At 38.2% G+C, this 72,089-nt stretch overlaps 1 long non-coding RNA gene across 1 annotated transcript; it reads right to left on the bottom strand.

The window, feature by feature from the left end:
- Nucleotides 1–29,127: 29,127 nt before the first annotated feature.
- On the bottom strand, nucleotides 29,128–40,609 carry LOC121415960. Its single transcript, XR_005970077.1, has 2 exons — nucleotides 36,462–40,609; nucleotides 29,128–29,455 (listed from the first exon to the last, which is right to left on the bottom strand). It is a non-coding gene; the product is annotated as an uncharacterized LOC121415960 (long non-coding RNA).
- Between the last annotated feature and the right edge of the window lie 31,480 nt (nucleotides 40,610–72,089).

The following is a 72,089-nucleotide window of genomic DNA, read 5'->3' as shown; positions in this document are numbered from 1 at the left end:
CGCTCAATAAATATGTCTTCTCATTTTTATTACGTGGGGACAAAATTATAAAGCTTGGAACTTATCATATACATGTATATTTAGAATGTGATGAGTAAATACTTGGGCTTTCAAAGACAAGGAGATGGTGACAATTTTACGCCTTTCCCTGATCCTTGCTTCATGTCATATAGTGCTATTGATTAAAATATTATTTATGCCAAATGAGTCGAGTGACTGATATATGACGTACTCAAGGTACTTTTTTTTCTGACGCTGATGATGGTCACTATAAGTTAGAGAGGAAACATGAACTTCATGAAGGGCTACAAAAGGATAAGACCTATACCATGTATACTGTCGGGACCAGATTACCAGGTCCAACATATTATTTGACATATTAAGTCAAACCTAGCGTTTATCCCTAAATATTGCTTATGTAAAAAAAAATCATCAGAATGCACCCTCCAAAAAAAAAAATGGAGGAGGGGGGGGGGGACTTATTCGGAACAAGGATAGCACATATTCTTTGATAAAGCTGATCACAAAATATTTTTGTAAGGGTCTGCATACACGAAATAAATTTTCGATAGATCAATGAGCGGAGAAGGGGTAGTAAAAAGTGGCCCCTTTTTAATCTGTTACAGGTTTTGACACTCCAGATGTCATTTTACTCAAACCGAGCTTAAACTTTCATATACAAACTAAATCTTAAAATCACTCAAGAGAGAGAGAGAGAGAGCGGGGGGGGGGGCTCAAAAGCTTTTGATATTGCAGACTATAATTATTATCATACAAAAAGTGCTAATAAAAATATTAGTAATGATAAAATGGATCATCAAATTCACTCATGATAGATTTCCAAGACCATGCCAGTTAACCCCCCCCCCCGGGGGGGGGGGAGTCAAATATATTGCTGCACACATGCGTGACCCCCCCCCCAAAAAAAACGCGTTTAAAGAGGTGTTTTCCAGTTTTGGGCGCGGGCCCGCGCGTGCACTCGTTAAGGGTATAAAAAACATCGATTTTTCAAAAAAGGTGGTTTTGAAAGACTGGTCCATAGTCAATCGCGGGGTCAAACGTATTTAGGGTATGTTTTTTCCTGGTCCCAAGCATCCCCCCCCCCCCCGCTTTACCCCGGGGCTTTTTCCTCATCGTTTCTGAAAAGTGATCGGGTTCTTCCCGATTGTAAGCAACGACCCTGGGAACGGGCCTGGGAAACGGGAAAACGGTCATGAAATTAGACGCCTCTCTGTCCACGCGACAACTTGTTTAGGGGCCAAAATGTGTAAATGAAGCCCACGAAAAACTTCTTCAGGGGGCTATTTTGCAAACAGAGAAAAACTTGTTTAGGGGGTGTTTCATTAGCGTACCTAAGGGGGGGGGGGCAGGCCCCCCTGACGAGTCACAACCCATGCAAGGGACGTATCCCTGCCCCCCCCCCCTCCCTGACGAGTCACAACTGATCTCTGACGAGCCACAGTGCCCCCTCCTTTCGAACTTGAAGACTTTTTTTTTATGCTCTTCCATTATTTTTCCGGTGCGAAAAGTCATTTACTTCCGGTTGAAGACCTTTTTTTCGTGTGAATTTTTTTCGCGGACGAATTTGCCCCCCCTGTTGGAAAATCCTAGGTTCGCCACTGGAGTGTTTAGAAATAATTTGGTCACGCATGTGTACAGCAATATACAGGTATTTGACTTGACCCCCCCCCCCCCCCCTCCGGGTCAAACCCCAATCCTGCACCAGCATGAAAGAATAATAGGACATTTCGTGAAAGGCAAGCGTAGTCAGTTTATTTTATCTACGTTACGATTCGATGAGGAATGGAAATAGGAAGTAAGTTGTTGCTTGAAGTGTGTCGGTGGAAAGTATATACATTCCATAAATAAATATATACTTGGACATGGACAGTGCAAGACGACCGGTGGCAGTCGTATTTTAGACTTGACATTTGATTCCACGAGATCTATTAAAAACCTCTCGACTCAAGTAACTTACTTCAGAGTCATGACCATCTCCAAGGCGAGGACTTATTATTTTTGAAGGAGTGAAGTATAAACAGGTTAATTTGATAAAAGCATAAGCTGAAAATGGGAAAGCGATAAATTTTGAGCGAAGTGGATTTTTTTAAGGATTCGCCTTTACAATCTTCGATTGGAACATCACATTCTCAAGGGTAAAGTCGTTTGGTGGATGTACATAATTATGATTTATATAGTTTTAAAACAAAACGTCGAGAACGGTTGACATAGTCAAATGTTTGGACAAAACAATATTATGACTATTAGAAATCGTCTTCCAATAAAAAAAATAATGAATCAACATTTGTATTCCAGGCTTAATGCGTTGACTGCTGTTTTGTTTGTTTATTTTATTTCTGTATCGGGTATGCTGCGTCAATATTGGGCATTCGGTGACGCAACCTTCGAAAACTTCTGCTAACTTCGGTATTAGGCAAAAAATGATTCCCATATTGCGATGTTCAAAGATCAACTTTCAAGAGCAAAATGGTGGTGATGATCTTTTGGCCCGATTACTTAGAAAACGTGTTTGTTTTTAGCTAGCGACATGTCAACTGAAGGCTTAAAGTTCTCTCCGAAGGACATGGTGATGAGGGTGAATGTCTTAACAAAGGGCGCGGTCGTACGAGGTGAGAATCGAACTCGGATTTCGCAATCTGTCCACCGCTTTACCGATAACAAAAACATAATTGATCCGTCGTGTCTGTTGATTGGGTTGGTGCATTGACTTGCAGAGTAGTTAGTGATAAATTCCAGTGGTGAACTAAACGTAACCAAATAGCGCGAGAATTACTACTCTGTAGCGACTGAGGAGTGAAATGAAAAGTGGGTGCAGGAACCAGGTTCAGTTGATATACCCTCGTCTTATTAAAGAGTGACGCTGTTTTCTCTCATCACTGTCGAAATTAGCTGAGATTGAACTTCACTAACAGGGCTGGGATGGCGTATGAATAAATGAATTTATGATTAATGGGCAGTCGTTCTTGATTATATTTTTGTTTTACAAATAGTACATGCTTCAAACAGGGAGGTGCCACACAGGGGGAGGGGGGGGGGGTGGGGTGGGCGACCACCCATATGAGTTTTCAATCAGTGCGGAGGGGGGGGGGCTGAAAACAAAAGAGTAGAAAAGACCTGAAGATAACGATACTTGTTAAACTTAAGTTACGGGCCCAATAATCGATTTTCATCAATGTGTTAGGATGTCATGAAAAAAACCTGGTGATACTGTGCGTTTATTTTCCCACACATGCGCAAGGGGTTTCCTCAGCTTGGTACAAGATCTACATCGAAATCCACCGTAGACCGGAAATGGCATCCTCACCGGCTTGACTCGAACAAATCTGACTGCAGAACGGTGTGAATATTATTGCCTTGGAACCTTCATAAATCTTTTTGGCCTTTCGATCAACCTTGGCGATGGCAATAAACTTGATAAAACTATGTAAAGCTTTTTATAGAGGGAGGGTAGAGGGAGAAGGGAGGCCTGGGTATAGTCCGGGAAGTGGCAGGATCAGATCCATTATGGTAAGAAAAAAAGGATGGAAGGTCTGCTCCTTACAACAAAAATAAAAAAATAATTTTGCCAATATAGACAATTTGTATTAGACATGTTATTCCTGTTAAGAAGGGGGAAAGGTCAAGGACACATTTTAAAGCAAAAACATTTCAATCGTGCCTAATGAATGAATTGAAAGCTTCACAAAACAATTCTTATTGGCATCTATCGCGTCCTCCGCATTTCCCCCATAAAATATTTATTATGTTTCATGCAAGCAAATAAAGACGTGATCCGGGCTTGATGAAAGACTATGTGACCTATCAAGCTTTTGATGTGATGGGAAACACGTGAAATAATTTCAATTTCTCCCAAAATAAAATCCACAGGACGTTTTCCATTAAGAAATGATAAAGCTAAAGGGGTGCTGGCCTTGACGGAGAAAGCCATTCCATATCCATTACAATGCTGGAACAGATGACTTTGATTTTGATTTGGAGCCTTCCTGCTATGCTAGCTAGCAGGGGAGATGGTTGAACTTGAACTTTGGATGCGTGTAAAGAATACGCGCCGCATCAACAGGAAGGGGGGGGGGCGTGATGGAAGAGGGGTGGGGAAGGGCGCTTGGGTTAAGCCGGCATGTATATAGCAAAAGATTTATAACAATTACCACGATTCATTTTTTTGCGAAAATGACAATGGACAGTCCAGGAATAATCAGTTAAAGATTAAACATGTTAAAGATCTTGTTGTTCCACGTTCAGAAGCGTGTCATTTTCACGATGTGAATAGAACATGAAATAACATACCATCCATGCGCGTATTTAGAGGCAAAGTTTACTCCAACATCTGGCAGATTTTGAAAACAATATAAAACAAGCATAATACTAAAAGCTTAATCAATTTCCATAATAATTACAAATCTTTATTAATGAATAAATAAATAAATCTTTATTAATGATTTACTTTAACGGAAAGGTCATGATGAAGAATGCGACTGACACTCCAAGGAAGGATTAATTGGAGCCCCACGCTATATCTCAAAATAAGAAATTTTGAATGCATGTATCTTTTTTTTCCGATTAAATGATTGAAGAAGTTCTCCGTAAACGTACATTCAATTTCAATAATGATGACCTGCATTCACATTCTTTTAAATTAAAAAAGAGATGTTTTACTTGCAAAATGTCACCAGGCCTATATGTATATGGAATTTTACGAAATGAATTTTTAAAAACACAACATAATCAATAGCGAATTATCATGGTGTTGTCTTCATTTTTGCTTATTATTAATCTGATTTTGATGCAGTTTCTAGCGCTGTGTTTGTTTCATTCGCAGTCTTTATTCATTGAAATCTAGATGTTTCGGCAAAACAGGGATGGGGGGGGGGGCTTTAATTGTCACTCCCCTGGCATCAACCAAGACCTTTACAACTCCTGCTGGAAGTGAAAGATTTTTGGTTCAGATTATAGGTCCCATTAGGCGGTTTCAAACCGCCTCGATCACAAGAATCCCCGTTAAATTACGAGAACTTTTTAAGGCTAAAAAATACCCGTTAATTATTCCTGCATTTCACACCGCCCCGAAACACATCCTTCGGGATAAGTTCCCGAAGTTACGAGCATGCGCAGTGTGGTCTGATAAGCAGGCAAGGCGGGAGATTCAAAATCTCTAGCCCAGCAGCCACCCACGCCGCCGCGCCCAACGACACGCTGGGATAAAAGTTCCCGTAATTTGCTTTCACATCGCCAAAATACCTGCGACCTTGGAAAAATCCCCACGAAAGTTCTCGTAATTTCGCCAAGTACCTACTATTTAGCGGGTATTTTCTTTCGGGGAGATTACGCGTAGTTTGCTTTCACATTACCAAAATACCTGGTATTTTCTGATCGGGGTAAATTTCCCGATCAGAGAATACCTGGAACTGGCGAACTTCGAGGCGGTCTGAAACCACCTACTGAGACTGATGAAAGGATTAGGGAGAAATGAAGAAAACATTTACTTGAAGAAAAAAAATAAAGTCGTCCATCACGGACGGCTTGGCGCGCTTTCGACGTGATGCTATTCGTGTTTTCTGAAGATGGAGAAAATTATTATTCCCCTCTAGAAGTGTGAGACTTCGTTCTCTTGTTTTCCTTATCATGCTAACCATCCTTCCTTAATTTCTTCAGAAATAACCGAACATGGTCTTTACTTTGATCTTTTTAAAGTAAAGTAATTAATACTTGTCCTTAATTTTATCATGTTTTTCATTTTAACCATTCTAATACCCCTCCCTCTAAAAATAACGTACGGTTAAAGGGGACTATAGCCAGTATAGCGACAGAACTGAAATAGGGGGAAGGAGTAAGACGGCGAAGAAGAAGAAGAGGATGATGAAGAAGAAGGAGGAGGAATAGGATAAGTAGAAGAAGAAGAAGAAGGAAAAAAGGGGGGAAAATGAAAAAGAAATCTTTCCATTTCTTCCCTCTTATCTTTTTTTTCTTGGCGGTGATTTTTTTTAGGGTGAGGTTCCCCCTAGATAAATAAATGAATAAATAAATAAATACATGAATAAATAAATGAATAAAATAAATCGACACACCATTGCGCACTACATATGCCTACGTGGGATGGAAACCAGAAACAATGTGTGCTTTGTCAGTATTTGAGGCCATATGGTTAGCAACCATGCAGGGCAAGGTTGCTTTGGTCCATACTTTACTTCTGATCGTTTGCTCTGCTCTTTTGTTAATTGAATAGAGAGAGGTGGATACTTATTATTAGCCTTCTCAAATTTTCAGATGAGGGCCCTTAAAAAGCTAATCGCATATACTCCGCGCAAGTATGTGATCATCGAGTGCGTTTCATACGAAGTTTTCAGTTTATGTTTAATCAGTGGTATTACATTCCTTTCTTTCATTTTCGTTTACGATGGTATAAAGTTCGGGGACAAGTTCACTGATCTATTGTTTATGAATGAGTACAAGATGGATGAATTCTCAATATTGATAGTTTCCGAGCTCTGCCTCACAGGGCCATATACTAATGATACATGGAAATGGCCCTATTCACACCAACGAAACCGACTCCAAACCGATCGATGATATGTAATTGGTCATAACGTAATAGCTTTGATCGGTCTGAATGGGTTTCGCCGGTGTGAATGGGTCATAATAGACGATCTGGCAATATTTCTTTTTGGTACACACACGATAAATCAATGTCACAAAATGGGAAGCAATCATAATGTGTATCATGACATTGCGGAGCCAGGACCATGGGACACAACTATTGACGCTCAATTGCTAATTTCAAACAGCAAGTCTGGTTGGCTGATGGTCAGCAATGAACAAACGGCACATGGAACAATGATAGTGATTGGCCACTTCAGGTTTACTATTGATCGAAACATTCATGCAACTGTGCCTGATGGGTCACTGCTCAGGCAGTGAAATCCTTGCTCAAGCAACTTGATGGATGATTATTATTGGACATTGTATAGAAGGAAAGGCAGAGCGAGGATGGGAGTGGGGGTAAAGAAACAATAAGATTCAATAAAGGGTATCAGAGGCCGGAGTAATTCCTCGTAGCAATAGAAGCTGTTCCGTCTTGCGCATGGTAAGGGTAAGGGTATCAATTGATAACTTCGATTTTCTTCCAGATCACGGGGCAGAGGAAGGAAATGGACACCTAGGTGAACGGAACGAAAGATGCCTCTGCATCCGATTTGATGAACCCCCACCTGCTCTTGAAAACGTGCTAGTCTTTCTCACAAAGAGGTATAGCATGACCTTATATTACGAGGAAAGGGAATTCATGGGGTAAATGTGAATATAAATCAATTGTTACCAAGTCCAGATATTTCTTTTCTTCCTCTTTGTTCTACATAGGGAGCAAAATACGTAAAATATACCAGCGAGTGCGCGAATCTACCGAGCTAATTGCAAAGTTGCTTTTTTAATGTTTCCTTTATTAATATTTGTTTTAAAATGTTTGTATTGTTTTTTTTATTTTTTGGCCATTTAAGGTTAAAAAATCAATATGTCTGGTAAAGAAATATTTTACCCCTAAAGGCATCGTCTCTATCGAATCACTATATTTTTGAGGAGCGCACTTTCCCCCATATTTTTGATGACTATACACGATCTTACCCCTACCTAACTTAAAGCCCCACTTAAATCCCCCACATGCGTAGCACCTGCCGAGCCTTTAAACCATTGCACTTTCAGTAGACCCCACACGGTCTTCAACAAGTTAAGCAGAGACTTGACCGCTTTCTACCCGAGCGATCAGTGTCGAGAAAGGAGTCAGAGAAGCGTGAAAGAGATATCACGCCATACCAGTAGCAGATTGAAGGAAATGTGGGGCGGGAATGGGGGAGGGTCGCACCTCCCAATTTGGGCACAGATTTATAATGTTTGGAATAGAAAATGCAACAAGAATTTCCGTGAAACTGTCGAGGAACGAATTCTTATCTTGACCGACTCGAAAGTCGAAACGCAGGACGCGGGGTTCTGGTACAAAATGGATTTATTCTAACGGGATCAGACCCCCCCACACACACACACACCGGTAGGGTATGAATGCATCAGCAGGAGGGATTTCAGTTAGTATAACAGATGGAATGAACGTAAGTGAAAATAGAACGAGCCACGTAAGGGGGAAAAGCTTGATAGCTTGCACAAGTTCGCTTTCCATGGAATACAAATCTACCCAAGATATTAAGTAAGTGGCTTAATCAAAATTCATCCCTAATGCCTCAACAGCTTACTGATGATTCCGGGGAGGCCTACTTGATATTCGCATTCAATAAGATTCGTTTTACCTTTTCATTTACCGACAAAAGTTATTCAGTTATAAGATATCGCAAGAATCAGCTTTTACTGACCCAATTGTTGTCACTTAGAACACTCTCTACGAAAGCGCTTGAATGACCCGATGTTAGAGGCGTTCATTTGTCAGACAAGTTATCAGATCTGACAACTACCCGCGATTTGATCGGCCGAGAAGCACTCTTTCTATGGTAACTGTCGGATAAAACGTCCGAAAAGTCCTTTCATGAACTGCTCCCCCGATATCTCAAAAAAAATGTTCTCGTGCGACTTATTGCTATATCGCTCCACCCTTCTAGAAATAGCATAGGTGCAGAATGATTATTGCATTTTTTTTCCTGTACCAAATGAATAACGAAATCAAGATAGGTTTATTCCACACATAGGTCGGTTTGTCCACAAAGGAAAATGTTGATTGATTTTCATTTTCACATTTACCATTGAATAAAATTAAATCAATCAAGAAATCACAGGAATTAGCAATTAATTGTTGACCAATTTGGTATCGTGACAGATTAATGCGTTTGAAAGTATAAGGATAAATTTTAATCATGTTAGTTCGTACCAATTCACTTCGTTTTCACTTCTTCGTCAGAAAACAATTCAGTGGTTCAATGCACTTCTTCTGTACATATCAAATTGTACACCTGCTTTTCCCAATCTCCAAGATTAACAACTTTTACAGCCAAGTCATTACACGTTCCGACATTATTACAACTATTGCATTTCGAATGGCAGCCTTGCATTCAGTCGTGAATTTTTTGCCCGTGGTTCATCTCGAGATAGCTATAATAAAAATAAGATATCCTTAATAAAGACAAGGGAGGAGGAGGGGGGGGGGGGGGAGAGAGAGAGAGAGAGGGGGGGGGGAGGGGGGAGAGGGGTGGGGATAGAAATACATCAGTGGCGTATTGAGCCGAAAGTTTATCAGTTTATACAGAGTTGTGAGCGTGGAAGAGAGCGGCCAAAATTGTCGACATTTTTAATACAAAAATCCCATTTTGTGATGACTTCGACATAATATTCAGAAAAATAATATCGTATTTCACCCTTCTCTCTTTAGTTTTTTTGTTTGTTTTCTTTTTTGTTTTGTTCCTTGGTCGTGTTAAGTTTTGAGGCGAGCGCCCCAGGGGCCCCCACCCATCTGTACGCCACTGAAATAAAAGAAGAAAGAGGAGGGGGGGGGGATGAGGGGAGAGAAAGAGAGGGGAAGATTGGGAAGGCTTTCAGAAGGAGATGTCATCTAGTTTATGAATTAGTAATTAAGGGCGAGCTATGCGGGGTTTGACTTCGAACTCAACACGGAGATCTGAAGTATTCCACCACCTCGTTTCACCTGGAGAAATCATCAATATTCTTTTATTGTGCAAGAAATAAATGAAAATTCTGAAAACATCAGTATACCGAACTATGCCCGTTGTTTTTTTTTTTGGGGGGAGGGGTGGTTTTTGTTTAAAAGAAGTTGATCTTCTTCGTAGACTCAATCAGATATGAAGAGTAGAGGTATTATGGTAAATCTGATGTAAGAGTTTAAAGTGATAAAATATTACGTCAAAAGACTGGATATCAGACCACGCATACACGAAGTGCGCAGCTCTGTATAGGGGAGCCTCGAGTTGTAATAAGTATAACATTTGTCATAATCTGGAAATAATGTTGGCTGAAATAATATTGGCAAATGATTACCATGGTTTAGATTGTCAGCGATACAGACAGTCATGTCGGTTGGATTAAAAAAAAATTAAAACTAGGGTTTTGCAGCAGTTCTATTGGAAATGTATGTTTATTCATTGGGCCTATTAATTATCTCTTCAATCGACATTGGATGATAATAATTCCATGTTTTTGAATTGTAACATGAATCATTTGCATCATAATCATACGTCTTCTTTTTTCCTCACCTTTTATTCATCATGAATTAGTGCTTATTCCCCTTCCTTTCCATTCCACTGATGGCATTTTATCTTGAAATAAGTCTGTAATTCGTTTCCAATTAAAAACTCTAATTTCTAATATTTTTTCAACTTAATTTTACAATAATTGTAGAAGCTATAATAGGCACTTTCACATTTATTATTACATGCCCTTGTCTGTTTTCCTATAGGCCTATATAATTTGTATTTTGATGCAACAATGTTATTAGTTTGATAATGTCATCGCGTCTCTCCTAGCTTTCTCTCTCTCTCTCTACCTCTCTCGCTTTCTTCCTTCCTCTCTTTATATTCTAATTGTCCTAAAAATAAGAAACCCTTTCTTTGATACACCAATAATAACAATGTCAAATTGGACAAGTAATTAAGCTTTAATGAGTTTTCTTTCGTTGAATTTGATATATTGAACTTGACATGAAATGAAATGATTTACGATGCCTCGCAATCAGTGTCTAGAGACCTTGAAATACCTGCATCCACAGACCTGAGCTATGGTTTTAGTTTGTAAATACGCATTGATTGTATGAAAGGAGCTGCAATCTGAAGTAGATGCAACGAAAGGACACTAGCAGGCATATTCATTAAAAGAAGGGGGGGGGGGGCGATATTGTTTGATTCTCAGATCCAACGCGATTATCATATCCTCTCTTCATAAAGAAGTGGAAATAATTGTAATTTTGTGAGATACGCATACTTATTGAGATAATTGATCTTGTATTTTACCATTTATGGTTTGACTCTCCAGTAATGTCACTGGATAGAGCTTTCTGTGATCATGGGAATATATGCCAATACACGACATGACTGTGAACATGTTTCGAGGTATTTTATACCGCACCATAGTTTCACCTTTGTGCCCCCTTCATTAAGTTGCAATAATGTTCACATATTCATTGATCAGCAGTAGAAGGGCACTCCTAATTAATTTATTGCTTTTTTGCCTGTTGCCTTGAACAATGCCATGATCAGGGGATTAATCATTTCACAATCGTCGGATGTCATTCCCTCAATGAAATATCATGGTCAAATACCTATATAGAGATGCCATGGAAACTGACGGGGGGGGGGGGGGGGGAGGGAGGGGCTGGAAACTCATACCACCATGGTTAAAGGCATATTTTTAAGAGATGAATTAATGAGCATGTCGTGCATTGGGTATCCAAATTGTGGAGAGTAGCTGGGCGTACCTGGAAAATCTTATCAAAAGGGACAACATTTTTTTCAACAGCTTACAAAACAAATAAATAAACACCGGCTCACTTTTTTTTCTGACAACTAAAAAGTCAAGTAAAAATGTGGAAAACGGTCACCAACATTGGCGGGAACATTTTCCCCTCAAGAAATGTTCTTATATATATATATTAAAGAAAACTTCATCAAACTTCTGTCAGGGGCTGTCTCCCCGCCGCTCCCCCTTCTGTTCGCCTGCGGTTTATAGAGAACATGGACCTATTTCATATCAAAGACGATTCAAAGTTTCAAGTTTTACTTGACATCACAAATCAAGTCCTGTAAAAAAAGAAATCAGACAGCCATGCAGTCATCTGAAATCAGCAGCCAGCCATCTTTGGTCTGTATATCAAATCTATGAAGAACTGTCAAGCCTGATATCCATTCACAAAGCCTATGCCTTATCCCGGGCCTTATCGTAGAGACACGCCAGATTATCGTCCTGGTAGTCGTCCAACACTTCAAAACCTGGGAGACGTTACATAAAACTTGGCGATTGATTGTGAGAAAATTGTTGAAAGCTAGATCATACACATTAATCAATATGATCAATCGTATAGACGTCACTCAACAATCAATCCATAAGTTATATATGTTACAGGACTCTGAATGATCAAATTACAAAAATACACATGATACAAGGATCTGTGAAATTCTGTGAATAACAATGATACAAAAATTGTTCACAGAATTTCTTGCAAAGAGCGCATAGATCCTTCACATTATTTTGATTCAACAGAACAGAATTAGGCATCCTCTGGATGAATTCGGCGGCTTCGCTCCCTCGCTTTTACATCATCAATATTAAATATGTATTTTTGCCCCAAAATGGGGATAACAGGGCTATGGATATGAGCTTGATGTCCATGCGGATAACTATGACAGACCTATGGGATAGGGTTTCATCAGACGGACGAACTACTATATGAATTGCAAGAGAAAACATTCACGAGGACACACCAACACCATTACCAACATTCTACATCTTACATCCTTCGAATACCTGGAGAATAGATATTTCAAATAATATGAGCTCGATTTTCTTAGGTTTATCCCGGTGGCTCTGCCTTGGGATCAACTGTAAGTCCACTATTTAGCATTCTTGCACGTCTTTTGGCCAGCCATAGGACTCGCAGATTTTAGGGCATGGAAACTATCTCTATCGTCAAGATCTTCGAAATATTTCATCTATCTTCTCGATTACATCTGACAGTTACTTTTATCCATACTGTCAGTTGTCTTTGAAAGAAAATATGCTTAAAATGACAAGTTGGTAGCTCGTAGTGCTTTGCACAAAAGGGGAGCGTTTCATGAAAATTGTTCTTAGTGATTTTTCCCGGACTAATTTGCTCACAGTCAATCTTCTTCTTCTTCTTCACCTAATCATCATCATCATCATCCTCTTTTTCTTGTTACACACTTCCCCCTCCAACAGTGCCTTTGTTGCATTAAAGTTACTATCACGGTAACTACAATGGTAACGCTAATCACCAACCAATCAAAATTAAGGATTCAAGACAGGTTACCACTGGTTACTTTTATGTAACGGGGTTCTGGATCCTCTCTACTAATACACCTACTTCCCTAAGGGACGCACAACTAGATACCGGGGGGGGGGGGGCTACAAGGTTGGGTTAATTCAAATAATCCCCCTTTCTTCTTTGAGTATTTTTCCCCTTTATTCCATTGAGAAATGTTCCCTCTTCAATTTCAGATGATTTGTCAGTGGACCATTTTTTTCCCCCTTTGGTGCGGAGTCATTGTTTTTTTGTTTTTGCTCATATAACAAGTCAAGTTTTTGGGAAATAACTTCCACCCCTCTGGATATATCATGGTGCGTCCCTATCGTTTCTGCTTCTTGTTTATCCACGGATGGCAAAAAAAGATTATCGCACCCCCATTTTCATATCTCCCCGTGGCTAATGCATGAACCAAGGCGGGAGTCCCCGATCCCCAAACTATGCTAAAAACGCCCAACAAAGCAAGCATTGCAGAGCTGAGGTCAACTCCGAGATCTCGGAGTGTTGATACCATGCTTTCATCGGGTTCTTGAAGGCTTAGGCCGGTGTCTTGGCTTGGACTTGTTGGGGGGGGGAGGGCATTCTCAATAAAATGAAAAAAGCCCTTCCAATCTCGTCGAAACTCTCTCAAATATGACAGACTGACTGGATAATCAACGAAGGGGGGGGGGGGGGGGGATCGGGCGTGGGGCTCGACTGACTTGACATAACAGAGATCCGGTGAAGAGAGATCGAGATGCTCACAAAGTCATGGATACAATGAAACCCTTCGTGGTGTAGTATGGTTAACAAGGGTCATGAACACTTCAAAGATTAATTTATTTGGTCATAATGAGAGGGTTAGACATATTCGTTCATCGTAACGAAAATACTCAATAAAAAGCATAAATTAATTAAAGATGAATACGAACAGAATTGACTGAATTGAAAATAATCCCCGATTCAAACAAAACATAAAACTTCTTCTACCCACTCCCCTTTAATAATTTAATGGAAAAACCCTAACCCACTCACAAAAAATGACACGTTTAAATGCAGTTATTGCCTATCAGAAAAAAAATGGCAAAGTTCAGAACTCAAACACCAATTTTTACTTTTCAAGCATCATCCATAACTGCTCCATAAACACATCAATCAAAGATATTGTCTTGAATGTAATATCGTTTACTTCCTGCGGGCCAATTTGTGACCGTTCTTTTCTAAATTCTTTACAAAAATAAAGTGGCAATGTACTTTGTCGTTTGTTTTCATGACGGATGCATCTCTTGCGTTGGTATTTTTTTTTATGAATGGTTCGTATTCGCATCTGGGGGTATATTTCTGGCGGCGAAGTGTGGCGTGTGATTGATTCGTTCTAACTCAAATCATTCAAAGACGGATATTGTCGAAGAACAGTAAAGAGGGACTCGAGACTGACTACTTCTTGAACAAAACAGAAAATAAGAGGGTTTCAACAGTTGTCTAATGCCCGTGGGGGTATTCTCCCAAGTCAACAGAAGGATTTCGTCTATGGGGGAACAGCTAAATTGGAAAGATATCGGCAAGCGACCTTTTTTGGCAGAGTTCAAACGCAGTGTCATCTTTCCCTTCAGATTTCAACGATGCCAAGTATCGTTTTAAGGGGTTACATGCCTATTATTAATAATATCCAGATGTATATGGCTTGGGAGTATAACTACAACGCAGCTAGTGGCTGAAGAGCCCGACGAAGCTGCAGCAGACATTATATACATATACATACATAGGCATAAATTTGCAATCAATCTCCAATAATATTGGTATGGCCAATGACAAATGACCACTCATGTGAAGCATGGTCAAGGGAAATGTGAACAGATGTGTAACGACGGTCAAGCGCAAGTGACCGCTTGACCCCAACTTCAGTAAAGCCTGCCTTCTCGGACCTCGAGAACAGTGGGTCAAGATTGCGGACGGTCATTCCAAGAGTAAATATCGGGAAATTGTCGGAATTATTGAGTTTCCTGCCGGCTCGGGGGAATCGCCGAGAGTGAACAATCTTCATCATATTTCTTGACTCAGTAATTCAATAATTTTATTAATATCGCAAGGGATCCCTCTGAAGGCAAAATAGATCGAGCATGCACGAACTAAGTTCAAAAGTTCGAATATCATGACCAGGTCATACGACTTCACCCGTAATCATTTGCTCTTTGAACATGTTGAACCATATAAAGCCGGGATACATTTTTGGAAACATGGACATTAACATGCGTCTTAATTTCATTTCTATTTTTGAATAAAGGGAATCATGACTAGTTGTATATCAATTCGTACAATCCGAATTATTTACATAAACATACAATAGCTTGGAAAGTGAAATAACCATGGTGACAGGCGTGTTTGAGTAATACCAACCAAGACTTCATTTACAATTTATATGTTCTATGTATTTACATCTCCTCACCTTTTCGTCAGATAGGCGAGTATTCCTTCTTTCGGTTCGCCCAGAGGTCTTTCATTCTCCTCTTTCTCCTTTGGCTGGTATTTACACTTGCACCTGAAATCTGCTGGGTCGGTCAGACTGTCAGACAGTATGCCTTTTTGCGCTTTTCCAGTGATTAAAGGCGATGTTAAGCACCAATATGCCTTTTGCAAAGGTGTTTCGTCTTTTAAGGCTTGATTGAGTACACTCTTAAAATGTTGGGCAACATACTGTCCACACAACAATTGGTCATAAAATTATCAAACTTTGGGTAGTTTTCAACCAATACTGTACAGTTTTCACCCAAAGCACGCATTATTGGTTTAAAATTACCCAGAATTTGAACTTTTAACCAATTGTTGTGTGGACAGTATGTTGCCCAACATTTTTAAGAGCGTTGCTGGTATACATAATGTCAATATTCTGACCAAAACATATTAAGAACATGACGAATTAATGAATAGGATTTTTAATTCAACAATTCCTCGGTTTGCATGAAGAATCCATATCCTAATTATTCCAATTGTCATTAAAATGTACTCAATAGATTGACAAACAAGGATGTGAAGGGAATTTTGAATGATTATCCTGTTATGATTGTATTACTGAACGAAAAATCCCTCATGCGACGATGGGATGCACTAAATATGAAGATGGCAGTAACCTACATGTAGATGGAAAACAACCGCTAAGAAATGACATCAAACGGTAATGTGTTCCTCCATTTCATTATCTGTTTCTTCTTGTTGAATATTCATTGATTTCAATTACCAAGAATGTAATTGTATAACATCAAATGAAAAATCAGTAAGCTTCCACATGCAGGGTAACCCTAGCCATACATAGACAAAATTAATGAGCAAATGTCGCAGGAGCAAATTTCCTGTCACCTATTATACACAGGACGCTGAAGCTTGAATTCTTATTTTAAGCAGTTTAGTGGGGTCTTTGATAATGATGCTGTTGTCGGGGGGGGGGGGGGTATATACATATTTGTTTAGCTATATGACTAATAATACATTCGGTCTTGAATAACATGAAAAAATGAAGAATTTGAGATTTTTCACCCTTTGATTGGTTAATCGGTTTCATAATCAATAATGGAAGTTTGTAATCTTTGTCATCTGCACATGTACCATTGCACGTATCCTGTTAACTGTGTATAAGCATACCAATACTTGCCATCAAAGTGGTGTTAAATATCATGTCTGTGCCATTGCATAAAACTTTCCGCTTTTATTTTCGTTTTGTTATTATCATTTTTTTTCTTATCATTATTTGTAAATAGTTTAATTATTGGTCTGTGTTGACCCAATTAAACGTACAAAAATAATAATAATGATCAAATTTGTACCTATATATACATAAAACATGATAAAAAGCTTTATGTCTCGGGAAGCCATGCCAATGAATGAAATCATGAGAATAGTCAGAAAAAAATTGCTCTAAACTCTTGGAACCCTAACTAATTTGTTGGTTAAATGTTTAACATTTATCTAAAGTTATTGTAAAAGTACACTACAACAGGATAGGATGAACTAGGATATAGAGTACTTTGGAGGCAATTAATTTTGAATCTTTCGGACAAGTGCTTCATGGTAATGAATCCCTCTTTTGTACTTGTTATCATGTAACTATTCTTAAAAGCATATTCACGATATGATCAGAGCAAACTGAAACACATTAGCTGGGATGGGGCAAATCGAATTTGAATCGCAACCCGGTTATACGTGGAATATCACCACGTTTCTCAACATAAACAAATCGGCATGGATATAGTTTACACAGGAGAAAGGTGCTAAGCAGAAAGTGGCGCATGATCATTTTGAAGGGGGGGGGGGGAATACAATCTAACGATGACAAAGTTGTTTAATCAATTAAGCGGGGATAATGAATAATATTTGATTCTCATTATTCCTTCCCATTTCTTCACTCCTCCTCTTTGTACTACTTTGAAATCATGGGGGGGGGGGGGTTGGGCATTGTCACCCCTCTTATAGCGCCGCACACTGTTGCTAAGATTTGCATCTCTGATTGACACTATTACATCCATCTCAATCCAAGATGTGAAAACATTCTCCTTAGGTATGAATACATGAATGTGTTATCTTCTCCAAATTTCATCAGGGATGTACTATATACATGGTATACTAAATTTTTACATTGAAGTCTTTTCTGGCTAAGAATTATGTAAGCTTGGCTATCAATCTTAGACTATGCATGGGCATTTTGCGAAAAACTAAAACGTTATATATATTTCAAAATCCTCTTCCATTTTTTTTTATCATTCTGCGTCCCAAACTTCACGTCATTATGGTTGGCGGAGGCTGTTTCCAAGGGTGTCATATGACACGCTCCTTCCAGAGGTAGCAAACAATTGTTGAGAATTACCATGGGAACCAATGGCTTCAATAAAGTAAAGAAAGAGTTGATTCCAATTTCGAAAATTGAGTTTCCTTGTGCATAAAAGAGTGCAGAGTAGACGCAACCATCTTTAATGGAAGTTAGTAAGTATCAAGGCGACCTGCAGGCCTTCCGATCTTGAATGCTACACTTCTTTTCTTTCTATAAATTTATCCATCTTATACTACCGCCCCCCTCCTTTTTATAAAAAAGGTGGCTATTAAACAATCCTTTCAGATGTCGTCTTTGGAAACACAAGACAAGGCCACTGAAAATTGAAAGTTTGTATTTTAAGTATGTATGCATGAGTGTATGGTGGGCTGAACAGAGTTACAAGCAATCACAATTCGGAGCACCGCAGCCACCCCCCCCCCTCCTTCCTCCAGGTACAACAGTCTCTGCATTGCTTCTGAATGTAAGAATAACCATGTACATACAGTAACACGCAAAGGCAATTACATGTCATGTACGTAGGTGCATATTTATGGTGAAAAAATAATAACTTTTTTTTCATTTCCACCACATCAGACTTTTATCTATTGTTCTTCATATTCGCAAATAGTGTACCCCCCGTCCACATGCTGTGTCAAAGGGACGGAATAACAATTCACCTCTATTTTCGCAATATAGGTGTCCTTTTCATCTTTTCATGACCTATACTCGACTTGTTCAAAAGGAGAACGGAGGTTGTTTCATCTAGGGCAACGCCAGCACGAGATTGACGCAATACCAGTGGCCTACCACCAGCAAGCCATCTGGTGTCCAATTCTCCTCCAATTATCCAATATCAGGGCTCCGTATCACAAACTGATAACCATGGGTCGTAAGACTTTTTTACATGATTTATTGTATCAACCACAGCGCACAACCATTATTCCAAATCGATCGTATTCTCACTTGCTAAGTTTGTAACAAGTTTCCCTTTGTCTACGGTAGATGTTAAAATGTTGCAAAAGTTATCCAATGTGCGTATTTTTTGATTGTCCGGAAAAGTAAAAGTAAAGTACTACCGGAAGTATAAAATAAGTGTCTCTGTCTTGAGACAAGGGGAAGCCGGGGTGCCCAGTGAATTATAAGAAATGGAGAAAATTGAAAATAAAATGGGGGGAGTAAGATATAGGCCTATCATTAAAACAAAGAAATGCTTGTATGAAATCGATGCAAACTAGATGAAATATTATGTTGAATCAGCCACAGCGCAATCAGGAATATGGGACCAACTACGGTAAGATTTTGGTGTCCAACAGGTCGAAATGCACAATTGCTGTACACTTGAGAGTGTAGTCGACTTTCATACTTTAAAGGCGTTGACCGCATACCATCGCATTACGAAATAGACCCCATCACATCACACTACACCCACATATTCACATTCGTGTGAGTCACTAATTATGCTATGTAGTATGGATTGTGTTGAAAGAGAGCTAGCATCAAGCCCCTCTTGCATCACTCGACATCTTCAAATCAAACAGTACAGATGCGAAGTTTGGATCTTTATTATGGAGACACGAGGAGGTGTTCTGTGATCCTGAATTGAATGCCACAAGGAAGTTAACGATTTTTTGAATTAATATATATATATATATATAATGAGCTACGGTGTACATTACAGGGCCACATGGTGTTTCTAGATTCCCAAGGACCTTCAGGTGTTAGAAATACATCAGAGAAGAGATTGGATTGAACATACACTGAAGAACGTCCAAGTAACTACCAGATGTGTTCAATAGCTGGTAATATAACACCCAAAAATTAACAGTGGAGTAACACGGCTGCAGGTGTGATCATCTTCTTACACCAATGACCAGATTAACACCAAAGTTTTTGATGTGTAAGATCTTCGGTGTCAAGGATGATAAGTCTACCACTCGGTGTAAATTAGAGGACCCGCAAGCGAAAGACATTCACCAAATGATGTCAACACTACGAATAGATTGTGTAACAACTAACACAATAAATTCAACGCTTGTGTTCGAGTCTAGAAACACTTGTGCCATAGTTCAACAATACTGTGTTTGAAGTTTAGAGAGAATAGAGAAAACCACTACGCATTCTATGTCACTGGTGTACAGATGGGGGGGGGGGGTTGGAGGTCTTGGACCCCAAATATTTTCATGACCAAGAGAATGATATGTCAAAATATATCTCAAAAATAGAGTTTGTTATAAACAAAACGTTTTCGTTTTTGAAAAAAAATAATGTTTCCCCATACGTCATGTTTGCCCCCACCCCTCAAAATTGTTGGCTCATTAGTTTCTCGGTACTGCTTACCGACTAAAAACGATGACAGAAAACAGATACGAGAGACGGTCAAGACCCCTCAAATATTAAAATGAATTATAAAAAAATGTGATAAAAAAAGATCAGGGCCTACAAGAAAGGAACGAATCAAATACTGAAATAAAAAATAAAAAAGTCTCTGCGATCATAAATTACAATAACCAACTTTGGTTTGTACTTCAGTTTCATATTAAATTTTCAAAGACCTAGGTGAGCGCTGCAAGCTTTCATCTATTGACATTGTTTAATCATTGAAGTCAATCTGAGATATGCAAAATAATTAAAAACAGAACTTCAAAAGACCCACCGCATTAGTGACCTTACTGGACCTGACAAAGTAGACATCTATCCTATCTTTGACGCCACAATGTATGCGATTTATTGGGATAAAGCAACAATCCTTCGCAAAAGACGATATCAACGCCGTCGGGTCTCCGCATTTCAAGTTAAAAGTTTATTCTGGTATTGTACAAGATAAGAAGAAACAGATTAAATAAGTGCGGTTAGTGTGTATATATAAATTTTCCTGCCATTGCCGTGATTACTAATCACAAAAGGTTAGTTATTTTGCTTATACACCGATACAGGGCACGGTCATTGTGCTTGAATGCCATGTTTGCTGTTGTAATCTAAGGCAAGCGCCGGGTACATGTCATTTTCAATTGTTATGAATTAATCTGAGATAAGCATACGACTTCATAAAAGGTCGACCGAAACTTTGCGTCCTTTCTTGAATTTAAAGTAAAAGAACAGACCCCCCCACAAAAAAAGAGTATAAGCTGTGGTAAAATATGTTGAATATTTTTAGCGATAATCGCTGGCAAAAGCAAGATATACGTCTATACAGTTAAAAGTGTATTTCGGTTTTATAACTGATATCATAGTGAAAACACTTCAAAAAGTGTAAAAAGAGAAGGAGTTTCGCATTATAAAAATCAAGAAGCTGTTTATCATACCAAGACTTGTTTACTTCCCTGCAGACCACATACATAATAACACTGTCATTGTTTGAAAGAGAATGAAGAAGACATGATAACAACTTCTTGAGGAGGAATGGTAGATATTCCATTGGAATGTCTATACATTGTAATGTGAGTGACGTGTTTACCAACTGGCCCACGAGAGTGTCATTTTGGGCGACCTTTCAAAGGCGCCACCGGCAAGGTGCTTCTTATGAATTGATATACGGAGCATTTATAACAACTTTCTCCTATTTTCCTGACACCGATACCCTTAATCTAGTTTCATATAATTGAGAGATTTTAGTATTTTGAGACTATGTCAGACTGATTTATTTTTAATCCTGATTGACTTTTTTAAGAATGCGACACTGGGCTTATATGGTTCATTAGCCATTACACGCTGGACGATGCAATAAAAATATTTTGGATCCTCATTCTTGGCAATATTGTTTTCCTTATTAGTTCAATGATTTTATATCTATATGTTTTTGCATCAAAGATTTTGCCAAGAAAAAAAAAGAGAAATAAATAAACAATTTCCAGTACGTTTTTTTTTTTTTTTTACATTTTTGGCGTAGTGAGCCACATATTTTGAGGGGGCCAGATAATAGTGGAGGGGACAAAGATTCTAAAACGATGCGAGTGAGCAAAGATTTTGACATTTTTGACAATAAAATATAAATTTTGATTGATTTTTGAATAATATTAAGAAAATTCTTGAATATTTCCTTCTGTCCTTTTCCTTTACCTTTTTTGTGGGGGGGGGGGGGGGGCAGAAACCCCATCCCTTATCTATACCGCCCGTCTATGGCATTGTAAATAAATGGAGGGGAGGACCCTTAGCCGTATTTCTTATTATATTCACAGGTTAAAAACTCACTGATAGAGTCATATTGTTGTTTCCACTTTAAAATGCCCACTATCGAACAAGGTTTATCCTGTTTATTGAGAACGTTTGTAAGACTTTCAGTTGTGTAGTCTACGGTATGACGTCATACCCATGGCGCTAAAAATCCAAACACTGCCTCCTTTTTTCTATTGGAAGCTGTGTGCAATCTAAAACACGCATGAGGAAGGTAAAAACGGAAAGAAGTGGAATGGAAACATGATGATGATACCAAATATGATTACGTATTTAACATGACCAACAAGTATAACACCACATAATAGTGCTCAACGACAAACTGGTTCAGAAAGTTTATACTGAAGGGCGGCCTTCATTGCCTTTGACATTTTGAGTCAAAACGTGCCACGTCGACCTGAATAAATTGTTACTAGGGAATACTACATGCCAATTAAATGTTGCATTCCCATGACTCGTTTCAGTAACTGCATCAGAGGATCGGGTTGGCTCAAATAATGTATCACTTTGACTTGTAAATCACATCTCCCCTCTACTAAAAGTAAAAGATTCACCTCTCAATTTCGATCACACACAATTATCATTCGCATGGCAGGAGAAAAGACGTTTGTAAGCTGAACCTGATCTCTTAAACTGACAATTGACGTTGATCTTTTGATAATCAAGTGGATGCAGAATGCTTGTAAACAACGTCAAGATAGCGAAATGTCTGTATGAAAAGAATGATCGAGGCAGAGGAAGAAAATGGCTTTAACAAAGAATTTCAGGTAGTGTTCCCTCCTCTTAACTGAACCTGGTGAGATGGATGTAAGAATTATAAGGAAAGAGAGAAGGAGGACATAAGGAGGGGAAGGGGGAGAGTGACGAAGCAGAGGGACAAAAGGGGAGGGTAGGTAGAGGGTAGAAGTAGGAAAAGAGGAACAAACAGAGAGGGGGAGACAGTGAGAACTAAAAAAAAAGGTACAAGGGGGTTGGGGGGAGTGGCCTATATAGGATATTTTGATGGGGGTGGGGTGTTGTTTACCTCTTCCCGCCTTTTTCCGATGCCCCCATCTACATCAGAAACGCCCTTGGGAGGAGGGAGGGGGAATGGATGAGCAATCGATGATGATGGAACGAAATGGAGGGATCAATAGGCATATTAGTTAAAGACACGAACGAGACGAACAGAAAAGAGGTGGTGAGGTAACATATTCCAAATAGACTGAGAAGCCATAGATATAAACCGTTTATTTTACAAGATTATCTTCAAGTGGAAACGGATCACAAGCTTTCAATCTCAGGCATGCGAGGATAAGAACGGAATTTTCTGTTTATATTACCATAGATTATTAAGCACTTGTGGCAAGTCATCGAACGATTTTTAAATGTCATCTCATCTTTTTCCAGACGAGCTCTTCCGATTTAGAAATGCATTATGAGTTTTAAACATAGGATAGCAATCATTCGAGCTTTCTATTTCAATGGAAAAATAATATTGAAGATTTAATTGTCATTGATGCCTGTCAGTCAGAAACGGGATGTTAATTTTAAGGGATTAAACATGTCTCACTAGCTTTTCTACATGTAGTTTTGAGATTATTTTTTCTTCGAAGATGAAAGAATGTGATGCTTTCTTTATAATAACAATACGAAATTCAGACATTAAACCACAAAAGGGAAGTCTTTAGGAAGACATTTCAAAATATGTCCTCTAATAAGATATTAAGGATATTACTAATATTTATTTTTTACATTTTATCATGTTCAGGAAAATACATCATAAAAAATCACAATATTTACAAAGGATTTATAAATTAAAACAGTATCTTCCAGTCTGAATGCCCAACGATTATTATGAATTATTATCATCTTCAACTTTTATCTCCATGCGTGCTGTAGACAGTAGCATGTGTGGGTATAGCTGTCATAACACCAATCTGTCAAGTCCTTCAACATTCTACAGTAATAAATGGAGGAAATTGGAATGAACCCATACTTGTTGAGTAGTCTAATGGAGGGGTAGATTTCTTACCGCCCAGCTATCAAGAAAGTAGGACGGGGTTAGCCCTCATGATTATGGTGTCTCGGAGTGCTGGACAAGAAACTGAAAAAGAGTAAAGGGTACTAGTCAACCGGAGACCTGCACAGCTGCAATAGGTGATCTTTGCACAATATTCAAATCTATAAAACACTGCACTTTATTGTTCAGTGTACAATCCATTAAATAAATTTGATGCACTTATCATGTTTATGGTATCCCATAGCTTTCGTTGTCGTTTTCGCATAACGTGTGTCCGAAAGATCGTTAATTCCTGTAATATATATTGTACACTGCCCATCAAGACAAATTTACATTGTCATGATTATTAGAGATTCCTATTCCTATAGTTTGGCGAGTAAATTGATAATCATGTCTGTTTGATCGCCTCTGTATTTCGCTTTAACTTCCGGGGTTAAAGATTTTTGACATGATTATATAGGCAAAGCTGTAAATAACAATCAAATGAATTCACAAATGTGAAATGTCCGTGCTTTTTGTCATTTCGTTTTAAGGTTTTTAAAACATTATTTTCTACAAAACTATCACTAATGACTTGGGCATTATATTTCCGTCTTATCCAATTATCAAACTCATAACTATAAACTGAGCTTTTTATGCTCAAATTTAAGGGATTAAATGCCTCTGAGTTTTATTATTTTTGATATATATATATATATCTATATATATATGAAAAGACTATATTGGCCGTTCTCATCAAGCCAGCAATCAGGATGTTGAACTGCCTTGCGACGGTGCAACCAATAACAGATGTAAGAACAGAACATAATAATGCTGTTTACTCGAAATATAAATAGCTAGCGAATGCATTCCTTTCTTTTTCTACTTCTATTGATCTAATTGCAGAACTAGTTCATCAATACACAGAAAATTCTCCCTCCCTTTATATCTCTCCCTTTCTCACTCCTTCGTTTGAAACAATGAAACATTCGAAATTGACATTTTCACTCCCATGTCGCCTTGCTATAACTCGTGCTGTCGAAAGCAAACTGTTCGATGAAAATTAATTGTCAACGTGAATGGGGCGTATAGAATGGACTCAAAAGTCTGGAGGGACAAGGTCGCTGCTATATCTGTCGTATTTTCATCCAACGGTTTTTTATTATTATTATTATTTCCGAGCATGCAGGGATGCAACAATAGATTGAAAATGTCGGATAAATAATTGTCACGGCTTCCACTTTCTAAAAGTAGACCTTACTCTCTTATCATTATTATAAAACTACCATTGAAACTTCCCTGGATATCGTTGTTGAAAACGGCTTGAAAGGTCGTCATCATGTTTCCTCCCTTTTTGTTGTTGTTGTTGTTTGCTATCTTCAGAGATGGCGTATGGGGGCGTAGCGTCGGCCGCCCACATATTTTTAAAGTAGTAAAAATGAGGATATAAAGAGAGAATAGCGGGGAAAAAATAAGACGGAACCCTCCCCATAAAAATACCTTCGTGTCACCCCTGATTATATCCTTTTTAATTTCTTTCATTTATCGACCTGTGAATATAATAGAATATATATAAATAGTAAATACAGAGGGGGAATTTTTTTCATCTTTACTAGCAAATCTTCACATGGAATCGCTTGTTATGGGTTTGTAATAATGCCCGAGTTATCATTTATTTTCATAAAAAAATAATCATATGATTTTCGTTTCACATTCTGGTGGTATAAATATCACAAAGCGGCCACCTGTAATTCCTGACATGCCGTGATAAAGTACACGCGGGAGAAGAAAGTCTATACAATGACGTGTAATAGAAACGCTTGTTCCAGTTTTCTCCCACTAACTCACGCAATTTACTTTAGCCTTGTCCTTAATCTAAGGGGTCGTGCGCGGAATGGGGGCCACTCTCCCAAACCTTAAAACAAAATGAGATTTTGAGGCAAACAATTTCTCCCGTCTCTTTCTATTTCTCCAACCATTTACTGTCCGAGGATACATCAAAGAAAATGATTTTGTTGGTTGTCTGTGCGTAGCTTCTCGAAATAGGATCCCTTTATTACATTTTGAATCGCAGATGCACATTATTTTGTCTGCAAAATGTTAATCGGTTCCCTTTGGATTGAAAGCATTGAAATTAATACTTTGACACTTTGTGCTTTAAGATAAGTTGTAGGGCCATTTCTTCAACAATACTGACCCGGTTTATCACCGTAAAAAATTGCATGAGGAATATGCTGCAACTAAATGGAAGAGTTATGGCGTATACGACTTCTTGTTATACGGTTACATAATTATTAGGTTACATTCTGTTTCAGTATCTTCATTCCATCATAAATTTAGGCCTACATAGAGAAGTATTTTATTGATTTATACTCCACGACATAATGGGGAAGCTGCTCGCATATGACGTCACAAATAAAAAATGACATTCTAATAACTATTTTTTAATCGTTGATGGAATTTCCTCAAACCATCGACAATATTTGTCATTACTTGTTCTTTCTGTTAAGTGTACAGTAAAACCTTTTGTCAGGGTGAACTTTCCTTATAGGCCTTTAAGCAAAGTAAGAGTAATGCTCAATCACTTTATCACTCAATACCAGTGAAGAGCACAGATTCTATGAAAGATATCAAACTAGAGGCTTAAAAGCAAAACCCAGATGTTAAGATACAAATGACGATTTAACCTTATAAATGTCATATTTTGCATTTCACTAGGCTATATGCCATAAGTATTCAGTGGTGTAATGAGCCAAAAGTCCTAAGGGGTCAGGCGTATCGGACCAAATTATTATATTGAAACAATCGAGCGAGTGAAGTGAGCGAGCAAAAAATATCGACATTTTCACTGCAAAAGCCAATTTTGTGATAGATTTTTTTTGTTTACATAATTCAGAAAAGATATCATATTTCACCTTTCTATCTTTTCTTTCAGTTCCTTTCCTTGTTTTTTCTCGGTCAAGGGCACCCCAAGCCCCCCCCCCCCATCTGTACGCCACTGACAGTATTGGAGAGGTAGGATTGTGTAAAAGAAATAAAAAACGAAATGGGATGTACAGTCAATCCTTGCTTTCATCTCAACATCAATTACACGCCGACCGCTCTTAGTCTAGAAACTTAACGACCGTCATGACCATGGCTACTATTTGAAACACTCACAGATGTCGTTCATCAGAACCTTAAAATGTTTGGTAATCCCTGAGACGCTTTGACCAACTCTGCGACCAAGGATGATTTTTTTTCTTTCGCGAACTCAACATCTTCGGTAGACGAAGTGCCTTTGGACATTGACCGGCTTGTCAGCCTTTTGTGATTCATGCCTGCGAAGCGTGCACTAAGATAAACTGATAAAGCCTTAAACGGTCGATTTGAAAATGCTTTCTGGCGGCCATCAATACAATGGGCAGATGACAAAAATACTAGTGACATGAATCAAAGTTGGCATTCATTTCACTATTGACTGCTTCTATTTCCCCTCCTCTTCTTTCTTCTTCTTTTTCTTCTTCTTCTTCTTCTCGACTTCCTCCTCCTTCTTCCCTTTCTCTGTACTTTACTTCTTCTCCTTCTCTCGCCCCCTCTTCTTCCTTCTTCTTCTTTTCTCTTTTTCTTCTTTCTCATTTTCTTCCCTCTTTGCCTTCTTTTTCTTTTCCTCCTTCGTCTGGCTCCCTTTCTCCTGCTTATGTTTCTACTCCTTTGTCCCCTCCTCTTTCTCCTTTCCGTTTTCTTGCTCCTCATCTTTTTATTACCCCTTTCTTCTTTTACGTCCCTGTAACCAACCGATATTGGTTTTATGATTTTTATTCTTCGCTTCTACAGCCATGCAAGAAGAAGTGAATAGAGTGGCCAGGGGCTAAAAGCATTATTTAAGATATAATGTGAATACTTTTAAAGTAACTTTCTGTATTAGCATGATTAGTTTGGACATTGATAAATCCCTGCTATACTAGAGTATGATGAATGTGAACACTACAAGCTTATGTTCACGCGACACACACATTCACATTACTGAAATTCGTTACATTCCAGTGAGTGGATGGTATCCTTAAAACCATGAAACGGCTAAGTGAAGGGAACAGAACTTGAGACCATTCAGCCAAGCGGTGTCAACTCTCAAGAGAGAGAGAGAGAGAGAGGGGGGGGGTTGGAGGGGGAGCGGGTTGGTGGAGCGAAAAGAGTGAGGTATTCACTGTCGTGATTACAAAATCCCCACATATCGAGGAGCTTAGAATAGATAAGATGAACACGAAATCAAAGAGATATTTTCTTTAAATGTATCCCAGTATAACACGGGAATGAAAGGAATCATACAATACCACTGTTCCTGTATTCCGGCTTTTGTTTTCTTTTCCCAGACCTCATTTCGTCAGAAACAAAGTACGTCTCCCACATCGTACAGTTCTGCCTTGTTATTTTTTTACAGCCAGTGTATCCATTAAGTACCCGTGCACCGTTTTAATGTTATAAATAGATCAATGTAAAAGCAAATATTTGAAGAGAGCAAGCAGTCTTGCGTTTCTCTACATATTTTCATCGTTTCCATGGGGATCACTTTTCTTTCGACCGATTCATCCCTAGCATCCTCCCAAGAGAACACTACAGCTTATTAAGCGTTGGCACGAATGTGATATGTCACAATCACACTGGCGCAACCGAGTACAGACCGACGAGAGCTATTACGTTATGACCAAATGACATATCATCGGTCGGTTTGAAATCGGTTTCATTAGTGTGACTTTAACATACATTTTCAAGCTCTTGAAATATTCCAATAGGGAAGGGGGGGGGGGGCATATGGGGCAAGTTGAGCAATTTGACATCGTTTTTTTTTCAAAGGTCACAATGAATTTCAGTGTGGGGGTAGAAAGTTATATATAGGTGAAACTATTTCCCAAGAATCAAATTTGAAGGCAAGTTACTTATTTCTACAATATTATTATTAGTCATATCAATTCTAACATGCAAAATGCAAAAAGTGTCACAAATAACCCCGCCTTCCCCTATAGCAGAGGCAAAAACATTGTCCGGATTAAGGTAACACTTGTAAAGACGTCGAGCCTTACTTCCTCATGCACCAGTTTCACCAAGTATATCTTATTGCAGTCACATGGTGTATATGGCAAATCTTCTAAGAAATGATAACGAAAATTTGCATAAAAATGATTTGAATGGAAGGTGGTACACATATCACACCTATTCGTATTGTCTTAACAGCCCCCCCCCCCCTGCAAACACACACCCCATACACTATAGATCGTTGCACATCTAATATGAAGGGGCATGCTTTAATGAGCAGTCTTGATCATTCTGCTGGCATGGCTGGTGGATGGGTGGATTGACAGATGACTAGATGGATGTGCGCAAGGATTTACTTACATTACTTCAATAAAGAGATAAGATATTATATTGTTTGGAAAATTAGATCTTATAAGGGCTTCTGCCTGTTTATTAATGATTAAGAAACGTGACTTACCAAGAGTTGGGTCATATTCATTGATGAATCGCCGTGTAATAAACTTCACAGTCAGGGCTAGAAAGAAGGAATAATGAAAAAAAAAACATACCAGTATCACATGTAAAACAAAAATGCTAACAACATTATGAAAATCTAGAACGAAATAAGGCATTAAAATCACAAATCGATTCGTATAAACATGAAACAAAAAGGAAATACAATGAATGCATTTTATTTAATTATCAAGAATAATTTTTGGTTTCCTTTTTCGACGGTGACATTCAAATATCAATATAAAGGAATTAATTTAGATATTCGATACTATAACAGAATCTCGATCAGATTACTTAATATCTACAGAAGATATGTATATACATTTTCCTCATGGATGGCGAAACAGGGGATTCTGAGGGGAAAGGGGGCAGGTAGCCCCCAAATGAGTTGAGAAGAAAGGAAAAATCATGTTATAGAGAAAAAGACATGTAGGATAACAGGTATATGTGTCAACAATAATAATCAAACTAAATTTTGGTCTGACCCCGTAACAAAGTGCGATGAACGTATGGTCGCAGGCGATTTCATAAAATTGCTTCTTGTAAAAATAATTTTCTATGTACGTGTATGATGTAATCAGTTACCACATAACCTTTTCCTGCAGATGCAATTCATACTGTATTTTGATAAAATTGTCTTATTAGTTTTAATAAGAAAATAATTCAAATATTAAGTAGAAATATAGATTTTTAAACAAAAATGCGCACTCATTTCCAGAAATGCATGTATATGAAAACAGCCTAGCCAAGGATCTATCCCCGGGCTTATACCACTGGAGGGACCACTCGGCCTCGGCAAACCCCACCGACAATTGTAGGCGGTTAGCAGGTTACAGGCCACTCAGGTCACACCAACGAAACCGATTAAGAACGATCAAAGCTACAGTATTATTTCAAATGGCATTTTATCGGTTGGTTTGGAGTCCGTTTTGTTGGTGCGGCTGTCGCATTAGACATATGGCAGCCAGGCGTAATAACGATTGAATCAGTCTTCACCCCGGAGTCTGCGACCCGATGTTGCCCGAACGCGATCACCGTATCGTCACCCCGTAACGTATGGTTGATGATGACTTCTGATAACAAACACACCACAACTTTACCCGACCATTATTCATCTTTACTGATGTAGATTCACAGTAATCACCAGATGCAATGCACATGCCACTAGCAAAATTACTAAGTAATCTCTCGACCAAAAAAAAAAATGCAAGCCCTTTTGTATATATTGTTCTATTTCATTCATAAAATATACTGTTGTCAACCATTTAAAAATTTAGGAAGGGAAGACTTGGCCCTTTTCAATCCCGTGGGCAAGAAAAGACCAGAAACTCGTTCAACAAGGGGGAAGACAAAATTCCAAAAATCGCGATTTTAAATCTTTGGGGGTAGGGATTAAAATGGGTGAAATGACGATGCTCTTTCATACTCCCAAACTGTTAACTAATGTTAGCTAATACTTTTCGGTAAGAAATCATGGCCTTGTATGTTGGTAAGGTCGGACACCAGTCCATGAGTCTCTGTGACAGTTTTTAATTGTCTGGTGTCAACATGATCAATGCTAGATTCTGTACAGATTCCGGATCGCTGATATTTCGTGATTTCTACCAGGTTCATTGTAATCAATAATTCAACAACAATAACAAAGAAAAATTCTGAATGAAAATACCAATGCTAAAGTGGCCCTAGTGTAGCCCCCCCCCCCCCCAAGGGGAAAAATATATATATAATCGTCAATATGAACACAAGGCTGTCAAAGTGAGCGAGACAGGTAACAAAGAAATTGACTTTATTGAATGCAGAGAGGGGCAGATATTTTTTTGTTTCATTTATTTTATGTTATATATTTCTTTTATGGAGGGGGCGGGCTGGAATCTATTCATTCAAACAAAATATTTCCCCAAAATCTCCACGATTCCGGGGCAATTGATGGGGTCACCTGCACGGAACGATTAGAAAAAATGTGTCAATTTTCGACTAGTATTGTTAACGTTTCTCTTTGTGATAACAGTCCCAAGCCATATTTGATAAGTTGCCTTAATAGTTCCCCCAGGCTGTTTTCGCTCCTGTTCTATAACGTCTCCCATAAAACGACGGAGTTTGGGTCTGGTACGTCAAAACGAGCGTGCGACCTATATTTTAGGAAATAATAAAAAGGGTGATGAATGTGAGCTATTTCAGAAAAAATGAGTTTCGCATTTCACCCTATAGAAAATCAGAAGATCATGTATTCAGGGCACAATTATTGTCGTCAGGTGTGGATCAACGAATTTGGAAAGGGTGGGCATAAAAGTTCATAAATTATGTTTTGAAAAACTAATTCAGGCCTACCAGTTTTTTTTTCAACTTCTAAGTGTAGCTCAGCCTCTTCAGAACCTATGAAAACCAAAGCTAAGAAAAATTCAACAATAAAAAAAATACAATAAAACAAACGGAGAGTTGAGTACTTCAAACACCGGACATGGTGGCTCAGTGGTAGAGCACCCGCCTCATGAACGGGAGGTCGTGGGTTCGATCCCTGACCGAGTCATACCAAAGACTTATAAAAATGGGATCTTCTGCCTTCTTGTCAGGCGCACGACGTATGAGAATGGGGAAGGGTAATAATAACATATTATGGAAGAACAGCTTACAGCTGAGAGTGGCTACCCTGGGTAAATAAGAGTTATTATTATTAAAAGAGGTGGTATTAGGATGAGTGCTTACTCAAGGGCTTAGCCTTTTTTTTCATTTCAAACTTGCGAATTCAGTAATAAAACTCAATCTGTCAAAATGATCTGAAATAATCTATTCTCAGGTTTTCCTACAAACGCTCGATCAACAAAATATCATATCCAACATTAAAAACGGAAAAAACACCTTTCTGTGATGTAAATTTTCATTTCTGAAAAAAAAATCCTGAATAGAAAACATTAAAACGGAAAAGGAAAGGTTTGATGGTTGATGATCTGTCATGTACTATGGGTATGATTTGTTTTTCATAGATCGTCAGTCGCAAGTGACACACTAGGGGTTCTGCAGTTTAGACCTTTTTTTTTTTGGGGGGGGGGGGTCCAGAACGTTTGTGGCTATTTTCGTTTTCTTTTTGTTATTGTTGAAATACATATTTTCCTTCATTCTACTTTTTCATCAGATCCAAGCTTTTTCTTGGAAAGGTTTTGACACCCTACATATGCACGCGGCGACAGACATCAACATGATCACGCGACAAATGTCAAAATACATTTGGATGTTTCAGGAAAACAAGGGGCGTGGCCTAACGAGAGCAAATCTCAAGGATTTGAACAGAATATTTAGCATTCCAATACCTCGCCAGAGCTACACACTTAAAATATATATCTGAAGTAAACTTTTGCCAAGTCTTGATTTTTTAGTAAGTGATATAAACATATGACTGATATGTTTATATGAAAAATAGACATATTGCATATTTTCTGGATAAGCATGTTAACAAGTTCACATACAAGTATCCAAGATAGCAAGCCGAATAAATTGCATCGGTGGAGTTATGGGTTCATTTTGATTCATTAAACATAATCGTATTTCATTAATTCTAAATCATTTACTGTCATCTATTTCCATTTAATTATATTCCATTTCATCTGTTGTATTTGTTTCATTCTGTATAATCAGTAGGTCCATGGTATACTGACGTAGGCCTTATATGTAATCTCAACAAGGTAGGACGTAGTGAAATTTTAATAATAGATGTGAACAAGATTCATTCATCTACATTTCTACAATTTCCGGCAACCATGTCTTTATTGACGCTTATAGTTGTAACAATAGTCTGCTTATGAAAAAGGCGCGGAATCAATCAATGAAATCAAAATAAACTATGAACTTGATTTCTGCTTTCCGTCTAGACCAACCAATTTACTAGATTATGTTTATCCGTTACGTGTTAAAAAATAACCCATCAAGTTTAGTGCAATTTGACCCTTATTCAAATATTGGAGCTCAATTCCTGCACTCAGCATGCTCAGTTGATATCCAAATACAGGAATTAATTCAAAGAGCAAACATACACTGATCAGAAGCTTTTAGAATTATCTTAATGCCAAAGGAAGACATCATACACGTGCTAAGGCAAATTTGTCTCGCACAATGATAATTACATCTATTTAATCCGATTACAGATAACTAATTCCATTAATAGTTTTTTTTTCTTTATATAATTTCCACTCTTTGTGTATGTTCTTTTTCTATCTCAAGGCCTACTCGTCTCCCCTTATGAACCCACACACATTCTTGTACCCCCTCCACGCGCAGTAATTTCTTTATTTTATCCTCTACTTTTCTTTTTCTCGTTTATGTGTTTTATTTTTCACACTTTACCCCTCCGCTCTACTGTAACTTCATTGTAAAGAACAAGGGCAGATCCAGGATTTTCTGTTATGGGGCATTTTTCAGAAAAAATACACATAAGACCGTCCCCCCTTATCATGTGATTTTTGTAACAAAAGGCTTTGACAAGCACACACTTGCATATCTCCGCCAGTTTCCACTGCTTATATTTTTCCATTCCTCTCAATGGTTTGGGGGGGGGCGACACGGGCAGGATGTGACCCCCACCCGCTGAATAACACCATTTGGCGATCTGGTGTGAGATGACCACATCTTAATGTGTTCAAACTGCATCTGTCCATGAGATCCGTTGCAATAGTGTAAAATTAACAACATTATGTGTTCTTAATGACACCAACGAGCGCTGAAGTACCCCACTCCGACTAGTAAGTAGATTAATATATCTTAACACACCATCTTTAGAGGGCTACTAAAATTAGTCAGATAAAGTGCTGATAAATTAGAAAACAGTACTAACAACATTAATATGGGCCCACAAAGCTTTGCAAATATGGATTGAACTTAGGAGGGAATACACGTAAAACAACTTCGCATAATTAGTATATCGATTTTATAGTGGCATTAACGTAATTTGTAACCAAGGCGCACTGTGTACTAAGACATATAATATTCTTATTCTTAACAGATATACTATCTGTTTTTAATCAATAACTTTATGATGATTATAGTTTATACGACACACTATAGGAAACCGCAGGAAAAATTGCTTCGTCGTTGTGCATTGAATATTCCAAAATAATATTCTTTTCTTTCAGGAGTTTTAGATTGTGGGAGGGGGTGGCTAGCCAGACCAACGGAAGGGGTCAGTATACCAAAAAAAAAAAAACTGTCGTCATAATATATAGTTACACCGCCCAGTCCTGTCTTTCTATCATACTCTTCCTTCATCCCTTGTCTCCTGCCCCTTTTCCGAGTCTATTTTCGCACTATTTGAAAATAATAGGGAAAGCTATCCCCCTCTGCCCCATGTGGTACTGCAGACTGACCGAAAGCAGTTTATTCATGGCATTTCGCAGCAATCAGTGAATCAATACGCTTCAAAATGGCAAGTGAGTTTTCAGCCTGCTACGCCATGTGATGAGAAACTGGAATGCTCATAATTTCTCACTACCATCATGACCATAGTTACGATACTCTTACTTTAATTTCTTTTTACACGGAATGAAACCATTCTTTGCTGATTGTGTTCATTGCGTTACGCCCATTACCAAATAGCAACATCTTCCCATCCTATCTCAGCGACGCCTATTCTATTGTTAAGCATATTGTTAGAGTGGACGCAGTTTCCATGGTAACTAAATTCACACCATCTTCAAATGTTCAATATTCCTTGGTGTTCGCGGACTGCTGTCAATTAAACTGTGCACATAGACCTATAACTTGTATAATTCCGGCCCCCCTAAGCCCCCCCCCTCGACCACCGTAAAGACGTTATGCAATATTGATCTGTATAAACACATTGATTTTAAAACAAAAAACTGATAAAAAATAACTAGGATCATTTCAGTCATAATTTAAGGTGTTTTGAAAATAGAACGACATAATGCAACTTGCTACATAGGCTATCTTCCTTGTAACTTGCTTATTGTAGGGGTTATAGCAAAGTCCCACGTGCTCTTTCTGATGCTGGCTGGAAGGAAGCATGTTGAGCCTAATTCACAAAAATGTGTCGATGTGATTGGAGTTGACAGCACTGCTAAGATGCGGTGAGCCCCCATCTATTTTATGAAATTGTTCCACTGTGACTGGAAGCTCATTTCAAATCATAGATTGCATCATTCTTCTTATATCTTTAGCAGCGATCAATTTATCACGTAGAGACAGAGGTTGTGGGGTGGGGGTAGGGCTAGAAGTGGGTGAGAGCGGGTGGGATAGACGAGTTGAACATTATACCTATTTACAATACAACATTATCGGGTCATTATCGTACTTTGACCGTCTATCATGTCTATGAAGATAAACACGTATGCTTGCGGTTTAACATGAACACCATTAAGAAGACATAAAATGTTTGAATAAACATGATGAACGTATATCTATATTTGGTACGGCTTGAAATGATACAAATGTGATACGTTACAAAAATATTAGTGAATGGAAAGAAAAAATCTAGAATGTGATATTTTTTTGAAAAAATTAAGTATTGCTTGGCTCACCATATGACCGGCACAATTCTTAATCTACTTATTTCATTTTCGCATTTTCTCGTTTCTTATGGCGAGGGTGGTTCTATAGGAATGAATTGCCTCTGAGATGGAGATTGAGAAACAATTGATAAATTGCACCAAAAAAGTGGAAAATAGTATTGTTGGTGTGCAAGAGAAAGTATGAGTGCGAGTACAGCATAGAGAAGAAATGGTCAGAACGTAATATGGAATACGACTTCGAAACTACTATCGGGGGTCCCAGATAATACATCGCAGTAGTAGCAGTAGTAGTAGAAGTATTAATTTCCGAATTAAAAGCATAGTATGCTTTATATTCGAAAATAAATATGATTTAATGATATTGTATTACATACAATAAAATACTGTCAATTGCCTACATCCAGCTCGACCTGGCAGTCATGCTCGAACTTCGGAACCCGCGTTCCGAAGTTGATATTTTTATGTATTCGTATTACTTACCTATTAAACAAATTAAAACAATACCAACGAACTTACCGGATTTCCCAACACCAGGACTTCCAAGGAGGGCAATTTTACATTCTGGTATCATCCCCGCACTCCCGTTGCTACGGTTACGGAAGTTACGCGACGTCATGGTGAAATTCTCGTGCATTTAGAACAAGCTCTTCAGCAGATAATACCAAGTATATCAAATATTTGCTTTAAAAGTATTAAATGCGATCTCCTCGTGAAAAAAATTAAAAGTAAACTGTCGTACTCGAAGTATTCAAACTCAATAGGAGGTTATTGGTTATGGCGACTCTTGTTGATGGATAGTTAGTAAAAAGTACTAAAGATTGATTTTTTTAGAATGTAAATGCTTTTTTTTGTTTTTCGCAGGGCAATAGTCCACAAACTCGACAAGACAGTATGCACTGTACATCACTAGGTGTCCATAACAATCTTTGATCATGCCAATGTAGGTTCATTCCTTTGTTGTCTTCATTTAAAGGGATGTGTCTATTGATATTTTGTCACTGTTCGAAGGCATTCAACAGGCCTGCCCTGGACGAAAATCGATAACTTCTGAAGCCAAGCTGAGAACAGTAAATCTTTCGAACAATCAAAGAAACACGGAGGTTACAGTACGAAGCAACAGAGATATCGAGTGGTTGAAGAGCACTGTTTACAATACGTATGTCCCCACTCTTAAAATCTTGCTAGCCGAGATGGACGGATGTCAAGCAAGGAATACAAAAAAAAGTAGAATCCTCAATCGGTAATCAAAACACACTTTCCAATAAATCTAGTACTGGAGCCGTTCCTGCATCTCTACAGAAAATGTTTTTGGAGAAAAAAAACACTTCGTAAGAACAGAGGTGTATTACTAGTTACAGGAGAACGTGTTTAGAGGGAGAGTTCAGTATTTGAACCTGATAGCTAAATGGAGCCGAGGTACTCATTTGGGAGACATTTTGGCCTTCGAGGAAGTCATTTCTCACACATCACATTTCACAAGTTAGGTTATCAGAGTAGCTGTACCCCCTTTCTAGGTCGCACCCAAGTGGGGAGCCAGGCTTATGCAAAGTTCACGACCGACGGGCGACAGGAAAACCATAAAACTTGATATTGCACGAATATAAAAGCTTGAAGGTCAATGTTAATCCGAAATGGGTCTCGACGCTAAGTAATCAGAGTCGAAATACGCACCACAAAATCAGTCCCCCTTATTCCATATACAATCTTCAACGCAGACGAAACTTCAATTATCGAGCGCATGTATGTTTCCTCATTCTTGTCGAAAGAAAGCCGGGGAATTTCTGCAAGAAATCAAATAGACTGAGTGCCTACAATTGAAATGGCACAAAGATATAACTGTTTGATGGTGTTTTGAGGTTACACAAAAGATAACAACCGCGAGGCAATAACTTCCTACAAAAGAACCCTACAAAGAATCAATTGTACTCTCCATGAACTTGAGTTAATACCACCGGCTGCGAACCCAAACTCCACTCGTTTTCGTTTGATTTTCAGTTTTACTCACAATTTTCTTTTCAAGATCTCGTTTCACTGCTCGTAAGTTGTAAATCACGGGGTAACAAATTTTTCGGTTTGGGGCAGACGGTGCACGTTTCGCGGTCAAATGAGTGAGGTTTGTTGTACAACTCTTGGCGGGAGAGGTGACTCTGAAGTCATATGTTAGCAGTGGATGTCAACATGGAGTCCTCTACAACGACCCATCTCGTAATTGTCCTTAACTCGACCCCGATGTATAATTAAAGAAGTTTCGATTCCTCCGCCAAAGTGTATCAACAAGAATCTTGAAAACCAGAGAAGTTCGCAATTAGGTTGGACGGGGATTCATCTTCTTAACATGAAATGGTGCGATCCGTCAGAAAATGGGATTTCGACTCAAGCTTCTATGGGTATTTGAAATGGGATAAGCCCCACCACTTCCAAATGGTGTGAAATGCTTCAAAGTGTCTCAATTATGAAGCAACGGTGGATTTCCTCAAGTCTAATGAGCTTAACACTGATGTAATCACCTCTTGATAGACTACAAGACGATTATAGTTTCAGCAAATCCGCACTTTTTTATCAATGTTAGCACTCGGTTAAGACCTAATTATCACTCCTTTGAAGGCGATAGGTGAACAAGTATCCTTTGTATTTTATTTTTTGTGAGTTGGTCAAAACGATTTCCTAAAGATGATCTTTGCACCTCCCCTCGAGATCGACGTGCGCATGAAGTTGAAAATAAAATTTTCTTTATTTAATTAGGATGTATTTGTATTCGCATTTCGTGGTCATCTTCTAATCCACAGTTTCATGTAAAAAATAACGGGACATAAAGACACAGCGCACTGTGATTGAAAGTCCATCATCACACCTAGACAGAAGAACACCAAACTTTATTAAATTTCCCCCTTCATCGTGCTGAATAGAGATATTCTTTCCCTTTTTTTTACAGGTGACCGGGAGCCAGAATGAGAGAAAAAGAAACCCAAGACTTTACTGGGCTTCTTCAAATATGCCTCCGACCAACAAAACCACGAAAAGTCGTGCTATTATTCTGCGCTGTTATTATGCTCAACTGTGGTCCTACTTCAGATCATGGAGGCGGTCAAACAATCACAATACCCGAATGTTTGCGAGGATGACGCCCAGTGTGCTGGCCAAAGAATGGAATGTCCTCATGAATGTGCTATGTTGTCCACCTCTTTCTCTTCTTATCGCTTAATTCCAGAAAAGAGACAAAATATTATATCCAGGGCAGCGTTTCGATTGCTTTGCATAACCATGATAACTGTTGCAGACGACACCTCCTCCATGAAGTCTTTTAATATTTTGTGGAACAAAATTAGAGAACGCACATTTTACCGCTCGATTGAAACATAGGCTACATCCCATTTCATGAATGTAAAGTCTTATTGTGACGTCGTATATCAGAATATCGGCCAAATTCCACAATAGGTATTAAGAAATGATAATTGCTACGTTGGTCGAAGAGGGTGCCAAATGCTCGTCGATCTTTTGACCGAGTGTTGTGGAAAGAGGGGGCATGTCGTCTGCTTGCAAACACAACCCGCTGAATGAACATGCAAGTTGGCGCCTCCACCGCGGTGCACCGTGAGCTTTGGAGGCTGTTAGAAGGGCGACCTCAATGTAAACTTATCAATAAACTTGGTTTATGGAGTGCACTATTCAAGATGCAAGGGGGGGGGGGGGTATGAATTGATGAATATTTTAGAGGTCCTAGCCACCTCTTTCGGATGGTGATCTTATAGACATCCCCTGATTATCTACTTGATCATACCAATTAATTGCACACACCAGATAGAAACGGCGGGTGACTATAAATTTCTTTTTTTTTGCAACGCCACTTTAATATAGTGGATGATTTTTCAAGACCTCGCACAACTGTAAACACACACACACACACAAAACAAGAAGAATATAACTAATTCACTTTTTATCCTTTGTGATCGGATTGTACATACAAATTCTAACAAATATAGCTAACAAAGTTTAAAAAACTTGATGTCATAATACAAAAACTATTTATTGCCACAAACCAAAATACAGGTAGATTTGATTTCACCTTTTTTCCACATATAAATCCTTCTTGTTGCTCTGGGTCGAATCAATTAGAATAATCCTCGGAATATTAACATCTCAACAAGTCGAAAACGAAAGAAAAAAATGAAAACCCTCAGGAAAACACAAGGATTGGCATGCATGACTGTGTATTAGTCCAAGCATTGTCTAGGCTATAGAAACACTTTTCTTTATCGACAATAGTCCTGCATTGCCGACAATAGTACTGCATTGTCATGGTTGTTACCTCTTTTAAATGGCACGCCCATTTGCCAGTCAAACATTTGACGGAAAGATACAAACCAACCACGTGAGCAAATCAACGGTAAGATTTCTGAGAACAACTATTGGCGCAAACAACAGACTTCATGACTACAATAGTACTTCAGAATCGTAGAAAAATAAATTTAAAATAGAAAAATCATGAATAGCGTCTGCCCGTCTTCTGGTGCGGAGACTGGACTTCCAAACACTTATATGTTGTGTTTAATCACTAAACTTACTAAAGGGCAAAAACCTTACGGGTATTAGCTTAGGTTGGAATTTGTTTGGGTTTATTTCAGCTTCTACATAGTGTTTTCAGTGTGCACTGTGCTGTGTACCGTCTATAATACACTGAAATGGTAAACGCACTCTAAAATCTATCATCCAAAACAAAGCGACTGATCATGCTAAATATATACATGCAAAGGTTCATATTGGGTTTTTTTTATTTTAACTATTTGAACAACATTTGTGTCATTTAAGAATGCACTATGTAGGGACAGAATAATAATAATAGAAAAAAACATTGGTCATATTAAGCTATACATATACAAATCAATGTTGTTTTTTTATGCCATAGCTTTTCGTTTCTGAAAAAGTTGTAATACTATTACAAAGTTTATTTTTTTTTAATTCAATTTTATTTCATTCTATTTTGTTTTATTTTATTTCATTTTATTCGACTCTTCGTCTTCTTCTTATTATTTCACCTTATTTTATTTTGTTTATTTATTTACTTTTATGTTATTACTTGTACTATTATTGTTATTATTATTATTATTAATTTTTTTAATTTTATTATTATTTTTTTTGGGGGGGGGTGGTTAGGCTGTATGCACCTGGATGTGGGAGGTGCATAGGCATAAACAGACAGGACACAATCAATTTGTTGATGAAAACATGTATTGTATCTTCAAGGTGAACATAAGTACTTTAATCATGTACAAGATAATTGACAAGAAAATGTTATCCTAGAAGACTTGGGGCCACTGTCCTGTTTACTAAAATATATTTTGCTGCTGTTATTAACGTACAGATCAGTGGATTACGACCCAGGACATTGTGAAAAATCTACAATTATCTCAACAAAACCAGGCCATTTCAACAGTTGGCATTCCCCCTCGTTGCACATCGAGAAGTTACTGTACCAGAATGTTTTTTAAGAGTCTATTGCGAGGAGAAAGTAGCGCTATTGTCCTCTCCCGCAGTGTTGCACAGGGGAATAAAGAAATGAAGGGAGATAAAGAAAAAAAACACCACAACAAGAGAAAATCATCTTTGCTGAAAGATTTACAGGAGCACGAGACAGGAAACAAACAACAAGCCATTCAACCTCCTCCTGTCAAAGGAAATTCGTGTAATTACGGGCTCCAAGTTCAACACGATTTTTTTGTTTTGTTCGGCCCCCTTCCCTTTGGAGTTCATGCTGAAAATAAGTCGGATTATAGGTGTATTTTAATTGAAATGAGTGCCCTTTGTTTGGCGTTTTGTTCGAAGGGTGGGAGAGAGTTAAAGTATGCAGAGCCACGTACCAACTTTATTGGACAGAAGAAGAGAAAGAGAACGAGAGAGAAAGAGAGATGGAGAGAGAGATTGAGAGGGGGAGGGTATATAAATGGAAGCTCTCGTATGATTATGACAACAGGCGATGTTAAAATGCACATTGATTTTCATTGGTAGTACGACTTTTCCCAGTTACCTAGTTGTACGTCACGAGGAAGTGATTCGCCTTGGAAACCTTTCCTTACAAGATTAATTAGTAATTCACATTATCAAGTGACAATAAAATTAAATCATTTTGCTTTACAAACTTTTTTTTGGAAGGGGGGGGGGGGGGTGGTTGTATTGCCATTTTTTTGGTTTGCTTTTGCTTGTCATAATTTTTGGGAGAAGTGTTTTACTGATTTAGGTGCTAATTGCATATTTGCACTAGGTGTTTGTTATTAAGTTATTTTTGCTGCTTTTTTTAGCTTGTAAAGTTTTCGGGGAGAACACATATACCCACCCCTACAAACACAGTACAACAAGTTAAAAATATGTTATCCCTGTCCTTTTCTTAATGTTCATGTGCTTAGTTTCAAAGTTCGATCATTGGCGAGGAAATAATGGTAGGGGGGGGGGGTAATAATACAAGGCATTCCCACTTGACATTAACAATAGCCATGGAACTTTTCGTTGGGGGGGGGGGGTTCTGTCGATGAAGCATGGGTGTAGTTGGAATAGCAATTGGTCCCATTCTTTCGCATATATCTTTCGCCATGTTCGGAGAACAGTTATACAATATTCATAGTTAATATTTAACTTCGCACTAGCTGGTCGTGTTAATTTTCTATTCCTATGCAAGCGAGTCATCAAGCTAATTACCAACATTCGATGAAGGTGTGTTATCCTGAAGGCTCGACTCGTGGGGAAGAGATGCTGAGTAGTGTTGTGATGAGGAAAAAAAATCCGTGTTAAATTGATGATATATCATTTTAGATTATCAATGGATACCCTGTCCATTACTGCTAGTGATCTGTAGTTTATTTTACCAGATTGCAAGGAAAGACGTACCTAAGGAAAATAATATAAAGGGCCCAACTGTGCAAATTATATGATATGATAATGCATAGTAATACTTCTTTGTACTTATGCGTACCTATACATCGCGTTGTATTTTGCGAATGAATAAGATATCATTAATGTTTTTTTTTTCTCGTTAGTTTGGAAATCAAAGGGCAAGCTCTGTTTATTGCTGACCCTCAATTTCAGATTTATCTTTCATTTCTTAAACTATCATATAATTTGTGTGATTTTTTTCTTTATTTTGGACACAATAACTAAATTATAACCATAAGGAACGATTTTGTTTTACCATAAAACATATTTAACCAACACAAATTCATACAGGTGCACGCTGCTAACTTTTTCAATTCCAAAGTACACACTCTGTATCATGTTTATTGACAAACATGACGTTTCGTAGGTTTGGTAGTCTTTTGGCAATTAGATACTCAGAAACATTAAGGAATGAATACGAAGGGGGGGGGGGGGGGGGATGGTAATGGTTTTGTATGTGTGAAAATGTGAATGCGTCATGTAAATTCGTCTTGTGTAGCGGATATCGCATTTCGGTATTTATGTTTATCAAGATATTTTCAGGTGTTTTTTTTCTGAGTCCCCTTTTCTCGGCGGGGGTGGGGTGGATTAGATTCTTGATTTCATTTCAAAGTTTTAATATAATTTGAATTTAACATGATGATTCACTAACGCTATTTTTTTTGTAATGAAATGACAATATTATTGCCTTTGACATCAATATTATACCATCGTGACTTTGGAAAGAGAGAAAATTATCAGTATTTTTTTACAAGAGAGGGCGCTATTAATGTCAGAGTTTTTTGCATTATTGATTCTATACAATAACAACCAAAATCATGTTCCAGACCCGAGACTGAACGCAAAAAATATATATAACAGAGCCGAGCCGGACAATATAAATAACTACAGAACAGAAATATATCTACTGATATTTATAATGAAATAATTTGTCCCATATTGTTGAAAGGTATGTTTATTAAAAAAATTAGGTACTGTACTTTACATGATCACCCCAACATGATTTTAATGTATTTCAATAGACGATAGCCTATTTTATGAATAAGTTTAGGAGGGTAATCATTAAGAATACTACCATGGGCATACAAATAAGATTTTGCACGTACGACCATGGAGCTATTAGCATGGTATGACCTTTTGCGCGTGTTCCATGTGTGTACGTGTGTGTGTGATCGTGTGCGCCTTTCTTTAAACATGTATATCATGTATGCTTACTTTATATGCTTTTATGATTAACATTTAAAGATCATGCTCTGTGATTATCAATCTTTGAAATATGAAAATGCAGATGATTTTAAACCATTTTTATTTGTATATATCCAACCTGCAAAGTATGCACGCATAGTCATTACTGACAGGGCCCTAGTAACAATATTTTTAGTATGGGTGCTGATGTAAATTTAATAAGCAAAAAAAAAAAAAGAAAATGAAGGCCATTTTGGTCCCAAGAAATTTGAAAAGCAAAAAAAAAAAAAAAAAAGCAAGATCAAAACATCCCCCGCAAAAATGAAAACCAAAAAAAAAAAAAAGGTTTTCACTACATTTTCCCATTTCGTCGCGCCTTCCAGAATTCCAAGGGGTGCTGCCTTTAGAGAATAATGCACGCAGAACACCCCAAAAATATTTGGGGCACATCAGCACTCCCACTTCAAGGGCCATGCATGATAGTGGCAATTCTTAACATGATCTATCTTCGGGTATGTCAGGCACAATTACGATTATTGAAAAGTATGATACAAAAACCGGGGAAACAGGGGGATACCACAGACATGAGTTGAGGGGGGAAAACAAGAGGAAGAAAAGCGTAGACATAGTAGGAAATGTTGAGAGGTATAATGGAGGCGAAAGAGAAAACTTTTTGGTAATCAGGAGACATGCACGAAGTGGTTGCATTCATAGGCCTAATAGAAATCTATCAGTCAAATATAAATAAAAAATCCAAAACGAAAGCGAACATCTGACAATGACTCTTTTTATTGCAAATATGTCTTTGAGCATTTTTTGGGGCAAAATATGAAACATTATAAAACTCGAGGACCGATTTGTTCAGAGATGGCCTTTATGTATCGCTTACCTTCGTTTGTTTGATAGACAAGTACATCGTATTTCATCATTCAATCTACATTCAGCTGCGCTGATTTAGAGGTTTATTCGCTTCATTCTAAAAAAGAAATTTTCTTAATAATGAAAAAAAAATATTAACAAAAAATATTTTGTTGACTGTATGTGAAAGTCTATCGGGAAAGAGTCGATGATTGATGCATCCTGTATAAAGAGAGCTTTTTTTGTGTGTTTTAAGAGGTAGCACATTTATTATACCAACAGGTAATTGAATTCATAAATGATACATGGCCGACTAAAAAGATGAGAAGACGATTATGTAGAGGTAACCAACACTTAACAACTTTCTAAACCTGCACTGCTGCAACGATTACGAGAGGAAAGACTCTTGAAATGGAGGAGTGGTTTCAAAAGTTAATATATCACTGTAAGTTCTGGTAAATATCACTTGGAAAGCTCTTGTATTGTAAATTCGAGGAACCTTTATTCTCAAACTGAAGGGGAACACCTATTTGATATGGAAGATGTTGCAAGTCTATATTGGTACCAATTCATCCATCATATTCGGCAAGAACTATCACATGGATGTAGGAACAATATTCTTTGAATTTCTTTATGATTGATTGTTTGTATGATTTCTGTGTGTGCCTTTTTCTACTTTCTTTGCAGTGCTGGTAACCGTGGATGTACAACTTACAACTCCTTACACCAGGACCGACCAACACAGTGGTCTGATATCTATCGAGAAATACCAATGGCCAATAATCTTGTAGCATGCGCATTCAGTTTCGAAGACCAATTAACAATTAAACTTTTTTTCCCCAAGTAGAGATTAATCGATAGCATTTGTGTCATCAGACCCAGGAAAACCTACATGTGAAGTTGGGAGGTGACATGCCACTGGCACATGTTTTCGTACCTCAGTCAGAGAACGTCGTATCTTATTCTGGTCTTGGCAATTGTCAGGGCATCCTCTTGTCAGATAATTCCAACTACTCTTCAAGGATCTAGGATGTATCCAAACAGAGTTCATCCCCGAGTTCATCTCACACTCACATCGATGCTAGTCATTGTTCAAGGCATAGCAGCGGTAATGGTCTGTGTCCCTAGTAACACATCTATGACAACAACGGTCTCGGCATCAATCCACACCTATTGCACACTGGACGACACCGTGTCAACGAATGACACTTTTGTCTGGATGAAAGGCCATCAGGTGATAGGATTTTACTCGATTGAAAAGTGCTACAGAAATCTTACCCGATACGACTTGATTATTTCTAAAGAGATCCCTAAAGTGTTATCGATGTACATATCAAATGTAGTCCCCACTGATGGCGGTGAATATTTTATAATTTGGAAGAGCCAATCAGGAACTGTTCTGGTGATTCGTGTTTTGAATATAACAGGTGTCTTTCCAGGCCTTGAACATCCAGAATGCGTCACAACTATAAGGAAAAAAGTGCCAGCATTTGGACTTTCCTGTAGGGTGAGAAATCTATTTAAACATGAGCAAACACAAGTGTCTATAACCAATGGAACCACATCACTTGTCAAAGGCATTTTTTACAATGAAATCGGAAGCACGACCTCTAGAAAATTAAGCAACGAATTGAAACTTGACGTCGGGTTAAGAAAAACGATACTGAAGGAAACACCATACATTTGTGTCGTATCGACACATTATGAAGGGAAATTTTGCAATTTTTCTCTGGGGCTGAAATCGGTAAAAATGTCTAAGGGAGATATGCCTAGCGTAATATGCGAAGAAACTAATCATCATGAAATTCGCCCAGAAATCTGGCTCATCAATACCACATTTCAGCTAAAACCGCTCCAGAAGATCGGGAACACTAACATAGGAGGAGACATTCTGCATGATAATCATACCATTTATGCTCTATGTGGAGCAGAGTTAGATGGTACCATACAAGTGAAAAATGTTTTTAAACTCGACATTAACGAATATGACACTTGCTGTACTGCTCATGTCAGGGGAAGCGAATCGGAAACTACCTTCAGAATTTTGTGTGGATGTGCTTCCACTACAGAAATTGCCATTCCAACATCCGAGTTTCCTAATGGCCAATCACATGAGACGAAATCAATAAAACCATGGACAAACATGAACATACAGACTTTGGTAACAATAGAAACACAACAGGGCGTGAGCATGATATCAGAGGTCGGTGACGAACGTTTCGTGGAAGACGGAGACGGATGGAGCCACACTGTCGTAGTCTACATCGTATCAGCACACGCCTTTCTTTGTAGCATTGTAACGTGTCTTTACATAGCACGTAGGCATACAGCCAAATACAACAGAAGAATGGATTTAAGATCATATCATCGGAGCAGTTGTCAACAGAGAGAGGACCTGGATTTAGAAATGACAGACATACAAGGAGTTGTGGCTGGTGATTTGATAAAACCTGATTCAAGTGTTAGAAAACACGGTAGCATGGGTGAAATGCAATCCGAGCTCGGCACCGGCGTAGCAAGTAACCAAACGTGGTCGCCGCTACCACCAGAGTTACCCCCAAGAGAAACAAGCTGGACACCTAGTCGACAAAATACTTTGGAATATGAATTCCATTCGATTAACAAACGGAATAGAGGGGATTCTCGAAGGTCAGAAGCACTTACAATGGCACCACACGACACAGAAACATATAATCAGATAAAGGAAACTGTCAAAACAAAAGATGGTGCTGCAAGGAAGATCTTCGGTGAAACTGATGGAGAAGGTGAAGACGGGGCAGTGTTGAATGAAGTTGACAATATTTACAACACTGTTCGTGACGACGAAGATCAGAATCTTGATGATTGTCCAGCAGATACCCTCCACCATGTCCACTCTTTAGGCTCACACACTTTCTTCGATTCAGCGGATTCCACAAACCCACAGAAAGCTGGCGGTGGTTTAGAAGAAAACCTTTATTCTGCAGGTAAAGAGTCATCTGATCAGGCTCACTTTGGTTCAAAGGATGTGGACTTCGACAAGCTGTACGCAAAGCCGAAGAAGACGAAAACAAATTCCCTTTACCACCCTAGAGGAACAAGAGGTTCCCCTGACTCTGAAGAAACCTCTTTTAACAAATTAAACATCCTATAATGTGGACGATACTTTGTCCAATATGTCTGATACCCCCGAATGAAAATTATGTAGGCCTACATGTTTGACTGCATTGCTCCACAACCACATTTATAAAACTTTACACAAAACGTAATTATTTGTACAATATCCTCATTACGAATGCAGTTGATAATAACATACATGACTGAAATGATACCTCCTAACGACGAATTGATTTTCGGTTATTCGGTCAATGTCCTGGGATGGAGTTACTAAAAATGAAAATTCCCTTTACATTCGAACACTTAGTCAGATTTCGAGATATTTTAATACTCCCAATAAGAAAATAACGGCAAACCTTGGATGGTACAACAAAGAAGGAAAACGAAAGAAATTACTTTGGCATAATCTACAAATGAAATCATTAAGATGACAATGCTAAAAAACAAGAAAATTATCTAAAGGAATACAATTTCTGTGACAGCTGCACCTGGTGCTGAGCTTAACGACAATGACCATAGCAAGCAAATTGCTGATGAACTATTTAGTTTAAATTGTTTATGTTGTTGACCAGATTTCTATACTTACATGTATATACCCGGATATGCAACCTTATAAAATATGTATCATGATAATGCATGTGACTTTCTTTCGTATTTTAGGATCATATATTAGAGCCATTATTGAATATGCTCTCCTTATCTGGCACACTCCTATCACCATCAAAGAACCTGGAAAACCGGGAAAGATATTGTTCAAAATTGAGCATTAAAAATGTAGGATATGACGTTAATTAATATCATGCTCTAGTAGTAAGCAAACTCACTTCATCATCATGATCATCTTCAGGAAGTAATTCGCTTTCCTAAAGTTTGGAACCGAAATGGAGATACTATGATCACCATAAACACCTTCTGCTAGTCTCTATCTAGTGCTGGATCATTACGCAATGCAGGCCTAACTACCAGCTTTGACACCATTGAGCCCACTATACTTTTGGGTTGCTTGCACTCTGAACCCTTATTTGTTTTGTCCTGTACAGTAATTAATTAGTTTCAGTCGTATTTGGATGGTCGATCATTTAGAGTGTCAAGTGGTAACCAATTATTACAGAGGGTAAATTTGCAATACGGAGTTCCAAATGGTTCCGGATTGGGACCCCTACTCTTCACATTGTATTTGAAATTTTCATCATTTTATATGCTGATGATCAATTCTACTATTCTTTTGACCCCAAACCCCCAATAGTTTTCACAATGCTATTTTTCTCTCTTTCCAACCAGCTACTTCCATACTCCCCTATGCACGCATTTCCTTTGTTATTTTGTATATATTATAATAACTGAATAACTATCATGTTGAATGTAGGAGGCTTGTAAGAGAATATGTATTTGTGCCTTATACATGTACTTGTAGGATATTATCCCTATATGTAGTTTTACTCATTTATTAAAGATATTATATATTATTCATTTCATCGCCTCACCCACCTTCACCACTTTCGATTATTTTTTTTCTTTCTACCTTACCCAATTTTCTCATTTCATTTTCAATAAACCCTCTCACACTCTCTCTCATCCACCCCCTGTACTTTTCCCTCTTTCCTGATACCTTCATGTCATGAAACATAATCTTCCATCAATAATGAGACAATACTGCAATTGTGTTTTTTTATCATTTGTTATGTAATTATATTGTAATTCATGTATTTAGGTATAAATTGACACACCCTCCCCTTCAGCATCGGGTTTTGGTCAATATTTGTATGTGCATGTATTTATCAATAATAAAAAAGTCATGAATTTACATGGCGAAACAAGTCTTGTTGTCGATATCATTTACGTTATATCAACTTGGATTGTATCTTTGTAATGGAAAAGTGATCGGATTGTTCCTGTTCTCAAACATATCAAACGACAGCCGACCATTGTGAGAGAATTACGGCCTCCATGACAACCCGGGGGGGGGGGGGGGGCACTTACATTGACGAGTGAATCCCATGCGCGACTCCCAAAACACGTAAAAATTATGTCTTTATACGTACGCAACGTAATAAGGGTGTCAAAAACACTGAAATAATGAAGAAAGTGTATCTATTTCGCTAGGAAAGCTACGTGTATAGGGTCAAATTTGCGAGGGTATAAAAAGACTAAAATGTTAAGCCCATATTATCCAATTGAACAGCGATATTTCGCAGTGTATATGATAACTCGAAAGATGAATTGTTAGTGAAAGATTCTAATATTGCTGGGAGCTTACAGTGCCTGGATGACAAATTTTCCATAATTTGAAAAGTGAAAAGTGATGTTTTGGAGCAATTTACAGCTTTTGTAGGTGTACAAAACATTTTTTTTTCTGTTTTCAAACTTCGGGGGGGGGGGGGAGGGGAATGAGAATAATATCAAGATAAAATCATAACCAAAACAAAGAATCAGATATCTCGGGTTTATGGTGTTTTTTTTATCGTTGTTAACTGGTCAAGTATAAACCATATAACCATCCATACATTCCATTCCACCCCATTTGTTTCAAAGAGCAATTTAAAGCTAAATGAAAATAGTTGCAGTAAAACACTGATTTCGTAAGAAAGTCTGTAAGACGAAGGTGAAGTATTACTATATCATCGTGGGTCTAGATCTGGTACAGTTACATAAACTGAACTTTATGAAATCATAAAATCTATGCTGAAAAATGATCACACTGAAGATCGCCAACACAGATAGGCACACGTGGGACAGTGTATTATTATTGCTGGAATAAAGACCCGACGGAAGTAACCGAATCCGCGCTTATTTTGCTTATTTCTCAGCAATTACACAATTTCTTCCAGAATCCTTTGGCACATATTTTCTATTCATACAAACAGACACTTAGGTCATGTAGGTGGTCAGTATGAGATCGTTACCACAACTGGCATTCATCTTTTCGGCGTCTGGCCCTATCAGAAGGACACAAACAGAAGCTCAGTAAAAAAAATCAGTTAATTCCATGAATGAGAATTTCTTCAACAAACAAAAAAATCACTTATTTGTTAAATTTTGAAAAAAATAGTAATAATAATAATAATTATTTTTTTAGGGGGTGGGGAGGGGGTTATCTTTCATTTGTCGTCTGCACTTTCATACATGTCATAATTGTTTCTGATACTTAATCCTAAAAGGACTGGGCTCTTTGAGATGTATTGAGGACGAGGGGGGGGGGGGGGTGGATCATGCCTCCCTTTTGATCTCGGCCGCCGTTCGCGCCAAATTCAGTGCACGCACATTCTTTACTTCATTAACTACAAACCAGTATAACAAATTAAATTATTATTTTCATCAATTATGAATAAAAAATGCTAATAATATATTTGTAAACTGAAAAACAATATTTGCATATTCAACACACATTCTTACTTCAGATTTCCTTCTTTTTTGCCAAATGTCATAAGGGTTCCAGAAAGAAAATTAGCGGAAAACAAATTTTTCCTTATGTATTCCTTTGTTTTTAGATTTTTTAATGTTGTGATGAAGCAACCTCGTTGAAAGAATAACTCAAGAGACGATCATGTACATTTACTATGTACAAATGAGTATTTATTCAGGTTCTTCAAAACTTCACAAAGTTCCAAGTTACAATGTTTGATAAGAGAGTGACCGTATGTACACTCAATGAGTTAGGACGCCGTTCTGTCGATGGTTGAAGACTAACTGACTATTCTCCCCCAATTTCCCATATTTATACCTAGATTTATTCAAATGAATCTCTTGCCACTCCTGGCAACAATATGATATAAAACATAACATTGTAAGGTGAAAGCCCTCCCCTTGGAAACTAGAACTGACCAATCGAATATTTACATCTCAGAAAGTTTCAAGCATCCCAACCCAAGGATGCTGACAGGACTTTCTTCCTCTAAAAGTAGCTGACCGGTAAACAACATGATTAAATGGATGAGAGGGGAACATGTGCAACATGGACGAGCCATGGTCAGAAACTGGTCAGAACATAGCATGAAATATCAGCATGGACTTATAATTATGACAGGTAGGATTGACCTGAGACCTGTCCAGTTGAAAACAACAGGTGCTACTACCCAAATCACATGTGAAAGTTAACCCCTCATTTCTAACACAAGTGACATGCATTGTCACATACATGTATATTTTTTCATTTTTTTTTCAATGGAAATTATTGCAGATCATTTAGCAACTAAATTAAACCCCTATTAATTAAGCAGACCAATTAGAAAGTAATGGTTTCAAGTAATGGTTTCAAGTAAAGTTCAAGTAATGGTTTCAAAATGCTATAGGGCCTAGGCCTACATGTAACCCACCTGCTTGCACTCTGCACTTACACGTAGATCACGTATAATATTTATAATGAAATCCTTATTTCTTCCCATAGTATTGTAGATATTGTTGAAAGGTATGTTTACTTAATAAAATGAGGTACTATACTTTACATGATCACCCCAACACGTTTTTAATGTATTTCAATAGACGATAGCCTATTTTATGAATAAGTTTAGGACATGTAGGAGGGTAATCATTAAGAATACTACCATGGGCTTGCAAATAAGATTTTGCACGTACGACCATGGAGCTATTTGCATGTTACGACGGGTGTCTACAAAACTAAGACCTAAGATCTAAGACCTAAGACCCCATATACATACTACCAAAAAAACTACAAAACTAAGACCCTGTGTAATACTCATTGGTATGCAGCCTAGTCTGTACTCCAGACCCAGTTTGGGAAATACACTTCACCTATCCTATGTACTCAATACAAAACTACAAAACTAAGACCCAACCAACTACAAAACTAAGACCCTGTGTAATATTCATTGGTAGAAGTCTAGTCTGTACTCCAGACCCAATTTGGGAGAAACACTTCGCCTATCCTATGTACTCAATACAAAACTACAAAACTAAGACCCAACCAACTACAAAACTAAGACCCTGTGTAATATTCATTGGTATGAGTCTAGTCTGTGCTCCAGACCCAGTTTGGGAGAAACACTTCGCTTATCCTATGTACTTCAATACAAAACTACAAAACTAAGACCCTGTGTAATATTCATTGGTATGAGTCTAGTCTGTACTCCAGACCCGGTTTGGGAGAAACACTTCGCTTATCCTATGTACTTCAATACAAAACTACAAAACTAAGACCCAACCAACTACAAAACTAAGACCCTGTGTAATATTCATTGGTATGAGTCTAGTCTGTACTCCAGACCCGGTTTGGGAGAAACACTTCGCCTATCCTATGTACTTCAATACAAAACTACAAAACTAAGACCCAACCAACTACAAAACTAAGACCCTGTGTAATATTCATTGGTATGAGTCTAGTCTGTACTCCAGACCTGGTTTGGGAGAAACACTTCGCCTATCCTATGTACTAAATACAAAACTACAAAACTAAGACCCAACCAACTACAAAACTAAGACCCTGTGTAATATTCATTGGTATGAGTCTAGTCTGTACTCCAGACCCAATTTGGGGGAAACACTTCGCCTATCCTATGTACTAAATACAAAACTACAAAACTAAGACCCAACCAACTACAAAACTAAGACCCTGTGTAATACTCATTGGTATGCAGCCTAGTCTGTACTCCAGACCCAGTTTGGGAGATACACTTCACCTATCCTATGTACTCAATACAAAACTACAAAACTAAGACCCAACCAACTACAAAACTAAGACCCTGTGTAATACTCATTGGTATGCAGCCTAGTCTGTACTCCAGACCCAGTTTGGGAGATACACTTCACCTATCCTATGTACTCAATACAAAACTACAAAACTAAGACCCAACCAACTACAAAACTAAGACCCTGTGTAATATTCATTGGTAGGAGTCTAGTCTGTACTCCAGACCCAATTTGGGAGAAACACTTCGCCTATCCTATGTACTCAATACAAAACTACAAAACTAAGACCCAACCAACTACAAAACTAAGACCCTGTGTAATATTCATTGGTATGAGTCTAGTCTGTACTCCAGACCCAGTTTGGGAGAAACACTTCGCCTATCCTATGTACTAAATACAAAACTACAAAACTAAGACCCAACCAACTACAAAACTAAGACCCTGTGTAATATTCATTGGTATGAGTCTAGTCTGTACTCCAGACCCAATTTGGGGGAAACACTTCGCCTATCCTATGTACTAAATACAAAACTACAAAACTAAGACCCAACCAACTACAAAACTAAGACCCTGTGTAATATTCATTGGTAGGAGTCTAGTCTGTACTCCAGACCTGGTTTGGGAGAAACACTTCGCCTATCCTATGTACTTCAATACAAAACTACAAAACTAAGACCCAACCAACTACAAAACTAAGACCCTGTGTAATATTCATTGGTATGAGTCTAGTCTGTACTCCAGACCCAGTTTGGGAGAAACACTTCGCCTATCCTATGTACTAAATACAAAACTACAAAACTAAGACCCAACCAACTACAAAACTAAGACCCTGTGTAATATTCATTGGTATGAGTCTAGTCTGTACTCCAGACCCAATTTGGGGGAAACACTTCGCCTATCCTATGTACTAAATACAAAACTACAAAACTAAGACCCAACCAGCTACAAAACTAAGACCCTGTGTAATACTCATTGGTATGCAGCCTAGTCTGTACTCCAGACCCAGTTTGGGAGATACACTTCACCTATCCTATGTACTCAATACAAAACTACAAAACTAAGACCCAACCAACTACAAAACTAAGACCCTGTGTAATATTCATTGGTAGGAGTCTAGTCTGTACTCCAGACCCAATTTGGGAGAAACACTTCGCCTATCCTATGTACTCAATACAAAACTACAAAACTAAGACCCAACCAACTACAAAACTAAGACCCTGTGTAATATTCATTGGTATGAGTCTAGTCTGTACTCCAGACCTGGTTTGGGAGAAACACTTCGCCTATCCTATGTACTTCAATACAAAACTACAAAACTAAGACCCAACCAACTACAAAACTAAGACCCTGTGTAATATTCATTGGTATGAGTCTAGTCTGTACTCCAGACCCAGTTTGGGAGAAACACTTCGCCTATCCTATGTACTAAATACAAAACTACAAAACTAAGACCCAACCAACTACAAAACTAAGACCCTGTGTAATATTCATTGGTATGAGTCTAGTCTGTACTCCAGACCCAATTTGGGGGAAACACTTCGCCTATCCTATGTACTTCAATACAAAACTACAAAACTAAGACCCAACCAACTACAAAACTAAGACCCTGTGTAATATTCATTGGTATGAGTCTAGTCTGTACTCCAGACCCAATTTGGGGGAAACACTTCGCCTATCCTATGTACTAAATACAAAACTACAAAACTAAGACCCAACCAACTACAAAACTAAGACCCTGTGTAATACTCATTGGTATGCAGCCTAGTCTGTACTCCAGACCCAGTTTGGGAGATACACTTCACCTATCCTATGTACTCAATACAAAACTACAAAACTAAGACCCAACCAACTACAAAACTAAGACCCTGTGTAATATTCATTGGTAGGAGTCTAGTCTGTACTCCAGACCCAATTTGGGAGAAACACTTCGCCTATCCTATGTACTCAATACAAAACTACAAAACTAAGACCCAACCAACTACAAAACTAAGACCCTGTGTAATATTCATTGGTAGGAGTCTAGTCTGTACTCCAGACCCAGTTTGGGAGATACACTTCGCCTATCCTATGTACTTCAATACAAAACTACAAAACTAAGACCCAACCAACTACAAAACTAAGACCCTGTGTAATATTCATTGGTATGAGTCTAGTCTGTACTCCAGACCCAGTTTGGGAGAAACACTTCGCCTATCCTATGTACTAAATACAAAACTACAAAACTAAGACCCAACCAACTACAAAACTAAGACCCTGTGTAATATTCATTGGTATGAGTCTAGTCTGTACTCCAGACCCAATTTGGGGGAAACACTTCGCCTATCCTATGTACTAAATACAAAACTACAAAACTAAGACCCAACCAACTACAAAACTAAGACCCTGTGTAATACTCATTGGTATGCAGCCTAGTCTGTACTCCAGACCCAGTTTGGGAAATACACTTCACCTATCCTATGTACTCAATACAAAACTACAAAACTAAGACCCAACCAACTACAAAACTAAGACCCTGTGTAATATTCATTGGTAGGAGTCTAGTCTGTACTCCAGACCCAATTTGGGAGAAACACTTCGCCTATCCTATGTACTCAATACAAAACTACAAAACTAAGACCCAACCAACTACAAAACTAAGACCCTGTGTAATATTCATTGGTAGGAGTCTAGTCTGTGCTCCAGACCGGTTTGGGGAGAAACACTTCACTTATCCTATGTACTTCAATACAAAACTACAAAACTAAGACCCAACCAACTACAAAACTAAGACCCTGTGTAATATTCATTGGTATGAGTCTAGTCTGTGCTCCAGACCCGGTTTGGGAGAAACACTTCGCTTATCCTATGTACTTCAATACAAAACTACAAAACTAAGACCCAACCAACTACAAAACTAAGACCCTGTGTAATATTCATTGGTATGAGTCTAGTCTGTACTCAAGACCCAGTTTGGGAAATACACTTCACCTATCCTATGTACTCAATACAAAACTAAGACCCAACCAACTACAAAATTAAGACCTTTTGTAATAGGCCTACTGTGTGTGTATTTGAGTTTTGTCAGACATGTATCAATCAGATATGATTATTTACGTCTGGGATCAACCTTAAACGCCACCATCCGAAAGACGTGACGACCAGGGTTCGAACCTCTGCACCAATTTCTTACTTCCCCATGTAGCTTGGATTACAGGCGCACACCACAACGGTATGCAGCTTAGTCTATTTTCCAGACCATGATATTTAGAAAATCTTCAAACCTACCACTTGATCCTAATAGTCTGTACTTGCGACAAAACTACCTGAGACCACTTGAAAGGGGATTGCTACTCACATATGTTTTTTGTCTGCTTAACAGGCAAGACAATGCTATGACTATAAAGAAAGTTCATTTATTAATTTATTCATTTCAATTGGATTGCTACAACAAGGGTATCTGTATCAGTCGAAAAGCTGATCGCAAATTAACACTTTACAAAAAAAACATTCAACATCCAATGGTAAAGCTCAATTCACACTAATTCTCTACATCATATGAAATGGTGCTTGTGTTAAACTATGACCTGCATTTCTATCACGAAAACCCATAATTTATAGTACATGCTGCCGAACAACATAAAGTAGTAGTATGGTATTTATTCAATAAGAAAACTGGCAAAACAGTCCAAAGACTGAAAAATCAAGTGCACACTATAAACAAAGGCAAAGTACAATATCATAAAGATGAAACAAAAGCAAAAAATTACAACTAACCGATAATCATATTACACAATCATAAAAGATATACCGAAAGAAAAAAAAAAGAAACTTTAAAAAGTAACATATTAATCAATGAAGCATGGACAAACGTCAAGAAGTGTGAAAGTGTAATTCGAACAGAATGCAACTAGGGCATTAAATGCTATATTACATGTATAACCATGTAATATGTGAACAAAAATAAAGGGGAAAAGAGAAAGGGAGAGGGAAAGTGAGAGGAAACCAGTATTACGGGAATCATAAATATAAAAAGCAAATGAGAAAAGGAAGAGAAAGAAAAAAAGAGAGGATGAGATAGGATGAATGGTGAAAAAGAGTGACAAGGGAAAAGTGGGTGGAAAGAAACAAAAAGGAAAGATAAAGGAGGGGCAGATAAAGGCAAAACATGGAAAAGAAGACCAACAGAAGGGGGGAAAATAGTAGGAAAATATGGACGCAAAGCCGGTTTTAACCTTGGAAAAATATAGCAGTAAGTTTTTAAAAAAAATGTGCCAAGAATACGTCAATGAAGAGAAGAGAATGTGTGGCCGATGAGATAATGGCAAAAAAAAATGGGCATTGGCACGAATTAAAATTAAGTATATGCATACATGAGAGTTAACTGTTACATTCATTTGATCTAAAAAAATAAAAATCAATGGATTTTGACTAATCACAATGTAGCACGATGGAAGGAAGGAAAAAAGAAGAAATCCGAGACCATGAGAGAGTGAAAAGGAGAGAAGAAAGCAGAAGAAAGGGCAAGGAGATCGGGGGCCAAAGAGGGAGAGAGAGAGAGAGGGGGAGAGTTTGTTTATGTGTAGCGATGAAAGTTTGAACTATTATACATAAATCCGGGACATAGATACTGGTAGATTAAAACCATAGATCAGTATACAAACCATAGATCAGTATACAGGTGTACACAATTAGAATAAGGTGTCTCCAATCATTAATTACAGATTAAAATATTAAAAGTTTTGTACTTTTGTATTGAGTGCATAGGATAGGTGAAGTGTTTCTCCCAAACTGGGTCTACAGACTAGGCTGCATACCAATGAGTATTACACAAGGTCTTAGTTTTGTAGTTGGTTGGGTCTTAGTTTTGTAGTTTTGTATTGAGTACATAGGATAGGCGAAGTGTATCTCCCAAACCGGGTCTGGAGTACAGACTAGACTCATACCAATGAATATTACACAGGGTCTTAGTTTTGTAGTTGGTTGGGTCTTAGTTTTGTAGTTTTGTATTGAGTACATAGGATAGGCGAAGTGTATCTCCCAAACCGTGTCTGGAGTACAGACTAGACTCATACCAATGAATATTACACAGGGTCTTAGTTTTGTAGTTGGTTGGGTCTTAGTTTTGTAGTTTTGTATTGAGTACATAGGATAGGCGAAGTGTTTCTCCCAAACAGGGTCTGAAGTACAGACTAGACTCATACCAATGAATATTACACAGGGTCTTAGTTTTGTAGTTTGTTGGGTCTTAGTTTTGTAGTTTTGTATTGAGTACATAGGATGGGCGAAGTGTTTCTCCCAAACCGGGTCTGGAGTACAGACTAGACTCATACCAATGAATATTACACAGGGTCTTAGTTTTGTAGTTGGTTGGGTCTTAGTTTTGTAGTTTTGTATTAGTACATAGGATAGGCGAAGTGTTTCTCCCAAACTGGGTCTGGAGTACAGACTAGACTCATACCAATGAATATTACACAGGGTCTTAGTTTTGTAGTTGGTTGGGTCTTAGTTTTGTAGTTTTGTATTGAGTACATAGGATAGGCGAAGTGTTTCTCCCAAACAGGGTCTGAAGTACAGACTAGACTCATACCAATGAATATTACACAGGGTCTTAGTTTTGTAGTTTGTTGGGTCTTAGTTTTGTAGTTTTGTATTGAGTACATAGGATGGGCGAAGTGTTTCTCCCAAACCGGGTCTGGAGTACAGACTAGACTCATACCAATGAATATTACACAGGGTCTTAGTTTTGTAGTTGGTTGGGTCTTAGTTTTGTAGTTTTGTATTAGTACATAGGATAGGCGAAGTGTTTCTCCCAAACTGGGTCTGGAGTACAGACTAGACTCATACCAATGAATATTACACAGGGTCTTAGTTTTGTAGTTGGTTGGGTCTTAGTTTTGTATTGAAGTACATAGGACAAGCGAAGTGTTTCTCCCAAACCGGGTCTGGAGCACAGACTAGACTCATACCAATGAATATTACACAGGGTCTTAGTTTTGTAGTTGGTTGGGTCTTAGTTTTGTAGTTTTGTATTAGTACATAGGATAGGCGAAGTGTTTCTCCCAAACTGGGTCTGGAGTACAGACTAGACTCATACCAATGAATATTACACAGGGTCTTAGTTTTGTAGTTGGTTGGGTCTTAGTTTTGTATTGAAGTACATAGGACAAGCGAAGTGTTTCTCCCAAACCGGGTCTGGAGCACAGACTAGACTCATACCAATGAATATTACACAGGGTCTTAGTTTTGTAGTTGGTTGGGTCTTAGTTTTGTAGTTTTGTATTAGTACATAGGATAGGCGAAGTGTTTCTCCCAAACCGGGTCTGGAGTACAGACTAGACTCATACCAATGAATATTACACAGGGTCTTAGTTTTGTAGTTGGTTGGGTCTTAGTTTTGTAGTTTTGTATTGAAGTACATAGGATAAGCGAAGTGTTTCTCCCAAACTGGGTCTGGAGTACAGACTAGACTCATACCAATGAATATTACACAGGGTCTTAGTTTTGTAGTTGGTTGGGTCTTAGTTTTGTAGTTTTGTATTGAGTACATAGGATAGGCGAAGTGTTTCTCCCAAATTGGGTCTGGAGTACAGACTAGACTCCTACCAATGAATATTACACAGGGTCTTAGTTTTGTAGTTGGTTGGGTCTTAGTTTTGTATTGAGTACATAGGATAGGTGAAGTGTATTTTCCAAACTGGGTCTGGAGTACAGACTAGGCTGCATACCAATGAGTATTACACAGGGTCTTAGTTTTGTAGATGGTTGGGTCTTAGTTTTGTAGTTTTGTATTTAGTACATAGGATAGGCGAAGTGTTTCCCCCAAATTGGGTCTGGAGTACAGACTAGACTCATACCAATGAATATTACACAGGGTCTTAGTTTTGTAGTTGGTTGGGTCTTAGTTTTGTAGTTCTGTATTTAGTACATAGGATAGGCGAAGTGTTTCTCCCAAACTGGGTCTGGAGTACAGACTAGACTCATACCAATGAATATTACACAGGGTCTTAGTTTTGTAGTTGGTTGGGTCTTAGTTTTGTAGTTTTGTATTGAAGTACATAGGATAGGCGAAGTGTTTCTCCCAAACCGGGTCTGGAGTACAGACTAGACTCATACCAATGAATATTACACAGGGTCTTAGTTTTGTAGTTGGTTGGGTCTTAGTTTTGTAGTTTTGTATTGAAGTACATAGGATAAGCGAAGTGTTTCTCCCAAACCGGGTCTGGAGTACAGACTAGACTCATACCAATGAATATTACACAGGGTCTTAGTTTTGTAGTTGGTTGGGTCTTAGTTTTGTAGTTTTGTATTGAAGTACATAGGATAAGCGAAGTGTTTCTCCCAAACCGGGTCTGGAGCACAGACTAGACTCATACCAATGAATATTACACAGGGTCTTAGTTTTGTAGTTGGTTGGGTCTTAGTTTTGTAGTTTTGTATTGAGTACATAGGATAGGCGAAGTGTTTCTCCCAAATTGGGTCTGGAGTACAGACTAGACTCCTACCAATGAATATTACACAGGGTCTTAGTTTTGTAGTTGGTTGGGTCTTAGTTTTGTAGTTTTGTATTGAGTACATAGGATAGGTGAAGTGTATCTCCCAAACTGGGTCTGGAGTACAGACTAGGCTGCATACCAATGAGTATTACACAGGGTCTTAGTTTTGTAGTTGGTTGGGTCTTAGTTTTGTAGTTTTGTATTTAGTACATAGGATAGGCGAAGTGTTTCCCCCAAATTGGGTCTGGAGTACAGACTAGACTCATACCAATGAATATTACACAGGGTCTTAGTTTTGTAGTTGGTTGGGTCTTAGTTTTGTAGTTTTGTATTTAGTACATAGGATAGGCAAAGTGTTTCTCCCAAACTGGGTCTGGAGTACAGACTAGACTCATACCAATGAATATTACACAGGGTCTTAGTTTTGTAGTTGGTTGGGTCTTAGTTTTGTAGTTTTGTATTGAAGTACATAGGATAGGCGAAGTGTTTCTCCCAAACCGGGTCTGGAGTACAGACTAGACTCATACCAATGAATATTACACAGGGTCTTAGTTTTGTAGTTGGTTGGGTCTTAGTTTTGTAGTTTTGTATTGAAGTACATAGGATAAACGAAGTGTTTCTCCCAAACCGGGTCTGGAGTACAGACTAGACTCATACCAATGAGTATTACACAGGGTCTTAGTTTTGTAGTTGGTTGGGTCTTAGTTTTGTAGTTTTGTATTGAAGTACATAGGATAAGCGAAGTGTTTCTCCCAAACCGGGTCTGGAGCACAGACTAGACTCCTACCAATGAATATTACACAGGGTCTTAGTTTTGTAGTTGGTTGGGTCTTAGTTTTGTAGTTTTGTATTGAGTACATAGGATAGGCGTAGTGTTTCTCCCAAATTGGGTCTGGAGTACAGACTAGGTTGCATACCAATGAGTATTACACAGGGTCTTAGTTTTGTAGTTGGTTGGGTCTTAGTTTTGTAGTTTTTTTGGTAGTATGTATATGGGGTCTTAGGTCTTAGATCTTAGGTCTTAGTTTTGTAGACACCCTGGTACGACCGCTTGCGCGTGTTCCATGTGTGTACGTGTGTGTGTGATCGTGTGCGCCTTTCTTTAAACATGTATATCATGTATGCTTACTTTATATGCTTTTATGATTAACATTTTAAGATCATGCTCTGTGATTATCAATCTTTGAAATATGAAAATGCAGATGATTTAAAACCATTTTTATTTGTATATATCCAACCTGCAAAGTATGCACGCATAGTCATTACTGACAGGGCCCTAGGAACAATATTTTATAGTATGGGTGCTGATGTAAATTTGATAAGCAAAAAAAAAAAGAGAGAAAATGAAGGCCATTTTGGTCCCAAGAATTTTGAAAAGCAAAAAAAAAAAAAAGCAAGATGAAAACATACCCCGCAAAAAAATAAAATAAAAACCAAAAATAAAAAAGGTTTTCACTACATTTTCCCATTTCGTCGCGCCTTCCAGAATTCCAGGGGGTGGTGCCTTTAGAGAATAACGCATGCAGATCACCCCCAAAATATTTGGAGCACATCAGCACTCCCACTTCAAGGGCCAGGCATGATAGTGACAATTCTTAACATGATCTATCTTCGGGTATGTAAGGCACAATTACGATTATTGAAAAGTATGATACAAAAAACCGGGGAAACAGGGGGATACCACAGACATAAGTTGAGGGGGGAAAACAAGAGAAAGAAAAGCGTAGACATAGTAGGAAATGTTGAGAGGTATAATGGCGGCGAAAGAGAAAACTTTTTGGTAATAAGGAGACATGCACGAAGTGGTTGCATTCATAGGCCTAATAGAAATCTATCAGTCAAATATAAATAAAAAATCCAAAACGAAAGCAAACATCTGACAATGACTCTTTTTATTGCAAATATGACTTTAAGCATTTTTTTGGCAAAATATGAAACATTATAAAACTCGAGGACCGATTTGTTCAGAGATGACCTATGTATGGCTTACCTTCGTTTGTTTGATCGATAAGTACATCGTATTTCATCATTCAATCTACATTCAGCTGCGCTGATTTAGAGGTTTATTCGTTTCATTCTAAAAAGGAAACTTTCTTAATAAAAAAATATTTATTAGCAAAAAATATTTTGTTGTCTGTATGTGAAAGTCTATCGGGAAAGAGTCGATGATTGATGCATCCTGTATAAAGAGAAAGCTTATTTTTTGTTGTTTTAAGTGGTAGCACATTTATTATACCCACTGTAATTGAATTAATAAATGATACATAGCCGACTAATAAGAAGAGAAGACGAATGCAGAGGTAACCAACATTTAACTAGTTTTCTAAACCTGCACTGCTGCAACGATTACGAGAGGAAAGACTCTTGAAATGGAGGAGTGGTTTCAAAAATTAATATATCACTTTAAGTTCTGGTAAATATCACTTGGAAAGCTCTTGTATTGTAAACTCGAGGAACCTTTATTCTCGAACTGAAGGGGAACACCTATTTGATATGGAAGATATTGCAAGTCTATATTGGTACCAATTCATCCATCATATCCGGCAAGAACTATCACATGGATGTAGGAACAGTATTCTCTGAATTTCTTTATGATTGATTGTTTGTATGTATGATTTCTGTGTGTGCCTTTTTCTACTTTCTTCGCCGTGCTGGTAACCTTGGATGTACAACTAACAATTCCTTGCTGTAACTGTTTTCGTCAATGCGAGAAAAAGATGGAACACTAGACACAAGCACCTCCCTTTGAGAAACTCTCATAACTATCAAAACCCAGCAGAATGATAACCTTGTGTGATAAATTATTGTTTTGCCTGTCTTTGGCTGATACATGAATACAATATTTACACCAGAACCGACAAACACAGTGGTCTGATATCGATCGATAAATGCCAATGGCCAATAATTTTGTAGCATGCGCATTAAGTTTCGAAGACCAATTAAGAACAAAACCCTTTTCCCCCAAAGTAGAGATTAATCGCTAGCATTTGTGTCATCGGACCCAGGAAACATTGACTGAATATTTTCATTCTACATGGTCAATGGTCAAGTCGGGAGGTGAAATGCCACTGGCACATGTTTTCGTATCTCAGTCAGAGAACGTCGTATCTTTTTCGGGGCTTGGCAATTGTCAGGGCATTCTTTTGTCAGATGATTCCAACTACTCTTCAAGGATCCAGTATGTATCCAAACAAAGTTCATTTCACACTCACATCTATGCTAGTCATTGTTCAAAGCATAGCAGCGGTAATAGTCTGTGTCCCTAGTAACACATCTATGACAACAACGGTCTCGGCATCAATCCACACTTATTGCACACTGGACGACACCGTGTCAACGAATGACACTTTTGTCTGGATGAAAGGCCATCAGGTGATAGGATCTTGCTCGATTGAAAAGTGCTACAGAAATCTTACCCAATACGACTTGATTATTTCTAAAGAGATCCCTAAAGTGTTATCGATGTACATATCAAATGTAGTCCCCACTGATGGCGGTGAATATTTTATAATTTGGAAGAGCCAATCAGGAACTGTTCTGGTGATTCTTGTTTTGAATATAACAGGTGTCTTTCCAAAGCTTAAACCAGGCCTTGAAAATCCAGAATGCGTCACAACTATAAGGAAAGAAGTGCCAACATTTGGACTTTCCTGTAGGGTGAGGAATCTATTTAAACATGAGATAACCCAAGTGTCTATAGCCAATGGACACACATCACTTGTCAAAGGTATTTTTTACAATGAAATCGGAAGCACGACCTCTAGAAAATTAAGCAACGAATTGAAACTTGACGTCGGGTTAAAAAAAACCATATTGAAGGAAACACCATACATTTGTTTCGTATCGACACATAATGAAGGGAAATTTTGCAATTTTTCTCTGGGGCTGAAATCGTTAAAAATGTCTAAGGGAGATATGCCTAGCGTAATATGCGAAGAAACTAATCCTTATGAAATTCGTCCAGAAATCTGGCTCATCGATACCACATTTCAGCTAAAACAGCTCCAGAAGATCGGTAACACTACCATAGGAGGAGACATTCTGCATGATAATCATACCATTTATGCTCTATGTGGAGCAGAGTTAGACGGTACCATACAAGTTAACAATGTTTTTAAACTCGACATTAACGAATATGACACTTGCTGTACTGCTCATGTCAGGGGAAGCGAATCGGAAACTACCTTCAGAATTTTGTGTGGATGTGCTTTCACTACAGAAATTGCCATTCCAACATCCGAGTTTCCTAATAGACTGTGGGATGGTATCTAAAATTGTGACTTTCCGTGGGGCGGCAAATACAACCACGGTTCTTGGACATGAAAATATGTAAAATATTATGAGTGAATACATGCACAATGTTGCCATCGGTAAATTCTGCTCCTGACCTCAAAATTAAAATAATAATATGCAAAATCGTACCATTGATTCGACTGGAAATTCCGCCATTCACCCCGTGTGTTAAGGACTTCCGTGAACGCGCGCAAGCGTGCACAATGCATGTAACCTCGTTCGCGTTTTATTTTTTTTTATTCGCTGTACAGTACATGATATACGTTATAATACAGAATGTACGATGGCGGATAAGATGTCGTCGTCTTCGTCGTGTTTTGACAGCGAAAATGACGATTTATCACTAGCAAATATATGCTACATGCACGTCTTACCCAAGGAAAGAGGGCCAGTAAATTCCTTTCAAGTAAAGAGCTAGAACAAATTTAAGCCTTTGCTGCATTCGTTGATGTAGACTACCTGGGACTTCAGAATAAAAATAGCTATTCGTGCAGCAGAGAAGTTGCGATTGACTTGCATGCGGCCCGGCCCCGGGAGACCAGCCCGACATCCGACCAGCATTTCAGCAAGATCCGAATGGATCAAAATAAATATAGATGTTCGATGTAGGCCTACCGCGTTTACATCTTGCCCAGAGCCAGGTCAAACATCGTTCGTATATCACCAGCATTGAGCAATCAAGCGATCGAAGGTAATTTGTTTTCACTTTGTGCTCTTGCATTTCACTCTCTGCAAAAGTGAAGCGGTGCAAACTTTGATGATTTTTGTATAGGTCTACATCTAGATTTCTTAATTGAGTCGATGAATAATGTGACTCATGACTTACTTCGTCTTCTATTCATAGGCTTGTAAATGTGGCGGTGAAGTAAGTCATGACATGAGTCACATTATGTATCGATTCAATTAAGAAATCTAGACCTATACAAAAATCATCAAAGCTTGTACTGCTTCACTTTTGCAGAGAATGAAATGCAAAAGCACAAAGTGAAACAATTTTGGCATGGACAAAGATCGCTATAACAAGGATCACCATCTCAAAATCATCCTCTGTATCTTTTTCACCTTCGATAGCTTGATTGCTGGAATGCTGGTGATACGAACGATGTTTGACCTGGCTCTGAGCAAGATGTAACGCGTTACATCTATAACGTTAGTTTGATCCATTCGGATCTTGCTGCAATGCTGGTCGGGCTGGGCAGGAGCGTAACGGGTCGGTGGCCATGCAGGAGGGGCAAGAGCAAAAAAATCTCCGGTCTTATCAGGGGCAGATCCATGATTTTCCAAAAGGGGGCTAATTTTTCAGAGGAAAGTTTCGACCAGCCCCCCCCCCAAAAAAAAAAAAAAAAAGTTTTTCAACCAATTGACAAGCAAAAAAAAATAAAAATAAAGGTTTTCACCCACAAATGAAGTATATTTTGTACACGAAAAAAGGGTCTTCAATTTCAAAAGAGGGGGCACACCTTTGTTTTAATGGCATATTTACATTACAAATTTTAGTATTTTGCTTCTCAAAAGGGGGGGGGGGGCAGGCAATGGCGTCATGAGGCAACATTTTGAGGGGCGATATGGTGTATCGGGTAAAAAAAACAATGCGAGTGAGCAAAAAATTATACATTTTTATTACAAAAATCCAATTTCAGATTTTGACATAATGTTAAAGAAGATAACATATTTTTCACCCTTCTCTCTTTCCTTTTCCTTTTTTTCTTGGTCTGTACGCCACGGTAAACAAGATTTTGTTTATGATTTTGCATGCTTATTAAAAAAAAAATAAAATCACCTTTTCATGACAATCTATCTGTTCTTCTTTCTTTCCTTTTCCAGTTCCTCTTTTTCCCCTTTCCCTTTCATTCTCCCCCTTTTCTTTTTTCCCCTTTCATTCTCCCCCTTTTCTTTTTTCCCCTTTAAGTTCCCGGTGAACTCCGCCAGGGGGATAGCTTGCCCCCCCCCTGCACTGTTAAGCCACTGCTCCCTGGGATGGGCCGGGTTGCATGCAAGTCAATCGCAAACTTCTCTGCTGCACGAATAGCTATTTTTATTCTGAAGTCCCAGGTAGTCTACATCAACAAATGCAGCAAAGGCTTAAATTTGTTCTAGCTCTTTACTTGAAAGGACCTTACTGCCCTCTTTCCTTGGGTAAGACGTGCATGTAGCATATATTTGCTAGTGATAAATCGTCATTTTCGCTGTCAAAACACGACGAAGACGACGACATCTTATCCGCCATCGTATATTCTGTATATAACGTATATCATGTACAGCGAATAAAAAAAATAAAACGCGAACGAGGTTACATCATAGAGATGTATATATTGACACTAGAGTAATCGCTCGCATTGACGCGCGCGTAATGCGGCTGTGATTCCATGTATTGCGCAGCCGCCATCTTAAAGAGGGCAAGAGCGCGGATTTATAACACACGGCTCTATGGGAGAATATCACATATTTCACTTTTTTACATTATATTTTCAATTTAATGCTGTATGCAACGTTAAAATCACAAGGCAAAGCATTTTTATGTTAAAATATATGATAACCATGCATATTTTATAAAGGAGATGGACTGAACATCCAGAAAACGGGGGAAAAACGACGAGGTCGACTGAGTAGTATATATAAGCCATCATATAGCATATACCGTGACAAGGGTGTAAGATAAGGTCAACTTAACACTTTAGAGTGTTCATATGTTCTCTTGATTTGGTGCTCATTTGACACTCAGTGTTCAAGCAATATACTGTATTGAAACAACACTTAGAGTGTAAAATAAACACCAAATACTCAGAAGTGTTGAAACAACACCGTGACAGGTGTTGGATAGAAATATTTTAGCAAAAATTATTGTTGAAGTTACACTTCACTGGAGTAACTCAACACTGTCTGTTGTTGGGGTATTTAAAAAAAATACCCTAGTGTTAAGTTACACCGTCAGGCTGCAGGTGTTGAAGAACTTGAAATCGGACACCAAATGGTGTGAATCCGAACCGTGAAACAACACCAAAGCTGGTGTTGGTATTTTTTTTAACACCAATGGGTGATTTAAACTTTCGTTTAAATGTTCGTTTCTGCAGGTGTTCGAGGGTGTCAAATGAACACCAAATGGTGTCAACTTCATAACATTCTCCGACTCGTGTTCAAATCGAATACCAAGACTGGTGTTGATATATTTTAACATCCTAAATGTTGGTAATCTTAACACCAGTGGCAGTCAACTCCAACACCAGTGGTCCTTTATTGATTGGGCTGCTAGATTTAACACCCGTGGTGTTAAATATAGCTATAACGTCGCATAGTCTCCAATATTATATTTAATGGGATTATCAGTGATTCACCATATGATTTCTACTTTGATTTCCTCAAAATTAACTGAAAGGAGGGGAAACTTCAGACCAAGCCCTGATCTACATAGGTAATGCACGTACAGCAACCTATTTTTCCCCCGTTTTCTGGATGTTCAGTCCATCTCCTTTATAAAATATGCATGGTTATCATATATTTTAACATAAAAATGTTTTGCCTTGTGATTTTAACGTTGCATACAGCATTAAATTGAAAATATAATGTAAAAAAGTGAAATATGTGATATTCTCCCATAGAGCCGTGTGTTATAAATCCGCGCTCTTGCCCTCTTTAAGATGGCGGCCGCCCCGAACATGGATTCACAGCAATTTGATGAAGTCCGCCCTCTAGTGTCAATAATATACATCTCTATGGGTTACATGCATTGTGCACGCTTGCGCGCGTTCACGGAAGTCCTTAACACACGGGGTGAATGGCGGAATTTCCAGTCGAATCAATGGTACGATTTTGCATATTATTATTTTAATTTTGAGGTCAGGAGCAGAATTTACCGATGGCAACATTGTGCATGTATTCACTCATAATACTTTACTATCATGTCCAAGAACCGTGGTTGTATTTGCCGCCCAACGGAAATGAAAAACTAGAGACATTTTCCTTGTCCATCCCACAGTCTATAATGGCCAATCACATGAGACGATATCAATAAAACCACGGACACACATGAACATACAGACTTTGGTAACACTAGAAACACAACAGGGCGTGAGCATGATATCAGAGGTCGGTGACGGACGTTTCGTGGAAGACGGAAACGGATGGAGCCACACTGTCGTAGTCTACATCGTATCAGCACACGCCTTTCTTTGTAGCATTGTAACGTGTCTTTACATAGCACGTAGGCATACAGCCAAATACAACAGAAGAATGGATTTAAGATCATATCATCGGAGCAGTTGTCAACAGAGAGAGGACCTGGATTTAGAAATGACAGACATACAAGGAGTTGTGGCTGGTGATTTGATAAAACCTGATTCAAGTGTTAGAAAACATGGTAGCATGGGTGAAATGCAATCCGAGCTCGGCACCGGCGTAGCAAGTAACCAAACGTGGTCGCCGCTACCACCAGAGTTACCCCCAAGAGAAACAAGCTGGACACCTAGTCGACAAAATACTTTGGAATATGAATTCCATTCGATTAACAAACGGAATAGAGGGGATTCTCGAAGGTCAGAAGCACTTACAATGGCACCACACGACACAGAAACATATAATCAGATAAAGGAAACTGTCAAAACAAAAGATGGTGCTGCAAGGAAGATCTTCGGTGAAACTGATGGAGAAGGTGAAGACGGGGCAGTGTTGAATGAAGTTGACAATATTTACAACACTGTTCGTGACGACGAAGATCAGAATCTTGATGATTGTCCAGCAGATACCCTCCACCATGTCCACTCTTTAGGCTCACACACTTTCTTCGATTCAGCGGATTCCACAAACCCACAGAAAGCTGGCGGTGGTTTAGAAGAAAACCTTTATTCTGCAGGTAAAGAGTCATCTGATCAGGCTCACTTTGGTTCAAAGGATGTGGACTTCGACAAGCTGTACGCAAAGCCGAAGAAGACGAAAACAAATTCCCTTTACCACCCTAGAGGAACAAGAGGTCCCTCTGACTCTGAAGAAATCTCTTTTAACAAATTAAACATCCTATAATGTGGACGATACTCTGTACAATATGTCTGATACCCCCAAACGAAAATTATGTAGGGCTACATGTTTGACTTCATTGCTCCATATTTATACAACTTTACACAAAACATAATTTATTTGTACAATATCCTCATTACGAATGCAATTGATAATAAAATACACGACTGAAAGGATACCTCCTAACGACGAATTGATTTTCGGTTATTCGGTCAATGTCCTGGGATGAAGTTCCTAAAATTGAAAGTTCCCTTTACATTAGAACACTTAGTCAGATTTCGAGATATTTTAATACTCCCAATAAGAAAATAACGGCAAACCTTGGATGATACAACAAAGAAGGAAAACGAAAGAAATTACTTTGGCATAATCTACAAATGAAATAATTAAGATGACAATGCTAAAGAACAATAAAATTAAAGGAATACTATTTCTGTGACAGCTGCACCGGGTGCTGAGCTTAACGACAATGACCATAGCAGGCAAATGGCTGAAGAACTATTGACAGATTGAGTTTAAATTGAAGAACTATTTTAGTTTATGTTGTTGACCAGATTTCTATGCTTACATGTATACATGGTATATGCCCGGATATGCAACCTTATAAAATATGTATCATGATATTGCATGTGACTTTCTTTCGTATTTTAGGCTCATATATTAAAACCATTATTGAATATGCTCTCCTTCTCTGGCACACTCCTATCCAGTCAGACCGCAGGTCCCTCTGCTAATGAACAAAAAGGCCAGATTCGTCCAAATCATCTCGTGGCTGAATCCTCCTCCTTGCAAAATCTCGTGATTCGTGAGACTTTCTTTCCCTAAGAATTTACCTTTTTTAACCTCAAGTTAAATGAAATGTTATTACACCATCAGATAAGAGTAAAAGTTACTCTTTCATATTGGTCATTTATTTTTTATACAATATTTTGTTAAATAAGTATATTTCTGGCCTGAAAATGTGCCTCAAAACGGAATTTTCGTCCTCTGTTTTCTTTTGCAAATTGTGCAAACTTTTTTATTTTGAGCCTCAATGATATCTATATCACCATAAAGCTGAACTTCTCACAATGCCACTCTTGATATGCGGCACCTTTTAATCGGGTCAAGATCACACTTTTCCCTCCAAGGTACAAGAGGAGAATTCTGAAATTTGTACTTGCATGAAATCCAGAGTTCTGATTGGCTGGATAAGGTTCACAGAACAACAGGCGCGGGGTATTTGAGGAGATTACCACATGGGAAGTGTGACCTTCCCACGAGCCCAGGCACTGGAACCCTTGGAATTTGCAATTGTGTGGTCTCTTTGACCAATCAGAGTGCAGTATTCATGTTTTCAAGCTGCTTTATGTACTTGGCAAATGAAAAGTGATCTTGACCCGATTAAACCAATTCTTATTTTGAAACCTATATCATTTCAAAGCATACATATTCAGCTTTATCATGATTTAAAAATCATTTGGGGTCACACAAAAATAAAGTGTGAAAATAACAGCTATTGTCAGGTGAAAATATTTATTTTGTAGCATATTTTAGATCAAAATTGTAACCTATATTACAAAATCGTGAATAAATCCAAACACATGACCTGAAAGAATGATTCTTCTTCTTTACAATGGTACAAAATTCATGAAATTCGATGCACAATTAGAGCAGCAATGACCAAATG

Source organism: Lytechinus variegatus, chromosome 5 (assembly GCF_018143015.1).
Source record: "Lytechinus variegatus isolate NC3 chromosome 5, Lvar_3.0, whole genome shotgun sequence".
Lineage (NCBI taxonomy): Eukaryota > Metazoa > Echinodermata > Echinoidea > Temnopleuroida > Toxopneustidae > Lytechinus > Lytechinus variegatus.
This window is presented reverse-complemented; position numbering and strand designations above follow the sequence as displayed.